The sequence below is a fragment of the Dysidea avara genome, chromosome 9 (genome assembly GCF_963678975.1).
Source record: "Dysidea avara chromosome 9, odDysAvar1.4, whole genome shotgun sequence".
Taxonomy (NCBI): Eukaryota; Metazoa; Porifera; class Demospongiae; order Dictyoceratida; family Dysideidae; genus Dysidea; species Dysidea avara.
Window position 1 is genome coordinate 21,980,466 of NC_089280.1, and position 51,185 is coordinate 22,031,650.

General features: G+C 38.3%; 4 protein-coding genes and 3 long non-coding RNA genes across 8 annotated transcripts; 5 read left to right on the forward strand and 2 right to left on the reverse strand.

Annotated features, from left to right (window-relative positions):
• The first annotated feature begins 17,788 nt into the window (after window positions 1–17,788).
• Window positions 17,789–20,883, forward strand: LOC136266231 (uncharacterized). The gene is made up of 2 exons (XR_010705971.1): window positions 17,789–17,888; window positions 20,574–20,883. It is a non-coding gene; the product is annotated as an uncharacterized lncRNA (long non-coding RNA).
• Window positions 20,884–21,888: 1,005 nt separating this feature from the next.
• On the reverse strand, window positions 21,889–24,838 carry LOC136266230 (uncharacterized). Its single transcript, XR_010705970.1, has 3 exons — window positions 24,706–24,838; window positions 22,472–22,540; window positions 21,889–22,083 (listed from the first exon to the last, which is right to left on the reverse strand). It is a non-coding gene; the product is annotated as an uncharacterized lncRNA (long non-coding RNA).
• Window positions 24,830–27,580, forward strand: LOC136266227 (TNF receptor-associated factor 3-like). Its single transcript, XM_066061239.1, has 2 exons — window positions 24,830–24,999; window positions 25,059–27,580. The coding sequence occupies exon 2, from the start codon at window positions 25,087–25,089 to the stop codon at window positions 27,478–27,480; it is 2,394 nt and encodes a 797-aa protein (XP_065917311.1). The 5' UTR covers window positions 24,830–24,999; window positions 25,059–25,086; the 3' UTR covers window positions 27,481–27,580.
• A 2,860-nt stretch (window positions 27,581–30,440) lies between these two features.
• On the forward strand, window positions 30,441–31,743 carry LOC136267588 (TNF receptor-associated factor 4-like). Its single transcript, XM_066062748.1, has 2 exons — window positions 30,441–31,661; window positions 31,732–31,743. The coding sequence occupies exons 1-2, from the start codon at window positions 30,441–30,443 to the stop codon at window positions 31,741–31,743; spliced, it is 1,233 nt and encodes a 410-aa protein (XP_065918820.1).
• Window positions 31,744–31,841: 98 nt separating this feature from the next.
• On the forward strand, window positions 31,842–33,151 carry LOC136266228 (TNF receptor-associated factor 3-like). Its single transcript, XM_066061240.1, has 2 exons — window positions 31,842–31,943; window positions 31,977–33,151. The coding sequence occupies exons 1-2, from the start codon at window positions 31,869–31,871 to the stop codon at window positions 33,102–33,104; spliced, it is 1,203 nt and encodes a 400-aa protein (XP_065917312.1). The 5' UTR covers window positions 31,842–31,868; the 3' UTR covers window positions 33,105–33,151.
• Window positions 33,152–34,723: 1,572 nt separating this feature from the next.
• LOC136266059 (uncharacterized) lies at window positions 34,724–46,811 on the reverse strand. Its single transcript, XR_010705893.1, has 2 exons — window positions 46,694–46,811; window positions 34,724–34,869 (listed from the first exon to the last, which is right to left on the reverse strand). It is a non-coding gene; the product is annotated as an uncharacterized lncRNA (long non-coding RNA).
• Window positions 46,812–46,915: 104 nt separating this feature from the next.
• Window positions 46,916–49,933, forward strand: LOC136266226 (hyaluronan mediated motility receptor-like). Of its 2 annotated transcripts, none has more exons than XM_066061238.1 (2): window positions 46,916–47,049; window positions 47,110–49,933. In XM_066061238.1, exon 2 carries the CDS (start codon window positions 47,134–47,136, stop codon window positions 49,843–49,845), a length of 2,712 nt encoding a protein of 903 aa, XP_065917310.1. In that variant the 5' UTR covers window positions 46,916–47,049; window positions 47,110–47,133; the 3' UTR covers window positions 49,846–49,933. The 2 variants fall into 2 exon arrangements, with proteins under 2 accessions (XP_065917310.1, XP_065917309.1); XM_066061237.1 differs by having other exon boundaries at window positions 46,917–47,058.
• The last annotated feature ends 1,252 nt before the right edge of the window (window positions 49,934–51,185 follow it).

Here is a 51,185-nt window from a genome sequence, read left to right on the forward strand (position 1 = left end):
CCACCCCCTACCTTTCAATAAAAATTGCATACAAGATTGAGATACCGACTCTGGATCCGCCCCTGCCTGTAGTCACTACAAAACAATAATAACAGAATTTCTCTCTTAGCAATTGTGCAATAATATGGGTATCAGGTTGCAGTATTTTCAAAAAAGCTGTGCCACTCAATATTGCACATCATAGTATTGCATACAGGCGATAATACTGAAATATTTCCCAACCCTAGTTGGTAGGTCAGTAAAATTAAAATATTATTTTGAAGCCATTCTGTGACTCATACAGCATGGCTAATATTATGATTGCTGTGCCGACACTAGGGTGAAATCCCTTCGTGGCATTATCTCTACTTGCAAGGTGATCACAAATAGTTTGCACTGAAAAATATCAGGTTGGTCAGGCCCGAGAAATGAAAGATTTAGTTGAAGCAACGTTATTACTAAATGGTTGATATGCCATGTATAATCATTTAGTTTTACAAGTAGCTACGATTATTTTTTTGTCTTGCCAGGGCTCCAGTTATTATAATAACTCGGTATATAACCCTGAGACTAGACTCCTGAGTTGTATTGTACATATCAACCTTATTTAAATGACTAGCTACTCTCATTATAGCTTGATACTTTAAATATGAAGCTTATTGTGCAAAACCCTCAGAGAAATTGAATAAACATATGGATGTATTATCTCCAGATCTGTAGTGCCAGGTGACTACACATACATCGGCTTTGCTACTTTGTCCCATTTCGGGCCATGATTATCACCTCAATTAGCACATCAACCAGGTATAAAAACCTAATGAACCACTTACAGATTTGGTTCCAATTTACACAAAACAAGCAGCAGTGAATAGCATGGTAATTTAGTCTCTGTGTGACCTTGGACAACATGTAGACTGTACGTAGTCCAAGAATATTGCTATCACTTTTGTACATCAAGAAGCAAGACCAACAGCAAATATCACCATAACTTTTGAATAATTGAAAGCGCTTTAGTAGAGCAGCTAAGTTTAAAAAAATTGTTCACTTTTTAATAAAAGCACCAAACTTGGTACATTTGCTTAATTCATACTATTTCATATTAGATATGGTGCCATTAAAATAACCAATCATATCACACTCAAAGAGCCTGAAAAGTGAAATCAATAGAAAATGTATTAGGGAAGCCATAAAAGTGTTCTGAGCTGGCTCAATACTAAATATACTGAAACTTTGCATCTGAGCAAGGGATGGTCATATCCAAAAGCTGATCAAGGGAGGTGTCCATCTAGGTCATCAGCTTGTCATGTTAAGAAGCACGGAGGGTCATGGCCATAGGTGTGCAATATATTAATTATTTGCAATGCTCCCTCCAAGCATATTCAGGCTGATAGCCTGCAGTGGGCGACTAGTCACCCAGACCGACATGTAGTTAACCACCCTATTCATTTTATAGGCATGCCTAAAGGAATTCGATTATGGGAGGCAAAATCTAACATTGTATGTATGTTTGTTACGATGAACGGAGAAGTCCAGAAATGTCACGGAAAATTCTGTTTAGTGCCCATTTGTTTCTAGAGTGTTTTTGTCTTATGGATGGACTTTACTAAGACCTAAATGGATAAGCTTCTTTGTAGAAATGTTATTTTATGCTACGTGTAATGTGGATGTGTCCATATTCAAAACCTCGTTCGAAATCATGCCTGTTCTTCGTGCTACTGTGGTGCCACTGAAGGCACAACTTGTGACAACTCGTTTCCATTGAATAAATCCACACAAGCTGCTTCTTCGACACATGTGTTCATTACACTGCTGTGACGCCATGGGCACTGGATACGGCTCGACATTATTATCAATCACGGGCATACCTACTTTCCGGAACGGGACGGAACAATTCCGGAAAATGCTGAGCTACACTATTCTACACAATTTGCTGAGCTATACCAACAGCTTGGGCCTTCCTTGAGGCATGCGATGGACTTGGCTACTGTTAGAGGTGCTTCAAGCTGGCTCACCACCTTACCTTTGAGTGAGCATGGTTTCACTCTCCATAGATCTGCTTTCCAGGATGCTTTGGCTTTGAGGTATGGTTGGTCCCCACTTCGTCCTCCTTCCCTTTGTGCTTGCGGAACCTCCTTTTCTGTTGAGCATGCTTTGTCCTGTCCCAAAGGGGGTTTACCTTCCTTGCGTCATAACGAGATTAGGGACCTTACTGCTACCCTTCTTACTGAGGTTTGCTCCCAGGTGTGTGTTGAGCCAGAGTTACAGCCAGTTCAGCATTCTGATGAGTTCCCTCTTGCCACCTCTAATACTCAGGATTCGGCTCGCTTGGATGTTGCTGTAAACGGCTTCTGGGGTGGTCGTTCGGAGAGATGTTTCATTGATGTCCGTGTTTTTAACCCTTTTGCTCCTTCTAATAGTTCCTCCTCTCTGTCGTCCACCTTTAGGAAGCATGAAAAGATTATGCATCGTGCTTATGGTCAGCGGGTTCGAGAAGTGGAGCATGCCACTTTCACTCCAATTGTTTTGGCTGCCACTGGCGGTTTAGCCCATGAGGCTACTGTTTTTCAGTTTATAAGCGACTTGCTTCTCTTCTGGCCAAAAAGTGGGGAGATGATTATTCTGTGGTTCTGGGTTGGCTGCGTTGTTGCCTGAGCTTTTCGTTGTTGCGCTCGGCAATTCAGTGTATTCGTGGGGCACGGTCTTCCATTGGTGTTTACACCAGGACCATAGGCGGATCTGAGGGGGGGCCAAGGGGTGCTGTGCCCCCCCTGGCCCTTCCCTTGCCCCCCTTGGACTCACAGTACTATATTGATACCAGAAACTGGAATCATTCACACTGTATTCAGAAGTATAGAAAGCCAATGGGAAAATAGAAGACAACAGTTATAAATATACTTTACAATTATACTGTACACTGTAAAGAAAGTAAGTTTAAGTTATTGTGCAAAGATCGAGATACTCTAATAGAGCAGTCACTACTCTAATAGAACAGTCACAATTCTAATGTCATAACAATACTAGCTACACCTTTATAATTTTATTTTGATTTAGTACACTTTACCATCAAACAGGTTTTATCTCAGATAGGTTAACTAATCTTTATATACATTGCAAGCATACACGCGTTTTAGCTAAATGTTACCAAAAATGCTCCCAAATTCAAACCTAGGAGGTCTAATTTTAAAATTTTTTCTCTAATTACAATCTTAAAATTGTATGTCTATCATTCATCCAGCTATACTGAATATAATTATGCAACTGAGTATAACCTGTGTACTAGAATTCCTCTTAGTGGAATAGACACTGTTGTACACTAAAACTTTTTGCCCCCCCTTGGCCCCCCCTGACAGTGCCTCCTAGATCCGCCTATGACCAGGACTCCACAGTCAGTGGACTTAGTGACTGTGGAATCCCATTTGTCTGCTTAATTTTGTTCAGTTGTCCAGCACTTGCAATCTGTGCTGGGGGTGGTAGGAAAGGGCAGTCCATCAAGCCCGGGTCGGTTAAAAAAAAGAAAATGCTACATTACTAGAGTAAGCGATCTATTGTCGGACACCATCTATAATCGGACACTTTTTCTCAGAAACTACCAGGCCAAATCTTCTGAATTTTGCCACGAATAAACTTCACACTTAGCCTAGCAATGTACCAAAATTTGGGCTGGAAAGCTTTTGTGGTTGCTTTGCTACAGCCGATTAAAGTGACTGTCCGAAAACCTCTAATATCGGAAGTTTACCTCTTTTATCGGACACCGCCCAGCAATCCTCCACTAAAAGATGAAATTCCTCACAACCACCACTGATTGTTAGGGGAATACATGTACTTTCTAAGCAGCCATAGTTTGTTTCATTCCTTCACTCGTAAGCGGAGCTACAACCATTGATATTCGGGTGTGTCGCGACCTCTGTAATCGGACAGAGCAGAATTTCATTTCACGCGGTTTTATCACTTCAAAGCTACCTTTTAGGTATAATTAGCCACGAAAATGAAAAGTGTGGTACAAATCTAATTGGATTTCCAAGGAGTCGTAAAATTTTACCATTTTAGCGATCAGTATGCTACTGTGGGACTCCACCAACTGACTTATGGACTGTTCCGAAGAACTTTTAGCGCTGAAATGCATGGGTGTAACACAAAGAGGAGGGTCTATATAAGTCCTTCCACCCCTCCACTTCCAATTATCAAGATATACTCTAATAGAGCAGTCATGTGTCCAAACAAACATTTAGATTCAGGTTTTAGTAAAATTCAGTCATCCTTGTTACCAAAATCAATTTCAGAAAACTACTCTTCAACTTTCCTGTTGCATGGGGGTATTCCCCCAGACTCCCTTGATAGAACATACTTTGCATGGTAAGAATGCTTCTCACTCTCAACCAGCTATGCTACTTAAGCCCTTCATGCACCTAATTAACTTTTGCTATCTGCTCTTACAGCCATGCATGTCACACATGCTTTGCAACACATTAAACAAAAGGTAGTTTTGTATGAAATAAACAACTAGCTACATGCACTCACTGTGATATAGCTATACAGCTAGTAATTAGCTAGAAGATATTACAGATTTTTAAAATGAACCAAAGAAAGGCATGACATGTACACTATATAGATATAGCTGTGACAAGTGTATAATGTAGGTTAAAAGCACACAATTAGCTCCAATCTGGATCGTAATTAATTTAACTGCTGGAATGGTTGTTTGCAGAAATGGCAAATATATAGTGATAGTCATCCTTGCTGGTTGTTACTCCAGAACATGAACATGTGATGTCATTCTTTGCATCACTTATATGTGACCCAATTTCTTGACTGGATGATAGGAGTTCTTAGCAATGTACAAGTTTTGTTTTCCACCTGCAAATTAGCTATATACACATGCATGCATGTCTTATTTTTAATTAAGCAAAATCATATACCTTTCATTGAGCACATTGTATAGTATGTGTGACATGCATGGCTGCAAGGGATATAGCAGAAATAAGGTGCATAAGGGATTTACAAGCTAGAATGGTAGCTGGTCCATACAGTTTGCAGTGCATGTGATAAGTATACACTTATCATCATCTAAAGCATGCACTATCAAGAGGGCCTGGGAGCATGACTCCCCAAAAAAGCATTGAAAATTAGCCTTCTGAAATTCATTTTGATGTACCAAGGTTGAAATTTTATTCAAAAATGCACCTAAATACTTATTTGAATACATGACTGTTCCATTAGAGTAGCTGACTGCTCTATTAGAGTATATCTTGATAATTGGAAGTGGAGGGGTGGAAGGACTTATAGACCCTCCTCTTTGTGCTACATCCATGCATTTCAGTGCTAAAAGTTCTTCGGAACAGTCCATAAGTCATTTTGTGGAGTCCCACAGTAGCATAGTGATCGCTAAAATGGTAAAATGTTACGGCTCCTTGGAAATCCAATTAGATTTTGTACCACACTTTTCATTTTCGTGGCTAATTATACCTAAAAGGTAGCTTTGAAGTGATAAAACCGCGTGAAATGAAATTCTGTTCTGTCCGATTACAGAGGTCGCGACGGTGGGGTCTATATTCTACGGAACGGAACGGAACGGAACGGAATGATGGACTAAACTGCGGAACGGAACGCTTTCTCAGATTGAAGCTTGCAGCTTACCATTGCTGTACAAGTTATCAGTGGCACTTCCAGCAGGTAATCAAACGTACCCCAAGAAAGATAAAACGAATTTAAGGATTGATTGTGGGTTCTTGTTGGTTATCATTAGTAACGAAGTACTAATTGTGGGAATAGCTGACTCAGTGTGTTCATCTTCGGATGTATCAAGTAGGGAACTTAATGCATGACTTGTTTTTACTAGTATGTGAGTTATTTTTACTTACTTGACTTTAGAATGTACAGTTTGAGGCCCAGCCTTTCTAATCGGCATAAATCAGTATGTGTATAGCTACACTACAAAGGAAACAAGTATGGTGACAAGCTGAATCAACTCAGTCTAAGCAGAATCTAAAGGAATTTTGTGCAGTGTGTGAGGAGCAAACATTCAGATACCTCAAGGAGGCTATATTGTGTGAACATCAATGATTCATTAACAGAGTAGTGGACTATTGTCAGATATCTCAGCTTGAGTACTGAGTTGAATTCTGGATGGGGTCTATTTTACAGAATGGAATGCTTTCTGAATCAACTTGCAGCTTGGCTAGCTGCTATCATTGCTGAAATTGCATTTTATCAGTGGAACCTCTAGGAAAATGGAATAGGATAATTATAAAACATTAATTAAGTGATTGTTTAGGTAATCATGACTTTATTCAGTCTAATAAACAGAATATATGGTTGATTGAGTGAGGTATCACTTGCAGAATGTTCATACGACCAGTGATGAGATGCATGGATTCATCGAATTTTTGTTGTGGTTGGAGACATTAAATATCCAAAAGCAAACTGACTGTATAATATTAATCCACTTTCTTTATATTTTCTCAATTTTGAGCCTGTATACAAATAATTGAATTTTCCTTGTCAATAGAAATCCTAGAATAAGATGGGAGAGAAACTTATCTTTGTTTACCTATACTGTACAACCAAGAGTTCGTAATACTGATTTGTATGGGGGAGAGTGTCTAACTCCCAGTATGGCCTGTACAAATGCCCTGCGTAAAGTTCACCTTTCATCAAATCAACACCTTTACAGGGGGATAGAAAACTGTTGATTAGTGTTGCTGAAGAAGGTAAAGCCTTTGTTCTGAAATAAGGCCGAGGTGTTACTTTAAGCAGGGTGTTTGGTGAATGCATTCAAGTTAGACACTCTCCACCTTATTATGAACTCTTGGTACAACTTCAAAGGAAAATGAAGAAAACATACAGATGAATCAATAAAATCACTACAGTAAGGTGAATTACAGACTAGTGAGATCTTGGTTAATTAATGACAGTGATTGGAGATTAAGTGTGGTAGCTTCTTGTTCTTGAATATGTTGCAAAGTGGAAGTACAAATCAAAATGGGATATCAATTTCATTATGAAAAATTTGTATACATAAATAATCTAGCATTACTATTTCATTTGTCCTCCACTTAAACATGCTACAACAGTACTAGTGTCAGTACCTTGGCAGTGAGTCTACCTTGAAATTTCAACTCTAGAGTAGATCCAACACAGGACAGCCCGCACTGTAACAAATACACGTGATCCCATTGTAATTTCATGGACCAGCTGGACTGGGAATCACTTGAAAATAGATGAACAAATTTAACCTGTTTTGTTTGAAGTGAAGCATGTGAAATGTTACACTTAAGAAATCCTAGGATTCTTAGGTGGTATGTAATTAATGTGAGTGTTCCATTTCAGGTCTGACTAGATACATTGAAATTACACACACATCCTGGTCCAAATCACGTTTGCCTGGTGGCTACGGGCATGATTTCACATGCGGCTTATAATAGAGATTTGGCTGATCTTGGAGTTTTGGCATTTAACCTGATTCAAGGCTAGCAGTCAGACACATCCTTGAATTGTGCAACAGATAAAATCAGCTCACTATTGAATACGGCATTAGTCCACTGCACCAGCTGTTAATATATTAATAACTCCATGCATACACTTCAGTGATGTTTGCAGAATATACCATCCTTGCGGTCTGCCAAAATATTTGCTCCTCACACACTGCACAAAATTCTTCAAGTTTTAATTCAGCTGGCTCTTTCCTGTTACCAGTATCTTCCTGCTTGCTTTATTTATACACTGACTTATGACTTGAAAGACCGGCCCAGACTGTTTTCTAAAGTCTAAATAAGAAAAACAGCTCACATAAAGTTCCCTTCCGTATGGATGAACATCACTGATACAGCTCATCCCACAATAATACTTCGTTACTAATGACAACCAACAAAAACCCACAATCGATCCGTTAATTCTTTTTGTCTTATGTTTAATCACCCACTGGAGATGCCACTGCTAACTTATAAGGGAAGTTTCAGCAATGGTAAGTTGCAAGCTTCAATTTGAGAAAGCGTTCCGTTCCGTGGTTTAGTCCATCATTCCGTTCCGTTCCGTTCCGTAGAATAGTCCCCACCGGTCGCGACACACCCGAATATTAATGGTTGTAGCTCCGCTTACGAGTGGAGGAATGAAACAAACTATGGCTGCTTAGAAAGTACATGTATTCCCCTAACAGTCAGTGGTGGTTGTGAGGAATTTCATCTTTTAGTGGAGGATTGCTGGGCGGTGTCCGATAAAAGAGGTAAACTTCCGATATTAGAGGTTTTCGGACAGTCAATTTAATCGGCTGTAGCAAAGCAACCACAAAAGCTTTCCAGCCTAAATTTTGGTACATTGCTAGGCTAAGTGTGAAGTTTATCCGTGGAAAAATTCAGAAGATTTGGCCTGGTAGTTTCTGAGAAAAAGTGTCCGATTATAGATGGTGTCCGACAATAGATCGCTTACTCTACTTTACGGGACGGGACGTAAAAAATAACGCTCTATTGGACTATTCTTTGAACTGACAGATTGAGTGACCTTCATGTACCGATAGTTTGGCCACCACTACGCCACATCTACCAGGAATGTATAGCCTCGGTAGCTCCTTCGCTAAAATATAACTCAGCGCGGGGCGCGTGGAATAACATGAATAACGAAGCACGTGTTGACACCTGCAGGTGCAAATTTTTTTTTTTTTTTTTAGTTTGCACCTGCAGGTGCAAATTAAGCACATGACCACTGCTACAGCGAATCAAGCAACGAACTTAATGTGATATTATGGAGCCGTTCCTATTCCTTACTGTAGCAGCCGTAGTACGCCCTATACTACCGACGAAGCGGCCAGGATTCTTCACGGAATTAGTGGAAGTGACTGCATGGGGTTTGTTGCACACAAGCAGTCAAACCAAAAGGCGGAGATGTGTTCATATACGTTGCTCAAAGCGAGAGATACATAAGTAAGTAGCTTGCTAGTCGTGTTGGTGGCTGATTAACCCAGCATCCCACTAGACAAGGTGCATTATGCACATATCATTAAAAATTATTTCATTGTCCTATAGCTAAGCAAGCAGTTATCAATTTATGTTGATTTAGCAATAGTTCATAACATAAGACCACGTAAAGTTGATTACTAGTTTCCTGTTTTGCGTATTTTTTAACAGATGCAGGTGGGAGATACACTTTCTAAACGCATGCAGGCGGGCTGGAGGTATTGATTCATTATGGAATAAAAAATTAACACTGCTAGAATAGAGTGCAGATTGTTACACAACAAAAATGAGTATATCTACATAGAACTTTATTTAGGTACCATTTATAAATGACATGCAAGAACAATAGCTGAATTAGGAGTCAAATGTCCAATAGATTATCTTCAGGTGTAGGTGACCTCCCTTGTTTCTTTAATTTTTATTTCTAAAATCCCAAATTTTTGTTTGTTTGCATTTTAAATAACATTGCAGTGCCTATAATAGTGAGCCTACGCATAAAGAAAGAGCAGTGCCAGACTTCATATTTTTGCCTGAAGGCATGCCTCTACTATCAAATACTGACTCAAAAGTGACTGGCCATTCACACTCTCCAGCTATCAACCTCCTTTTGTGACAGTGTTACAAATGACATGCATGGACAATCTTCATTTATAAAAACATAAAGAATCTATCTCCATGGGCACTACCACCAATCAACCAACCAACCATCAAATTGTGCTGGCATGATTGGTGCAGGCCTACTGCTGCTCCATTTTACATAGTGGATATGATGAATACAATACTCCTCATATTGTTGTATACCACAATGGACTATTATGCATGTATGCAAGCCCTTGGCCTTTCAACCTTGTAAATTGGTAACCAAATACCGATACAGAGTGATAGAGGAGCTAATTGTAATTTTAGCTATACGATAGCTTTTACATCATCATCCCAATCCCAATATTTTATCACCAGCAATCAAGATTGTGGAATCCTTTACCAAGTCCTGTGTAATAGATGTGAGATGTCCAGAGTATAGCTATAGAAATTTTGTGAGGGACACCTTAATTCTTTAGCTACATACTTATGTGCACTATCAGTCATGCTGAGCTGGTGAAGCTCAGTATAGCTATAAATGAATAACACCGGAACAGAATTACACAACACATACTAATGTGTCTCTCACATATGAATGGCGGTGTACCTGCTAACGTTACTCCCAACTCCTTCAGTTGAAGAATTGTTGCTGCTGTACCGTAAGGATATGTCGTGTACCTTGTGCCAGCAATAAGGCATAGGGATTTTATTTATTTATTACTTGCTTTACAGTATACACACAACAAGATACATACAGTATAAACATTAGTAGTCCTTAAAATCTAGTGTATGCTGAAGGTCCACTGGCATCCAGTGCCAGTGGCCAGGAGTAAGTAGTTATTAAGATTAGTTATAGTTGCTTATATCATATTATATAAACTCATTTAATGCAAGGGTTACAGATGATCAAAGTTGGGGGACTTATTACAACAGGGACAAACAAAAGAAAAAGTGCATGCATTGTCAGGATCAAAATTTAGTTCAAAATGATTCCATAGAAAGTTTGTAAGTTTTTACTTGATAGTAGGTAGGCTAAGATTGTAATTTATTATTAGTAAAACATTCCATATACGAGGGAGTCTGTTGAATAGAAGTTGCTGCTGGAAACATTAGTATTTCTTATGTGTTGCAGTTTATAGCTAGATCCTGATCGTGTGTTTCCTGAAATGAATTTAATATAGTCAGTGATATTAAATGCATTTATAAGGGTTTTAAGGTTTTTTAACTTTATGTCACAGATGTCCAAAACATACATTAAAGGCAAAATTTTGAGCTCAAGTAGTCGAGATTTATAGTAGCTAGTATAGTCATTCAATATGTACTTTGTTGTGCGACACTGAAGCTGTTCTAGTTGTCTGATACCTTTTAATAAATATATGGTTTCCATAGTGTTGAACAAAACATTAATTGGGATCTGACTAGTGATATATAGATGTTTCTTGGTTTATGTTAGTTGAAAAAGAACGTCGTAATAATCCTAACATCCAATAAGCCTTTGATATTATGTGTTGGTGGTGGGGTCTCCAGTCTAAATCTGATGAGATACTGATACCCAGATCTCTATGAGTAGTCACTTTGGATATAACATTGTTGCCTATACAGTAGGATGTTTGCAGGTGAGGTTTAAAGGACATGGATGGCAGTTCCATAAAGTTATTCGATCAGGTTTAACTGATGACCTTTCATCTGTATTAAATCACAATCATTCGTTTCAGCTATGTGCCATGTGCTCTCTTAGCTAGCACCTGCAGGTGTGAGCAGGTGCACAGCACATGCTTCTTTATTTCACGTGGCCTCGTCACAGTGCTGAGTTATGTTTTAGCGAAGGAGCTACCGAGGCTACATTCCCGGTAGATGTGGCGTAGTGGTGGCCCAACTATTGATACATGAAGGTCGCTCAATCTGTCAGTTCAAAGGATAGTCCAATAGAGCATTATTTTTTACGTCCCGTCCCGTAAAGTAGTAATGTAGCATTTTCCGGAATTGTTCCGTCCCGTCCCGTTCCGGAAAGTAGGTATGCCCATCAATCACTGCTGTTTCCCAGCTGTGCCAGATCCAAGTCTAACTTGCGAAAGGAAGCGGTGCGAGCTTCAATTTTTTCAGCACTTCGACAAAAGCACGTTCAGTCTTCCGTAACAGTGTGTGACGATTTTAGTTTGACATATGACTCAATCCCACAATGACTCCACCTATATGCCCATATAAAATGCATACATCTTCTAAGTCGGTTAGAGACCACGCCCTCGGATCTTCGTGAATTTTAAAAACCACAAAGATCCTCGTGCTAGGTCTCTAATCTACACTAAGAAGGAGACAAAAATAGTACATGCCAGAACACAGTAAATCATGTTTGGTAAAATTAGCACCTTAACTATTTGTGAGTGTTGACTGCTGAATATAATTGTGATCTGCTGAATATAACTGTGATCTGCTATGCAAAAACCAGTCTTTTCCCAAATTCCATTTTATTGCTTCTCTGTTATCTATAGCAACAAAGGAGTGGACAGCCAAAGTTTCAGCCTTTTGTGATGGTGTTCAGGGGCGGATCCAGAGTTTGGAAAGAGGGGGGGCACCTTTCTGAAAAACAGTTGAAGACCAAAAAAAAAAAAAAAAAAAGGTCACGACAATAATAGCTAGTTATCCTTACCAACTATATCACGTCTGTTATGTAAAATAAAATCCTATTTATAGCTTCATAGGTAAGCTACACTGCCTCATGAACATTGTGACTGCTTTATTAGAGTAATTGACTGCTCTATTAGAGTATCTCGATCTTGTATGCAATTTCTTGAAGGGGGGGGGGAGGGGGCATTTGCCCCAAATGCCCCATCCTGGATCCGCCACTGGTGTTATAGCATTAGACAGTTGGAACAGAAACAAAATTCAATTTGAACAGCAACAAAACAGCAAATAAATTACGGGCACTTTCTAAATCATAACTCAAGACCGAAATAAGTCTGTTCACCATGAACTGGCAAATCGATCAAGGTATCCCTGTACACCTCCATGTGGATGGCCATTCCAACAATGAAATGAAAATGGTAAACGTTATATCTACTACATTGTAAATAAGTGCCTATAACTTACATGTCTTATGCTGCATGAACACTAAACAAAGATTTTCTTATTCCTTATGAACTGATGGTGTATAGGTTTGTTGAATTGAACTTTGTTTCACTACATACTGAAGTGATTAAAACAAGTGTAAATTTTTATGTAGCACATGTATTTTACCCAGTGAATTTTGTGAAAACAACCAGTGGGTCACAATTATCACTTTCTCTTTGATTTTATGCCATTGCCATGCAACCTTAAGTGTATATATATTCACTCTACTCACTCTGCAATGATACCAAATACAGTGCAACCTGTTAATGTACCATTTTCAGTTTGATTAGAGATCACAGAAAGTGGTAAAGCAAGAGAGGTCACCGATAAAATTTTAAATCCCTAATTTGGGGATTAAATTCCCACTGGTATATCTTCAGGTGTAGGCAGCCTTCCTTGTTTTACTATTTTTATTTCTATGAACTTAAAATTCTTCACACTTGTTTGCTTTTTTTTGTGATTATAACTGGTGAACACCTGCATACTACATCAAAAGACAGAATGGTGTCAGAATTATTATAATTGTCTAAATGTGTGCCCCAACTATCAAATATGTGAACTGGTCATTACACTTCATTTTCAACTATGTTCTGGTACAGTCACTATAGAAAGTATGGACAATTTCCATTACAAACATATAGGGAAGTCATTATGTACTACTGTGAATCAACACCTCACACTGTCAGTAAATATAAACGGAGGACAATGGTAAAATCCATGATGCATGCACTGTGGTATGCCAAAAGGCCACCTGTCAGACTGAACTGACATCAAACAGTGAAAAATTAAGCTTGTAGCCTTAACTGTTATTGAGTTATGCTTGACTGAAGGCATTAGTCAGTCAGTCAATCAGTAGAAAAAATTCCACTGAAAAAAATCATGGCAACCTATTGGAACTATTACTGAAGGCACTTTTGGGCTTGGTTATACTTAACCAATACTGCCAAGGTACCATGAAGATATTATAAGGCTGATTTCTGGTCAACTTTTTTTGTGAGAAAGTACAAACCTCCATGATCCCTAACATACAGTGCTACCGTACTGTATGATATGTCCTGATTTTCCAGATCAGATGATGTACTAAGGGACATTAAATATGTTTAGCACTGTATTGTGCACCAGATTTGCACCAGAAATCATTGGAACTAGACAGATTTTGTTGTAAGGAATAATTATAGAGGATATCCACACACTAAACACTTTCTGGTTAATCATGAGTCCTTATATGTTATATATTAAAGGAAAAATTAGAAATTTTAAATTTGATTAGGAATCATAGAAAAAAAAGTAGGGAAACAAGGGAGGTTGCCTAGACCTGCAGATATACTAGTGAACACTTAATCCCTAATCCAGTCTATACCCAAGACTAAGACTGAATTAGGGATTAAATGTTCACTAGTACACCTGGAGGTGTAGGCAACCTCCCTTGTTTCCCTCCATCTTTTTCTATGATCCCTAATCGACTTTAAAATTTCTAATTTTTCCTTTAACTAGTTTGTTTACTTTTTTTGTAACATTATTATGAATGGTGAATCCACGTATACCGCATCAAAAGAAAGAATGGCACCAGAATTAATGGTTTGTCTGAACACGCGCCCCAACTATCACAAACTGCTTCGAAAGTACAGTGGCCATTACACTTCGATTTCAGCTATGTTCAGCCCGTTACACAGCGCCACAGACGAAAAACAGTACAATAAGTCCCTCTGTAACAATCTTGTCACCACAAAAATACGATGATTCACGCGCCCCTAACTATCAATTACTGCCTCATAAGTGCAGGGGCTATATTACGTTTCACTTTCAGCTATGTTAGGCCCGTTTCACAGTATTACAAACAAAGAACAGTGTTAGAATCATCTCTGCGATCAGTCCAGTCACCACGGAAAATATGGATGATTCCCGTTTACAAACGTACTGTAGGGAAGTCACGCATCGCGCTACCACTAATCAACACCATTGGCTGTAAGTAAAAAGAAATGGGACAAAAAGAAGGACAAAGGTAAGTCCATGATGTGTGCATTGTACATACTGCGGTATGCCAAAAGGCACGTCTCGGGATGAAGCAACGTCGAACAGTGAAAAAATCAAGCCCGTAGCCTTAGCCGTTATCGAGTTATGCCTGCCTGAAGGCATCAGGCAGGCAGGCAGGCAGGCAGGCAGGCACACACACACGTTTTTACAAAAACAATTTCAGTAAACCAGGCGCGCACAACTGGTTTAAAAATTCTTTAAAATTTCTGCAAAAGATCGAGATACTCTAATAGAACAGTCAGTGGTACAATTTTAATCTCAAATATTACTAACACTTTGACTGAAGGTCTGACAGCAACATGTGCTGCAGCCTTAGGATTACTTAACCTAATTTCAAGGACTTAGACTTACTGACTTGACTTAGTGACTGATAAGGTGCAAATATAATGCTAGCTATCTGTAAACGTAAAACCAGCATGTTCCTCACCCTTGATGAAGAAAATCTATGATAGCATCAGTGCAGTGCTCATTAAACTCTAGCTATGTTTATCCGTTTTTAATAGTTATGTATTAGAAGGGATTTGATTGGCCGGTTTTAATGTGACTTACTGATCTATTATATGGCTTGTGACCAGTATCACATAACTTTTGCCTACTGACTGACCCATTTTGTTGCAAAAATCTGAACAACAACTTTTCAAATAAGTATGGCCTATTATTGTAGGTAAAAATTCGACTTCTTTAAAATAATTTGCTAACTGTTGTTACATGTTGGACTAACTCTCACTTGAATACAACTGCAGTGGTGATAAATTCCGTTGCCTTCTTGGGGTAGAAATCGATCGAAATATCTGCAAAAACTGACATTATGAGCTGTAACTCTCAGAAGCCTGGATCTTTTATCGCAATACTGGAGTTCAACCTTCCTCTATGAGTAAACCTTCACCTAAAAGCATCGGTAGTTTGATTGGTGAGGTAGGTTTCCTGTCGCTACATCATTTGAGCATGATTTTGGGCTCCAAAAATGAGTTTTCGTCTACGGACACCAAATGATTGATAGCCCAAACTTCTTCACATCGCACTAGTAATCATCCATCGACAAAGAAGTGACATACGAAGTTTGGTCAAGTTGTGACATCTCTAACCATCTGGGTGAGCATGATAAAGCAAAAAAATTGCCAGTAATCAGTCACACTTTCACTACATAACTTGTCCACCAACTGTTTAAAAATAGATATCTCGGAAAATAAGATATCTCGATATCTCGGAATTCACATAAAGTTTTCTCCGTGAATCTTCCATTGGAGAGTTGGCACAATCATTTCGCTGCCATAAAAGCGATTGATCAAACAATTGGATTGTTTTTAGGGCTTCTGGGGACAAGGAATACGATGTTGCAGTTAGTTTTCTGCTACAAATATGTTTGTGTGGAGTTTTACGATGATTTTGCAATATAGCCACCACAATGTTATGTTCTTTTTGCAAGAAACGACCCAGCACATGTTAGTTACACCGAGGTGAGCATTTTTGTTCATGTAGTTTTCAATATTACTATACTAAAAGTCAGCAAATTTGCACCACAAATACAGGTACCTCATCTCTTTGATGTAGCATTGTGGTAGCTGTCAAGGAGCCGTACATTAAGAGACAAAATAATCATATAAGCAGCTATAAATCAACAGTACAACTCATTGCTTTGCATGCGCATTGTCTTTTTGAGTGGAGGTGACTGGTACAGAGTGGTTGCACTTCACCATGTGTATGCTGTGCCATCTTTGCCATCTGCAAGATGCTAATTGCATGCAACTATTTAGTGGCTTTCTATGGAGGTGACCTTTATTCAGAGGATCTTACAAGTAAGGTTACACTGTGGTCCATGTATTAAGGTATTTATAGCAGAAAACAGAAGTACAAAACATTATTGCAAAGCTTAGTTATAAGCATTTGTTCAATTGTGTCATTTTTGGGACTTTTTTCAATGGAAAGATATGGAGAAAATTTTGCCTATTTTAAAGGACAAAATTGCTTATAACTCCACCATCCTATAAAGGATTTTAAAAACTAAGTGTTTATGAGATCCTCAGGGAGTACAGCACAAGGCTTTGCTAAATAAATCATATTTCTATTAATTTTAAAATTCTTCCGGAATCGCTACAGTAGTACAGCCATTTTGTTTTGTTACGTAAGAAAACGTCATTGCGGATATCATCCATTATTTGTACCATAGAATATTTTTTTTAAATTTTTTTTACAAAACAAACTAAATAATCACAACGAATAAAATACAACGAATAAATACAACTACTGGGAAAGGGGAACAACAAAGAAAACTACAGGGAAAGGGGAAGTCATCATCACTACCTTGCAGAGCCCAACACCTTAAAATCATTCGAGCACTATTCACCAATAAAGCCCCTGTTTGGTGATTATTAGTTTCTCATCCACTGCCCGCATCTTAAGCTACCGCATGGTAAGCCATTATTAACTCTGTGCATGCTCAGATGAACACGTGATACGAAACCATCACAATTTTTTGTTGATCAGAACGCTACAATGCACTATGTATCGCCAGGAGAACTGTTGTTTTCCTTAGCAAAATGCTGCAGAGTTGCAATCGTGTTCTCAGTACCGACTTCATCAAAGCAGGCTTTCAGCTGACTGTTGAATACAGTTGGTGATCACAAAAAGTAGAATCAGCTGGTGAAGGTTATGTTTGTAGTAAGAAAGGAAGACAGTTAGGCAAGGTCTGTACATCAGTGTGTTAATCTTATAAAATAATGGCCTAATGGTAATACCCTCCAGCCCGCATCATAATAATTAGAAAGGCTGGATGAGAAACTAATAATCACCAAATAGGGGCTTAAAGAAACAGAGAGTTGTTGAAGTAGATTTCTTCTGGCCACTTTAGGTGAAACGTCAGAATCTATGCTTGCACCAGTACAAATTAGTGTCCAATTGTGTGAAGCGCTGAACTCACCGGTCAGGTTCTGAGTGAGGTTTTGTGACTGTTCACGTTCCTCTGGTTCACACTTTTGATCATGAAGACCTCGATGAAGACCCGCACGAACGATTTAGAGTAACTGATTGCACGTGATAAAATCTTATTTTCGCGATATGCTTCTCGTTGTACAGGGGGGTGGCTATCGTTTTGTTCACCCATGTTGAGTCCATAAGCGCCTCAGGTGCTTTTATAAAAATAATTAATCGGATATTAATGTGCGCCTATAAAGATCGATAATACGAGACACACAACCACAAGCTTGGACACAAAAGAGAAGATATATTCAACTTTCAGGATGTGAGGTACGTTACTTTTTTGTACGAAACGGTAATTTACCCTGGGGGCATTATTTAAATATAGTCTATACTGTGACAGACCCTTTGTAGTCATGGTTTAACTTGCACAATCTGCCTTGGCCTATACAGGTGTGATCAACTTAGAGGCTTGGCTAAGGGAAGTGTTGTAATGTCTGAGTTTGGCATAATAGAGCAGGCAATGATTCTTAAGGTCATCACTTTAATTTTATCATGCTATGTACATATGTCGCACATTGGTGATTCCAATTGATGTGCTGCAAGATGAGTTTTTGGAGATACAATGTAGGGTTGGAACGAATGTACAGATACATCCTCCAAAACTCTTGAAAATGTTACCAAAGCTTTGTTACAAATGTCATGTCAACAATTAATGCACACAGCTGATGGTTATTAGGGGTACTGTACACTGTAGTACAAACTCCTACACTTCATTATAGCTCCAGTACAACCATTGTTTAAACATACAGTGGAACCTGTTAATCAGGACACTTGAAAATGAGTACACCTGTATAACCTGGATGCATGGTAATGGTCTCAAAATGTCCGTTTGCATGCAATCTGACCTGGAAAATCAGGACACCTCGATAATCTGGACACTTTTGTTCGGTATTAATACACAGGGGTTTCACTGTATAACTAACCAAAAAATATGTAAATGGCAGCTCCCACAAGGAGTGACTATACTTGTGCAACTGGTTTAACTTGTTAGTATCCATGGTAATGAAGCTTTGGTGGGGTAAAGCAGCATCCAAAAGTTATTGTCTTAACCCTAATACAAAATAGTCAGGATAAATTACCTGCAGCATTCTAACATTTGCGCTAGTCTTTTAAGGAGGTAAATAGTTGTTGGAAGTCTTCCAATTTCCCTAAGCAGTCTCTGTGGTGTGTGTGGCCACAGCACTTTTTTTTCTTTGTCATTGAGTTGGGTAGTATCTGGTACAGTTCAAACCTCATACACACTCGCATTCGTACACTACTCAACTTATATTATTGTGTAATAGAAAGCAATATGATGAGTAGCAGTCACTGAGAATAAAAATAATTTGTTGTTTTTTTCTCCCATGAAACAAGCATGAGTTATGTGCATTTGATTACGTTGCAGTATAACATAATTTTATCATTGCTGTTTCTAAGCTTCTTGCTTCTTGCTTCTTTCATTGCTTCTTGCATTGATGTATACAACTGTACCTTGATGAATGCCAGTTCATGGTGAATAGAATGACACAAGTCCCAACTCTGTAGCCTATTGTACTCAAGACTTGTGATCGATTAAACAAAGTGCCTGTAAATTTCTGTACAAGTCAATTGTTTTGCCTCCGAAATTACTTACCGGATAATGCTGAAACTAACAGCCCATTGGTTTTCCAACTAATAAAGTCAGAAATTCAAGAAAATGCAGACAAGTCATTTTTTTGCTCAGCGGGTCACTTATTGTCTACTATCCTCCAAGATTAAAATATGCTAGGAGCTGATTATAATAATTCCATTCCCTAATGTTTTTGCACTAACTTATGTAAACTATCTGTATGTTGTAATGCTATATATGGTACTGTAGCACCATAAACAATTATTACTTTTGAAAGAAGTATTAAAGAAATGCTGGCTAAAAATGTGCTGGGTGTTACCTTAATTAAATACAGTTGGCATGCATTGAATGAACCTCACTAGTAGTTGATATGAGGGGGGGGCTGGGCTAACCCAGACTTATTTTTATAGTTTGGTAAGATGAGACCAAAAAAAAAAAGGTCACATGTGGCTAGGGTTATATTATGGCCTCAACAATGGAGCAGTATGTCCCATACACATTAACGTATGCAAGGAAATTTTGATGTCAGAAAAATTTGATGAATCGACAAATTCATATGTTTATAAGCCAGCGGCGGAGGAAGTAGTTGATATGAAGGGGGCTGGGCTAACCCAGACTTATTTCTATAGTTTGGTAAGGTGAGACCCAAAAAAAAAAAAAGGCAAGAGCTTTCCACCTCACCAGCTACCATTTCTAGCTGATAAACTACATAAAAATCCTTACATAGCTCGCTACACACTGACTACTTTATTAGAGTGACTGCTCTATTAGAGTATCTCGATCTTTATCATGGGTTTCAGCCCCACTCCAAGAAAGATAATTTCGTTGTGATATCATTCTGAGGGGGGGCTTTAGCCCCCTAGCCCCCCCCTTTCCGCCGCCTATGTTATAAGCACCTTTAAAAGTACAGGTTTTGTCTACAATTTCTTGATTTTCGTCAACATTTTATTCGTCAAATCTGCTGAAGTGTGAATTCGTCAAATTTTTCTTACATCAAAATTTCCTTGCATACGGTAGCTATGTTTGGAGGTGGCCACTATATCAAAGTAGTCTTATTAAACACATGGCTTCTAAGTGAGGTGTTATGAAGTATAAGCAACTACAGTGGAACCTCTCTAAAAGGACCTCCGTGTAAAGGGCACTGAACATTCAGTCTCTTGATAGTGTACAGTTGATAGTGTATAGTTTTAGATTGTCCCTTTACAGGCCCCTACCAATACAATCATACCCCTGAAAACGCAACTCCCAATATAGTTTCCACACAGGGATTATTCACCACCAGATCCCGATAATAAAATGTGCCTATTGGAAGCTAAGCATTGTAGATATCTAGATACATAATATTATTTATTTCATCATTGCAGATGGATTTTGTACTTACAACCATAATACCATCTACTTGGAACCAGTGATGACGTCTTTCGTTTGTAATAATTACATACTGAAAACTTCCACAGATGTCCCTGCTCTGAGTCACCAGGTAGGGATGACTGTGCTAGCACAGTAGTCAAAGACTTTGCTTTATGTGTGTGTGCGATATTTATGTGATATGATAGTGTACAGTAGTTGTGTCCACATTAGGTCTTGTGTAACCTGTGACCTGTACTGAACTCAAGACTTTTATTACTTCATCATGTTGTAGTTATTAGGTTTTGTATGACATCATTAATGGTTGCCACTTGTATATACAGTATCAGGAGCTTATTAGCCACCGAAGGCGGCGAAGGAGCATGAAACTCGGTTCCATCACAATCCAAATTACGTCATGTTTTTGAATAAATTGCTACGAGTGTTGCGCACAATTAGTATACAGCATCGATTAATGAGATTTTACTTTCCTTATATGGAAACTAATCGCAAATGAATTTGGATTTTGATGGCACCCAGCAGGCTACGTAAGTTTCATGCTCCTTCGCCGCCTTCGGCGGCTCATAAGCTCCTGACAGTATCTATTAGTTAGTTGTCATGTGGTTGTGTTATCAGTTTTATTTGTTACTATTAAAAGTTATTATTGCATGTGATAAGTCAAGGGACTGGTTCTAAAGTACTAGAGGGTACATTACACGACCAATCCCCTAATTATATTCCAATATGTTTACAGATTTAGTTTACTACATCAAGTTGCTGGGTGTCAATAGCAGACACTACCATATGACACATACACAGACTATAACTACTGGACCTCAACGAGTCAACCTAATTTATGAACAGGTTACTGTGATCAAGTCTATAATTATGCAGAAGTTACAAATGAAGCAGCTCACACTTCATGTTATATAATAATGTTTACACTTCCCATTAAATATTTCTCTAGGTCTACACAGGAAGTGTCTTGATGATAACCACAAGGTCTGTACAAAATATACCGCTTACAGGATATGCATGTTATCTACTGATAACCCAGCTTTCTTTGTACTGCAACTGGTCCTTTTGAGTTGTAGCTTTTTTGTTTTCCCTATAAAGTTTGTTTGAGCCCAGCTTCATGTACCACACACAGTACATGGTGTCCATTAGCAAGAGCCTTCATACACTTAAAATCATCTTTAACACTTTGCAAGTAACTCAGTTTAGTTTAGTGCTTACTCCATACCCTATGGTCTATGCTATAAGTTATGTCCATGTGTAGGTAACATCTTCTGTGTAAGCCGGACCAGAAAGGAATTAAGAACAACAATCGTCTAACCATCAAAATAATAATGTATCTCACAATAATTGTATAAAGAAATGATGTAACTAAAGCAACTAAACTTCATCCCTCAGTAAAGTGTACCTAAATACAATTTCATAAATGTACTCTTGGGAGGAGGAGCCATCTGTCTGCTAGCATCATTACTGCTCACGGCTGTGTCACTTCATCCAGTGGTCATGTATAGGCTATGGAGTAGAGTGTATAATAGAGTGGTGGTCACATGGCAGCATGTTTATAATAATGTGTGAATATCACATGTGCCTTGTGGCGCTTATGATCATGAGCTCCTGATACAGTGAAACCTGAACACATGCATAATCGACATTGTTTCCTAATAAGACTTTGTAAGTTGATGAGCTAACCATCCTGACATTTTTTGAGCTTTAATTGATCTAGTGTGTGGTATTCATAAAATTAGGGTGAGAGATTTCACTGTGCAAGTTGCCCTTTGTAATGTTTTGGCGATAGTCAGACTTACTGAGTGTTACTAAACTGGGAATGGAGTGTAATATTGCCCACTCACTAACTATATTCACACCATTATAATGACCTGTACTATGACCCTGTACTTACCCTATCACTCACATCAACTTCACGATGAATCTGTGTAGTTTACCAGAGTGAAGGTCAGCTAACATCATACTGCGAACAATATATGTACACATACAATAATGTAACTGCATCATAACTGGCAAAGCCGTTTTTCATTACCAGTGCATGCAAACACATGCTGTTACAAACAGCCATACTGTACAACCAAACAGCCATACTGTACAACCAAACACTCGAGACACAAAACAGATAATGTGTTTGAAACTGTCAATAGTAATCGACGGTAAAATCCTAATTTTGATGAAATAAAACAGAATACTATAAACTAATTTGCAGTATGTACGTGAAGACAGTTCCGTACAATGGTGACACCACTGAGAATAATACTCCTTATAGATCCACTAGGGAGAAGGAATTTCACTATTTTTACATCACTATTTTTACAAGTAACAATAATGATCAACATGTCATATAGAAGTACTCATGTCAAAGCACATTAAAATTTCACAAATCAAACTCCACAGCCTTCGTGATGTTATTGTTAGGTAACAAATGTATCACATGAGCTGGCTAACATGGATCTTGTGACCTTAATTTCAATACCAACATTCTAAACAATATCTGAGCACTTGCAGTATTTATTTTAGCATTAAAAGTAATTTTCTTTTGGAACATGAGGTTCATGTTTGACGACCTGAATGAAGAACAAAAAGTGTATCGTTCAGTTGAGTACGTAACTAATCAAATCATTATTTTCTTGTCTTCAGACTAGTTTGTTAATTTACTGAAATTAATTAAGGCTGGCAAAAGTAATTTCTGCCAGACCCTCAACACATTTACTTTCATACATACTGCACTCTATGTGGACTTAGTTCGTAGTCCCTTGTATGTTGTGCTGTAAAGCCTATAATAATAATAATAATGTTCTCAGCACATTAGAGGGTATACTGTACGTACGTATACATGCACACATGAACACCGCTGTTTACATTGCTGATCACCAAAAATTGAAACGATTAGGGCATACGCTCCAAGCAAGAACAGGAAGTACAAGTACAATTTAAAGTACCACATATGCTTGTATGTACAAAAAATACAGCACTTGAGTGTGTCTCGAGGCAAATACAGCGCTCGATTTTGCCTCATCTCTTGACATGTCCCCTTATGCTGTATTTTCCATACACACATGTAGCACTGCTTTAACTGTAACACCCACTCACGATATCCTCAAAGCATGCAGCATTTATAGCCCATGTGTTTAAACTCTATTGTAACAAAACTGCAACAACAAAAATACAACATTCAGCTAACCTGTCTATCACTAAAGAACTTATAACCAATTCAATAAATTCCAAATGCAACTTTTAGCATAGATTATAATTATGATATACATACTCCATGCTTTTAGTCACATTAATTTGTAAATACATATGTATGCTTGTAATTAGAAACACAAATGGCTGCTGTTCATCATATTGCTTTCTACTACACAATAATATAAGCTGAGTAGTGTACGAATACAAGAGTGCATGAGGTTTGAACTGTACCAGATACTACTCAACTTAATGACAAAGAGAAAAAGGCTTCACACACCACAGAGGCTGCTTAGGGCAATTGGAAGACTTCCAACTACCATTTATGGTTTAGCACCCTCCACAAAGACACACGCAAAAGTTAGAATACTGCAGGTAATTTATCCTCTAACTACTTTGTATCTCCAAATACTCATCTTGTGGCACGTCAATTGGAATCACCCAGAGTGCGGCGTATGTATATAGCTAGCATGATAACATTAAAGTGTGTACGTGCCATTGATGACCTTAAGAATCATTGCCTGCTCTATTGTGCCAAACTCATAGACATTACAACACTTCTTTTACCCAAACCCCTAAGTTGACCACACCTGTTATTATTATTATTGTTAATTAGCAAAGCCCACTAGGGGCAGCATGCTAATGAACATTACAATCACATATTATATTACTTACAGCGTTCTTAAATGTTTCAAGATCTATTGTGTCGATGTTAGGAATTTGAAGGGAGTTCCATTGAATAATTGTTCGAGGGAGGAAGGAGTATTTGTACACATCAGCTCTTGTTTGCAATTGAGTTAGCTTGAGAGGATGTTGAGCACCTGTAAGCCAAGGCATATTGTGCAAGTTAAACTATGACTTTAATTTCTGTCACAGCATTCAAATAATGCACCCAGGGTAAAGTACCGTGCAGTACACGTTTCGTACAAAAAAGTAACATACCTCACATCCTGAGAGTTGAGTATATCTTCTCTCTTGTGTCCAAGCTTGTGCCTGTGTGTCTCGTAATATCGATCTTCATAGGCGCACTGTAATCTCTGATTAATTACTTTTATAAAAGCGCCTGAGGCGCTTATGGACTCAACATGGGTGAACAAAACGATAGCCGGGGGGGTGTATAACGATACTCTTTTTTAGATGTTAGAACTTTCCAAGAGACACAACATAGTCTATTCGCACCCTAGCAGTATCGATCGCGCGGTAACTCCCCCTTTATTACCAACAGAAGTGAGAAAGGTAACAAATTAATTTTAGATCATGTAGCAACCAGTTACGCATGTTTAATCGTTCATTAGAGGTTGATGTCGATAGCCACACCCAATTATGATTGGGGGCGGGTACGAATATCACTTCGTGGCGACACCAGCAGATTGGTTGATGTGTAATATCTGTCACTATCCCAGTAGAGATCCTTACCTTAGTGGATGTTGTGGTCACACATTCTGTAAATCTTGTCTTGATGGTGCAAGGAAAGCTACTACCATATCTGATGCTTGTCCCATTTGTCGAGATGAAGAATTTGTTACCATACCTCACAAGCAAGCTAACCGAACAGTCAGGAGTCTCCATGTGTTCTGTACTAACAAAGAGAAAGGTTGTGAGTGGCAGGGTGAAGTGAATAACATTGTTAGTCATGTTACAAACAGTGATGGCTGCCAATTTGAGGAGGTAATATGTCCTAATGGTTGCAGAATGTGTGTGCAACGACAATATCTGTCCAGTCATGTTGAGGATGAGTGTGTATGCCGTTTAGTTGACTGTCAGTATTGTCACATTACAGGAGAACATCAGTTTATTGAGGGTGAACACAAGGATCAGTGTCCCAAATTCCCTATAGACTGTCCCAACAAATGTGAAGTTGATAATATACCTCGTGAAGATATCAATGAACACAAGAAGATGTGTCCACTTGAAAAAGTTACCTGCCCCAATGATTGTGGAACAACTTTGCAACGACAATATATACACACCCACATAAAAATGGAGTGTCCATGTCTTAAGGTGGAATGTCGGTATTGTCACATTACAGGAGAACAACAGTTTATTAAGGGTAACCATAAGGAACAATGTCCCAAGTTTCCCATAGCCTGTCCCAACAAGTGTGAAGTTGGTAGTGTCCCAAGAGATGATGTAGAAGAACACAAGAAGATGTGTCCACTGGAGCTAGTCCAGTGTGAGTATCACATGGTGGGTTGTGAGGAGAGGATGGCTCGTAAGGATCAGAAGAAACACAACAAGGAAAAGATGGAAGAACACTTGTCCATTACCATTCATCAGCTCACTAAGGCTCAGCACAATTTAGCTAGTAGTCAAGTTGAGGCAGTGAACAGTAGAGAGAAACTAACAGCAAAGACTACTCAGATAGGTAAAGACCTGGCTACTACCAAACGACAACTGACCAGTGCTCAAATTGACACTGTGAAGACAATTGATAGACTAATACAACGAATACAGCAAACAGAAAGAGATCTTGCAACTAAACAAGAGTTAACAACACGTCAGCTAGAAAAATATAAAGTTGATCTTACTGTGAAAGTTGAACAGGTGGAAAAAGAGTCTAATGAACAACTAGCAGTCACTGAAAATAACCTTACTCTAAAGCTTCAACAAACAGAGAATGATCTAACAACAACCAAACAAGAATTAGCAGCTACTAAAGAGAATCTCAGAACTACTAAAGATGAGCTCAAAGTTTTCGAAGAAGAAAGCAAGAGAACTACTGATAAGCTTGAGGGGAATATGAGAAAGGATTTTGATGATGAATCAAATAAAATAGCTGATATGAACACAAATTTGATGAACACACAAGAAGAGAGTAGAAAGTGGAAGGACGATCTTATTCAACAGCTTGCAGTAACTAAGCAAGAAGCAAAGAAAACAGTAGATGATCTTACTCAAAGACTCATCGCTAGTCAGCAAGAGGCAAAAAAGACAAAAACTGAACTTGTTCAGAAATGCACTAACACAGAAAGAGAACTGAACACCACAAAACAACAACTAGCTACAACTTGTCAAAATCTTACAAAAGCTGAAAAGGAGCACACCACATTAGCTGCCAATACTGATGAGGCACTAGCTAAACTGGAGAACAAATTCCAAACAAAGATCACTGAGATTGAAACTACTGCTCAGAAGAGGATCACTGAATTGGAAACTAAATTGGAAGAGAAGACACAACAAATAGACAGGTTATTAGTGATTACTTGGAGAGTAGATATTGTTTCACAAGCAACAACATTATCATCAGGTGATCAAGTTGTTCCAGTGATTGTGAAGATGTCAGAGTATACCAAGAAGAAGAGTGCTGACGTTTACTGGTTCAGTGACTCATTCTATACTCATCACAAGGGATACAGAATGACACTGAAAATTATGGCTGCTGGTAACTGTGATGGTAGTGGTACTCACCTGTCAATTGGCCTGCTCCTCATGAAGGGTCCATATGATGATCAGTTAAGGTGGCCACTGAAAGGACATTGTGAGGTGAAGTTGTTGAACCAGGTCAGTAACAGTGAACATCGTTTAGAGAATGGAAAGTATCAGGATTATGGTCATAAGAGGGTCACCACTAGTTGGGAGAGAAGTCTTAATTGGTATGTGTGGGTCAGTTATCAATTCATATCCAATGAAGGCCTCCATAAGATTACTCCCACATGTCAGTACCTCAAAGATGATAATATCTTCATTAAAGTAGACTATAAACTACTATACATTTAATTGCATGGTTACTGTATTAATTATTTAGCTGCCTAGTTCATAGCTTTTGTTGCATTTTTGTAGCTATAACAAACAACTTTGATTAGGCTATATATTATTATTTTATTTATTTACCTATACTGTACAACTTCAGAAATGAAGAAAAATGTACAGACGAATCACAAAAAAAATTTAATACAGTAAGTAAATTATAATTTAATTATAGATTTAAAATACTTCAAGTGAATTAGAGTCTTTAGTTAGGTTAGGTAAATCATTCCAAAGTGAATGGAAAAATTGAGGACTGATATGAGGTCTTTAATGCTTGCAATGATAGGAGGTTAAAAGGTTGGTAATTTCTTGTACTGGAATATGTTGCAAAGTTAGTATACAAATCAAATGGGATATCAATTTCATTGTGGATAATTTTGTACATCATGGATAATCTTAATTTTGATCATCTGCTTTCAAGTGATTCCTAGTCCAGCTGGTCCATAAGGTTAGTTACGCTAACAGTAGGGTCACGTGTGTATGTATTGGTCACAAACCGGGCTGCTCTTCATTGTATCTGCTCTAACTGGGATATTAAGGTAGACTGCCAGGGTGCCCACACTGTTGCAGCATATTCGAGTTGGGAACAAATAAATACTGTGTATGCTAATTTCTTAGCATGGATTGAGGCACATGAGATATTACGTTTGAGAAATCCCAAGGTTTTGTTGGCTTTAGCTGTTATGTAGTTGACAAGCATGTTCCATTTTAGGTCTGATTGGATGATGACACCTAAGTACTTGCAACTGTCAACTTGGGACATGGGAGAGTTATCCATGTAATAGGTTCTTGAAGCTTACTTAGGGTTACACTCATGCTGTGACATTTATCTACATTGAGTTTCATTTTCCATATCGAGGCCCATTCCATAAAGGAATTAATACCGCTTTGGAGTAAAATAGCATCTTCTGTACATTTAATTTGTCTGTATATATATATATGTATACTGCAACTAAATCTTTTGTCTCAGGCCAAATTCAGCAAAGTACACTGTACAGGATTGGTAGTTCAGTAAAATAAAATAATTATTATTTTGAAGCCATTTGAGAGTCAAACAGCACCGCTAATATTATGATTGCTGTGCTACTGCAGTTAAATCCCACTGTGAAAAAAGCTCAGAATAATAAGGTCTATAACAGTCTTACTATGTTAGTATTAGAATGAAATAGTACAGCATATATTTTTAGATTAGGACTTCACTGCATGAAAAGTAGAATTTCCTGCTTGTGTCGTCAGCATGTAGGAAATTTTTCTGATGATTTCCTTTAGAATTTCCTATTTGTGTTAGCATGCAGGAAATGTCTTTGAGCATTTTCTGTACAATTTCCTGTTAGTGTCACATTGCAGTAAATTGTTTTAACATTTACAAAAAATGTATATAAAATGGGTATTTAGATTTTCACCACTTTCATGACTAGTGAAAATGCAGCAGTCAACTAACTGGATACTGCAGGTTTCATATGTACACATAGTAGCTAAGTGTAATACTGAGCCAGCACTTGGTTCTCAACATATACTATGGATAAAAATTTTGGTACCACCAACACAAGGCGGGTGTCTCTACAATGATACGTAAGACTGCAACCTGTATTATGCTGCTGATTTATACATTGCAATGACTTTTTAGTGGTATATATGAATTGTTATACTAAGGTAGCTCCATTTTACTTTTAAAATTAACTTTACACATTGCCAGAATTGTGTTTAAAGCAACTATATACACTGTATTTCTCAGATGCTGTATACTGTGCTACAGAAAAAAAAAGAAGCTATGGAACACAGTGATGATACTCATCCCTTTAGGCTTTCAACTAGCTATATAAAAGTCAACACACATAGATAGTTATATCCTGCATAGGTACATAGATCAAAATATTGCACACATTATGGTGTACTACGTACTAGTAATAGCATGGGTAGCAGTGAAATTTGGGATAAATATCACGAGTGTTGTATTGGAAATGGGGATAAATTTCACGAGGCGAAGCCGAGTGAAATTTACCATTTCCAATACAACAAGAGTGGTATTTATCCCAAATTTCACTGCTACCCATGCTATTCCCAGTTAATACCATACTCGCTACATATACGCATGCCGTGCATTAGCGTTGCTATGTACGCAATTTGTCACTATGTACTAAACATGTGTCAACACTAATTGTTAACATAAATTCTAGCCAATGAAATTGCAATTACAACTTTTTCACTGCTACCAGTGAAATACGGGATAAATTTCACTGCTACTATTGAGACTTTTGTATGGGCAGTGAAACAGGTATGGTATTAAAAGACTAATCCAACAACTGAATGTGTTACTGTATAATACTCTCAATAGCAGCTTGACGTATTATTTTGAAATACGTCAAGCGATTAGCCAATAGAATTAGTATTACACTTGTTTGTCAAGGTCCCATGACAAAAATCTATAATACTAATTTGATTGGCTAAAATAGTGTGGTGTGTTTATATTAGAAGTAAATGTCCAACTTGACAACTATTGTTACCATAGTGATAGATTCCCCCAAGGTATGACACAATATGGTTGCTTAGCAACAGTTGCTAGGTAACCGTTGCTATGGTAAAAGTCATTTTGAGACCATAGCAACGGTTGCTAGGCAACGGTTACTAAGTGTGATTGGTCTTTTGCAATGGTTACTTTTTGAATTTCTGTTGTCTAGTAACAGTTGCTATGGTTGTCGGATTAATTTGCAATAGGACGGATGGCTGTGGTATTCGGGATTAATAGTTCTCGCATTGTAAACAGGAAGGAAATAGTGCGAGGCGAAGCCGAGCACTATTTCCTTCCTGTTTACAATGCTTGCACTAAATACCACAGCCATCCGTCCTATTACATATACATACCTGGATTTGTTGTAATGATTAACAACATTATTATAGCTAGAGGTTGATGGCGATAGCCACACCCAATAATGGGGGGGAGGGGGTACGAATATCACTTCGTGGCGACACCAGGAGATTGGTTGATGTGTAATATCTGTCACTATCCCAGCAGAGATCCTTATCTTAGTGGATGTTGTGGTCACACATTCTGCAAGTCTTGTCTTGATGGTGCAAAGAAAGCTACTACCATATCTGATGCTTGTCCCATTTGCCGAAATGAAGAATTTGCTACCATGCCCAACAAACAAGCTGACCGAACAGTCAGGAGTCTTCATGTGTTCTGTACTAACAAAGAGAAAGGTTGTGATTGGCAGGGTGAAGTGAATAACATTGTCAGTCATGTTACGAAAAGTGATGGTTGTCAATTTGAGGAGGTGATATGTACTAATGGTTGTGGAATGTGTGTACAACGACAATATCTGTCCAGTCATGTTGAGGATGAGTGTGTATGTTGTATGGTTGACTGTCAGTATTGCCACATTACAGGAGAACATCAGTTTATTGAGGGTGAACACAAGGATCAGTGTCCCAAATTCCCCATAGCCTGTCCCAACAAATGTGAAATTGATAATATACCTCGTGAAGATATTGATGAACACAGGAAGATGTGTCCACTTGAAGAAGTCACCTGCCCCAATGATTGTGAAACAACCTTGCAACGACAATATATACACACCCACATCAAGATGGAGTGTCCACGTCTTAAGGTGGAATGTCAGCATTGTCACATTACAGGAGAACAACAGTTTATTGAGGGTGAACACAAGGAACAGTGTCCCAAGTTCCCCATAGCCTGTCCCAACAAGTGTGAGGTTGGCAGTGTCCCAAGAGATGATGTAGAAGAACACAAGAAGATGTGTCCACTGGAGCTAATCCAATGTGAGTATCACGTGGTGGGTTGTGAGGAGAGGATGGCTCGTAAGGATAAGAAGAAACACAACAAGGAGAAGATGGAAGAACACTTGTCCTTTGCCATACATCAGCTCACTAAGGCTCAGCACAATTTAGCTAGTAGTCAAGTTGAGGCAGTGAACAGTAGAGAGGAACTAACAGCAAAGACTACTCAGATAGGTAAAGACTTGTCTACTACTAAACAACAACTGATCAGTACTCAAATTGATACTGTAAAGACAATTGATAGACTCATACAGCGATTGCAGCAAACAGGAAGAGATCTTGCAACTAAACAAGAACTAACAACACGTCAACTAGAGAAATATAAAGATGATCTTACTGTGAAAGTTGAGCAGGTGGAAAAAGAGTCTAAAGAACAACTAGCAGTCACTAAAAATAACCTTACTCTAAAGCTTCAACAAACAGAGAATGATCTAACAACAACCAAACAAGAATTAGTAGCTACTAAAGATGAGCTCAAAGTCTCCAAAGAAGAAAGCAAGAGAACTATTGACAAGATTGATGAAGAGTCTTTTGCTGATCAATCAAAAACATTAGCTGATATGAATACAAATTTGATGAACATCCAAGAAGAGGACAGAAAGTGGAAGGATGATCTTATTCAACGGCTTGAAAAGACAAAAGATGAACTTGCTCAGAAACTTACAAACACAAAGAGAGATCTTAACACTACAAAACAACAACTAGCAGTCACTAAAGATGACCTTTCCTTAAAGCTTCAACAAACAGAGAATGATCTTACAACAACCAAACAAGAATTAGTAGCTACTAAAGATGAGCTCAAAGTTTCCCAAGAAGAAAGCAAGAGAACTACTGATAAGCTTGAGGGGAAAATGAGAAAGAATTTTGATGCTGAATCGAAAAAATTAGCTGATATGAACACAAATTTGATGAACACACAAGAAGAGAGTAGAAAGTGGAAGGATGATCTTATTCAACAGCTTGCAGTAACTAAGCAAGAAGCAAAAAAAACAGTAGATGATCTTACTCAAAGACTCATCGCTAGTCAGCAAGAGGTAAAAAAGACAAAAACTGAACTTGTTCAGAAATGCACTAACACAGAAAGAGAACTGAACACTACAAAACAACAACTAGCTACAACTTGTCAAAATCTTACAAAAGCTGAAAAGGAGCACACCACATTAGCTGCCAATACTGATGAAGCACTAGCTAAACTGGAGACCAAATTCCAAACAAAGATCACTGAGATTGAAACTGCTGCTCAGAAGAGGATCACTGAACTGGAATATAATACAAAACTACTATTCAGTGACTGGCCTAGCATTATCAGCACTTCATCATCAAGGTTATCATCAGGTGATCAAGCTGTTCCAGTCATTGTGAAGATGTCAGAGTATACCAAGAAGAAGGAGAGTGATGTTATCTGGCACAGTGACTCATTCTACACTCATCACAAGGGATACAGAATGACACTGCAAATTAAAGCTGCTGGTGGTTGGGGTGATGGTAGAGGTACTCACCTGTTAGTTGGCCTGCTCCTCATGAAGGGTCCATATGATGATCAGTTAAGGTGGCCACTGAAGGGACATTGTGAGGTGAAGTTGTTGAACCAGATCAGTAACAGTGAACATCATTTAGGGAATGGGAAGTATGTTGATAATGGTCATAAGAGGGTCACTATTGGGGAGAGAAATGGTTATTACATGTGGTACACTTATCAATTCATATCCAATGAAGACCTCCACAAGATCACTCCCACATGTCAGTACCACAAAGATAATAATATCTTCATTAAAGTAGACTATAAACTAGACTAGTATAAGTTTAATTGGTTACTGCATTAATTATTTAGTTGTCTAGTTTGTAACATGTTGCATGTTTTGTAGCTATAACAAACAAATTTGATAAGGCTACTGTAACTAAATCTTTTGTCTCTCAGGCCAAATTCAGCCAAGTACAGGATTGGTAGTTCAGTAAAATAAAAGTAACAATTATTATTTTGTGAATTAAACAGCACAGCCAATAATGATTGTTGTGCTACTAGGGTGAAATCCCTTCATGGCGATTATAAACCATGTGTAGGGACCCGCCGATTATGCTGGCATAATTTTGAGCATAATAGGTACCTAAAAGCATTGAGCATAATGCCAGCATAATAGGTTAAATATTTGTACGATAGTATAAATTCTTGCTGGAAAAATGACAATTGCAAAATAAGATCGATATACTCTAATAGAGCAGTCAGTAACTCTAATAGAACAATCATCAAACTGACTGTTCTATTAGAGTATATCGATCTTTTCTCTTCGGTAGTACATGCAGCAAGAATTTATTATTTGTGTTCCAGCCACTCATTTTTTTCTTTCTATACAGTAGCAAAGCATATGAACTAAAGCATGAACATTGAGCATAATAGGCAAATATTGAGCATTAATTTAAGCATAATAGGTGAATTTTTGAGCAGTGCAGCATAGCATAATATGAGCATAATCGGTGGGTCCCTAACCATGTGTGAATGTTAATATTTTGCACTGAAAATATGTTTGTAAGCTAAGAGTGAAGTACACACAAGGGTGGATTTAGGATTTACACAGGGGGAGGGGGAGGGGGAGGGGGTAACTAATGTCTCATGTGAAGGTGTACCTCTCAGCATGCTTTAGGTGCCTGGGGGCATGCCCCCCATGAAAAATAGATGCTAAAATACTGCAATTTGGAGACATTTTCACATACAAATGCTGATAATTTGCCTATGAATATTGTATATACTATCCTTTAGATTAGGTATAGCTTTGTAGTATTTGTTAATGAAAAAGTTTGGGTAGGTTCAGACAACCAACACCCTCTCACAATTGCACAACAGGTACATGTTAGAATAAGAGTGCTCTGTACTATTTTGGCCACAAAATTATTTTGCTCTATAACTCACAAATGGGTCAAACCTTCCTCACTCAAAATGAGGGGACAGTTTAGTGTAAACTCTGTGTCTCAACTCATTGTAAAACGCGAGTTGTAATTTTTCGCTTCAAGTTTGAACTAGTACATTATTTATTAATTTAAAACTGTAGCTATAATAAAATGTGCGTTCTATGCCATTCCTCGCCAGAAGGTCCTATCAAAAAATGACAAACGTTCCTTTGACACTATGGTTACCTGTCTGAAAATTTAAAGCCTACCAGTTCAAAAATGACAGACTAGTTCTAATTTTAGTATCATGGTGTAGAAACCAAGGCACATGTACCTGCTAGCTGACCACAGTTACTGATAAGTCACAGGAGAATTGAAGAAACTTTAGGAAGTGTTTATGTATAGGATTTCTCACCGGGATGGGTATAGTGGGAGTGAAATCAATAATGGAAACAATACAAGCTACTGTGATTCTTTCTCAAGGTAACACAGTCTTACCATTCAGAGCAGAAAAAACATCTGTACAGATATCAAGTACAAATCAAACTCTCTAATAGAGCATACACCATGTACAGTGATGAATTATTACACAACAAATTAAAAAGTTACCAAATACAGTGACACATTACATGTACTATTACTAAGAATAATGTTCTCTGTTAGCAGGTCTACATTCCTCTGTAAATAAACAACACAACATGTAAACAAACAACACAACATGTAAACAAACAACACAACATGTAAATAAACAACACAACATGTAATTAAACACAACATGAAAACATACAAATATGCTGTGAACAAGAATTAACAACTATAACAGTAAAGAGAAGGAGACAAAAATAGCATTTGCCACAACACAGTAAATCATGTCTGATCAAATTAGCACCTTAACTATTTGTGAGTGTTGACTGTTGAATATAATCGTGACCTGCTGAGCAAAAAACCGGTTGTTTTTGCACATTCTCCGAATTCCATTTTATTGCTTCTCTGCTATCTGTAGTAACAAAGGGGTAAACAGACAAAGTTTCAACCATTTGAGATGAATGGTCTTGGAGTTATAGCACTAGACAGTTAACAGGAATAAATTTGATTTTTACAGCAACAATATGGCAAATAAATTACAGGCACTTATTTAACCAATCGTAACTCAAGACCGGAATAAGTTATGAAGACAAGGTTTGGCTCAGTCTGTTCACCATGAACTGGCAAATCGATCAACCAACTGTACATCTCCGTGTGGATGGCCATTCAACAATGAAATGAAGATGATAAAACATTATATCTACCACATTGTAAGTATGTAAGTGCCAATACCTTACGTGTCTTATGCTGCACAAACACGAAACAAACATTTTCTTATGAACAGGCAAATCTGATGGCGTATAGGTTTTGTTGAATTGAGCTTTGTTTCACTGTGTACTGAAGCAATTAAAACGAGTGTATAAATTTTTGTGTAGCGCACATATTATTACCCAGTTTATTTCAATACAATTTAGAATTTTACTAAACAACCAGTTTTCACTCAGCAGGTCACAATTATCACTTTCTTTTTGATTTTATGCTATTGCCAGCCTTGAGTATGTATATTCACTTTACTCACTCTGCAGTTATACTAGTGGACATTTAATACCCACACAAGTGTATTGGGACTGAATGTCCACTACTATATCTACAGGTGTAGGTGAACTTCTTTGTTTCACTACTTTATTTTGTCTATTTGAACATTTCCCTTGTACTTGTTTGTTAACATTATTATGACTGGTGAACCCACACATATACATCAAAAGAAAGAATGGCACCTTAACGATATTGCCTGAACACACATCCCAACTATCAATTACCAACTGAAAAGTGAAGGACTATTATGATTTGTTTTCAGCTATGTTCGAAGTTTCTGGCTAGCTTTGTGCTGATTGTACTACTTTGTAAAACTGGTGGAATGCTTGCCAGTTGTTGATTACATGTAGTGGTTGAGGTGTTTATAGGTAATGGATGAAGGATTACCTGCAGTAGACTGCTGCTTGGTGGATTACAACACGAGAGCATAGCTTGTTTGATTTCAATACAAAGCAACTATCATTACAAGCTAGACTACCTTTCTTTGTTCTTGACACAATGTGAGGCTTCTCTCCGCTATCACTAGCAACACACATAGCATCCGACATACCCAGTGTCTCGTAAATACTGTAAGCATATTAAATTTTGTGGGTAAAATTTCGTGGTTTACCAAGACAGGTTTGCAAGTGTATTAAATTTCGTGGATATAATTTTTGTGGCTTAATCTTGACGAGCCAGTTGAGCCGTGGGGAGCAAAATTCGTGCTTTAAGGTCGCATTTAAGGTTTACAGCTTAACAGCTTCAGCTACTCCATTTACTCTGGCAAACTTATCTAGGACCAAGCAAACCATTTTGTGGGGTTGATTCACCACAAAAGAATCTTTCCTGTTGGAAATCAGTCTTACATACTTGAACAAGGCCATCAGTATCTATTCACGTGGTGAACAGGTGCACATGCTGTCGTCAGGTCGTACCGTAGATAATATATTCTACGTACCCGTAGAATTTACTATCTATGGTCGTACGTAGCGCATTGTATAGCTAGTGCTGGGGGTGGTGGCAAGGGCAGTCCATCTTGACTGGGGAAAATAAATAAATAAGGAAAGTGGCACGGTTAATAGGTATGCTCAAGCTGAGACATGAGTTTCTAAATGGATTAACTTTCGTGGATCAGCTTTATGTGGATTAATTTTCGTGGATCAGCTGCAAACCATGAAATCCACGAAAATTTAAATACCACGAAAATTTCTACGCTTACGGTACTTCCTGGTGCGCTTAGAAGTTTCCCAACCTTTTACTTTCTGCTGATCCCACAGGATTCTGGTGAAATGGAGAGAGACTTGGTACTAGTTGTCTTCAAACAACACAGATGATATGTACATAACTTTCTTCAGGTGTTTTTCCTTTGATCACTTGACATCAAAAGCCACTTACTGCTAGGAACTTCCAGGTGGCTGTAGGTAAGCTTAAAGCTGAAATTGATACTCTCTCATACCAATCACTGCTTTCACTACTTTTATCTGATCTCTAACCAAATCATACATATTATTCACTAATTCCACCCAAGTAGACTTGCAATAGTTAACATGTGCTTTTGCAACATTATTCATGGACTCATTTCTGTTGGTAGTTAAGGGTACTGGAGGTGAACCTAAACCAGCTGATTCACGAACAGAAGCAATCATTGATTCCTTCATAACAGCCACTTCATTTTAAGAATCCATTTATGCACTTGAGGAACTTTCCCAGGAGTGTTCTAACCCATTCCAATTGTCTTTTAGAAGTGATAAATACCTATCAAAGTCCGAGACACTTTTAGAGTCAAGGAGTCCCTTCACATACAATGTACATGGCTGAAAGCCAAATATATCTTGATCATCTTGGCTTTAATTCTTTCAGGCAAGAGAAATTCACTGAGTTAATGTTGTATATTGTCCTACATATGAATAAAACACTGAAGGTTCATAAAGGAATCTCCAAAATTTGCTCGTAATGCTTTAGTGATAGTGACCTCACCATCAGTGCCTATAGCAATAATATGACAACTTTGGCTCTAGTTTCAAGAGGGTGGAAAAAGTAGTAATACAACTCAAAAGTTTTTTCAGTGTGAACAAACATTGGGCCAAAAAATATAGGTGGCATAGTACTACCCTTTCTGACAACATGACTGTCAGTATATGTTGTAACAGTGGCACATAATTTTCCCATGCTGAATGTTGGGTCTATTCCCCAAACATAGTGAGAACCTGGACTAGCACAGAACTTCGTAACATTCTGTAACTGGCTGTCAGTGGCAAGAACATACCTTGAGCTTGTTTCAATTAACGGATTTAATGAACTTTCTTCCTTCTGGCATAAGATCAGTCTTGCATAGGTGCTTATACCCCGTAATCGTCATCAGGTTTGCAATATTCATCATTCTACCACTACCAAAGCTGATCCAAATCACCTACTTCCTTGTATAACTTAGATATTACAGATTTTGGCTTTCATTCTACTTGCTTCATTTGAGTAAGTGTGCTCTTTTGTGTATGGTGATAAGACGCTGCTGTTTTCGCATTACCATGTGGAGGCAAAACAACTGGTATCTTCTTTCCACCCTCAAAGATGTACCGAATCACAGCAGTGTTCTTATGGTGATGATAAACTTGTACAAGGGTAAATGTCTTTCCTGTATGTGTCCTCATGTCCTCTGGCACTGCACAAATAATTTCATTTCTTTCAGGACCAAAATCATTTACCACCATGAATCCACTAGGGTTGCACCAATACAGAAAACATATCTATCAATCCAATACCAATACCCAGCAGTAAATTTTTACTGATACAGATACCAATACTAATAATTGCCACACAATTACACACCTCTCAAGTTACCTATATGTGACTGCTCTGTTAGAATGCAGTGACTGTTCTATTAGAGTATTTCGATCTTTTCATGCAAATATAGTAGCAGTTGCTCAATGTTTAACAATGCAATTCCTATGCTAGAATAATGCTCAACACTATTTCCAGCCTGTTATACCCCAAGTTTTGCTAAAATAGCATTTATGATGATAGATCATGATGACAATTAGCGCGAGTGGCTATTAATCGGCAGAGTTGGGGGTAACGCGTTATGTAATAATATTACTTTTACAGTAACGAGTAATATAACACGTTACATGACAAAGTAGTGAGTAATGTGTAGCGGATATTACATCTGGAAATTGTAATGAATGTAACACGTTACTTCCTTTTAAGGCGCATTGTATCCAGGCATGTGATTTATTGCATTTTAGGTCCAGACAAGACTGGAGATAGTTATAGACATGGACAAAGAATGACAGTGTATGGGGAGTACCCTTAAGGCCAACAAAGTATGTATTTGTGGCTGAACTACACCAGAGAAACACATGTCTCGCTCGATTGTAGTTGTAGGCTGGTAGCTTGTATTTAGAAGGTTGGGCTTACTTTATAGTTTGTAACGAACAAATGTAATATGTAATATTATTACTAGTTACAGCCCTCAGAGTAGCGAGTAATATGTAACTCGTTACTTTTTTCAGTAAGTAATATGTAACTATAGCATGCTACATTGCGTAAAAGTAATGAGTAATATGTAACTAGTTACATTTTAAGTGTAACGACCCCAACTCTGTTAATCGGTATCGGGATACCTAAACAACTGATACCTATTAATATATACCAAAATTCCCAATATCAGCTCCAATTCGATACTGATCCAATTATCAGTGGAACCCTAGAATCCACACAGCAACATCGTCTGCATGCAGGTCATCAGTGCAAGATAAATCAAGCTTAGATACACATTGTACTATAAAATAATACAATTAGTGATAGAACAACTAGTAACTGATTAATGCTCGGCAGTATTGAAATTTGAATACACAGTATTAGTAACAGGGTATATATAGCTAGCACGTTATTGTAACTATTGCATCATTGTTGGGCCTAATATGAAGTGGTAAGTACCCCCAAAAACCAAAGAATGTAGTTCAGTACAAATAAGCAGGTGCTTGTAATGTGTCAACCTCGATCAGTTTTTTAAAGCAAGCCTATATTATTTCTATTTACTGTACTTTGCATGGGAGGATCATAGTGTCACCGTGTGCTGTCATTTCCATATTGTACTGATTAGCTGCATAATGAGTCATACAGTACAGTTATGTGGCTAATTGGGAAAATACAGCATGCTTGGGAAATTTATGCAGCACAACAGCACGATTGATCATGTGCATCACATTGTAAATCGCTAGAACTATCCAGACTAATCCTACCAGTTCGTTCTATGACTAGAAATAGATTACATGAACACTTACTGATAGTCTGACAACAACCCCACACAAACGGCACGATGAATCAAGTGCGTGACACTGTCAAATGCTAAAACTAACCAAACTAATCCTACCAGTTCGTTCTATGACTACAAAATATGATAACTCACTGATAGTGTGATTAGTGTTGGGCAATTAATCGATTAAATCGATAATCTAGATATTTTTCACTAATCTAGATTATTTGTCAGTAACCTAGATATTAGTCACTAATCCATTTTACATCTTGTCAAGTAGCAAACATCAATTTTGTTGCAATAAGCAGGTGGAGCATGACAATAGTGCAGATTAGTTTAACCCCACCCTTAATAGATTTGGTCTTATGAAAGTTTCTTTGGTCATAGAAAGCTGGGCTTAGCATACTAAGAATTTGAGCTTGTTGGCAAACAAAACAACCATCATGATTGATAGAGACCTTGCTGAATGCTTTGATGCAGAGGGGTACATTGCATACTTTAGTTAACCAGATATCAAGATTTAATCGAAAACCGAGATTATTTTTAAAACGGTAATCTAGATTATCAGAAAGGCAATATCACCCAACACTAAGTGTGATTACTGAAAATTGTAGTGATTTGGGTACTCAAGAAAATTGCTCCGAGCAAGACAACCAGGAAGTACAATAAAACATTTAAAGCACCGCCTGTGCTTGTGTGTACGAAACATACAGAACTCGGGGTTGTCTCGAGGCAATACTGCACTTGGCTTCGCCTCGTGCTGTATTAGCCTCTTGACATGCCCCCTTGTGCTTATTATGATATGACAAAACCCATCAAAGGTCTCATGTTGAATCATCCAAAATTGGAAGGCTCATCAAGTGTATTAAATCTGCTATAGACAATGATTTATAGTAGTAGTTACTGAATGTACAATATTTGACACAATATTACTGTACAAGATTACCATTTGTCTTTAATCTGATTATGTAAAGAAAATGTATGTACAACAATGATGATGTGTGTACAAGGAAAAAATGAGAATTTTAAACTCAAGTAAGGAAATAAATGAAACAAAGGTCGCCTACACCGCTGGTTGACATTTCAGTCTTATAGCTAGTCATGACAGCTGCAGGTATAGATGACCTCACTCTACTCCAATTAAAATTCCCTTGTACAGTGAAACCTCAGTTATCCAGATCCCACTTATCTGGATTCTTGGTTAACCGAACTACGGAAATGACTGCTCTATTAGAATAGTAACTGTTCTATTGGGGTAGCTGAAAATACTGATATTAAAAAAAAAAAATTCTATATCAAATATTTTAAGGTTATTTATGCACAGTTTCAGAGATATGGACTTTTCAGACTTATGGACCATCCCTGGTCCCAAGGGGTTCGGATAACTGAGGTTCCACTGTACTTTTTGTAACATAATATGGTGAATTAGTGAATACTGTAATAAAGGATAGAATATAAACAAACTCAAATTTTGCAACGGAACACAATTAATAGTAAAGTGTTCATTCTGCTTTGTTACACAGTGATACAAATGAGGAACAGTAAGAGAAATGCCTTCACAGTCACTATGGTAATTACAGGTGGTTTCTGTTATAAACATGATGAAGCTATTTCACATTACTTGCAAATTAATGTCTATGTAGTAGCAGCCGCAGTTGGTCAAATATGTCTCAGGCCTAAGTGATGTCAAACAGTGAAGAAATCGACAATGTATTGTTAACAATAGTTGAGTTATGCTTGGCTTAGGCATCAATTAGTTTAGTTAGTCAATCGAAAATTATGTTAAATTCAATATTAACTTTCCATAATAATTGTTGAGAGCATTTAGGGTATTGGGTTTGAATTGCCAAGCCGTTGTAAAGGAAACACAGGCTGGTTTTTAGGTAATAATATTGGAATACCCATAACAAATGCTACTCATTATAATATTACTAGTATTTTAAAAAAATTGTAATTTATAAAATGAAGTAGGGATCTATGCAGCAATAGGTAGTGACAGGAGCTTATGAGCCGCCGAAGGAGCATGAAACTTACGCTGTCTGCCAGGTGCCATTGAAATCCAAATTCATTAGCGATTAGTTTCCATATAAGGAAAGCAAAATCTCATTAGTCGACACCGTATACTAATTGTGTGCGACGCTTGTAGCAATTTATTCAAAAAATGTGATTGTGATGGAACCGAGTTTCATGCTCCTTCGCCACCTCATAAGCTCCTGGTAGTGAAACAAGAGATTACAGCATAGCTCGGTAGGAAAGTCCCTACTTTGGCACATTAGTTATAACAATTATTTTGCACAATGCCAAAGTAGGGACTTTCCCAGTGAGCTATGCTATAATACCATCATTTATCTCTTGTTTCACTACTTTTTGCTGCATAGATCCCTACTTCGTTTTAAATTTACAATATTTTTTTTTTAAAAGTACTAGTTTGTTTAGTTTTTTGTTGTAGCACAGCTAGCTGTAATGTAACTTGTGACTGTTCTATTAGAATATCATACATAACTGTTGTATTAGAGTATCTCAAGTCAGCCAAGGGGTGTGCAGCTATTTAGACCAATAACGGGTGAGGTCATTTTGTTTGCTGTTAAGTAAAGCTAAGAGGTGTGGTCTCCGTACTCTATCGCTATTAGTCCACCTAGATCTCTAGTTGATGGGCGTGGTCACAAACCTATCGTGAATGGGATCCCAGTTGCTAACTTACACATACAGTATATAGTCTTATAGTAGCACCAGAGCTTCTGAAATCCAGCTCTGAAATAATTCTGTGGAGTCTATATTATGTTGCTGAAAGAAAGTTTTGATACAGAAATTAACGCCTCAATATGGTTTCTTTGGATGAAAAAAAAGACAAGCAGCCTGATTGAAGATAAAAGAAAAGACAAGGCACAAAGGGCCTACACTCATCGGAACCCCCAAGACACATCCCACTGGTGAGTTTGTTATTATGACATAAAATGGTGGCCGTGTGTTGCTTCGTTTGGCCTCTAGCCTTGTGACTGTGGTCAGTAAGTGAGGCAGTGAGACTAAAATTCAAGTTTTGGCTTTTTTAAATTCAATATCCGGCCACCTGTAAGTCTTTTGTTATATTTAATGCTGTTTTATGTATTACATGGACTAGTACTATTCCGTAAAGGTGATTTTCGTCATGTAATATGTCTCTAGGATGATTTTTAAAGGTGTAATTTTGAGTGGCGCACAAAATTTTCAGGGTGATCCCTACTTAAACAGTACTACTTTACTGTTTGATAATATAATTTACTAGACAACCTTTTCTTACTGAAATAAAAGGCAATTATGTACGACTGTTGTGACTTTATAAAATGATGCTACCAACTAAAGTAATTTTAAGTGATATCGATGGCATACCCTCCTGGGGGCAGAACTAGTACTAAACAGGAACCTGTACCATGACTCACAGGTGCAAGTGATGGGCACCCAAAGACCAAATTCCACATAATTATACAGTACATAACCTGTACAAACTGCAAAATAAACCAGGAATAAGCTAACAACTGTTATAGTATTGTTGGTGGTGAAGTTGACAAAAAAATTCTGGCAAACATAGTTGTGGCTTGTTTTGCCAATATAGCACTTACAAGGCTAAATTAAATGGTTGATAAGGTGTGTAAAATCACAAAACTAACAATAAAATAGAATATAGCTACACCCCCCCCGTATGTGCAAAAAATTGACAACAGATTTCTATGCCTCACTGGTCACACCTACTCTGACGCCATTGGTAATGGTGATGGTCAATTTACTGGTAGTGGCAGCTCACTATTCCAGTAGGTAAGAAGCTTTATGGAATTGTCAAATCTCACCCTACCTGCAGAGATGTAGCTACAATGTAGGCAGGTGAGGCAGTCACCTCATCAAAATTAGTGACTGAAGTCACTGAACTCAGAGCTACATTGGACCTATTAGATGCATTGAAAGCTTGCAGTAGTGAAGTTTAGATGCTATTTAGTTCAACTTATTGCACATAGTAAGAGTGCAGCTCTAGGGGATAGCTACTGAGGTTTACTTTTCAGAAACTGGTCAAACAAGATTGATATACTCTAATAGAGCAGTCCCCCTAATAGAGCACTCCCCCTAATAGAGCACTCACCCTAATATAACAGTCAAGCAACTTTTAATTTTAATACAATAGTTTTGATAAACTTTAACAACTTAAATTGCTCTCACAATCAATCTCAACTTTTCCAGGGGAGCATAACCCTGACCCCCTGGATTGACATGTTATCAGTGCTTATAATTACATATATGTGACCAGATTTTACAGAACCGAACCAAATCGCACATCAGGCAAAATCAAACTAACACCACCAGTGGATAGCTACACTATCGTACTACAAGTTTTGACCCTCAGCACTACTCAAACTACACGAGGCTGGTTTTAACACACGTCTTTACTGGGTGGTGTGGAGTGCTCAAATGGCGGTTTCAGGCCTTGTGAAGGACCTGGCTTGGCAAGAATCAGTGGTTTACTAGTGGACAGCCTTATAATGTTGGCCAGACGTGTTCTCTGTAGATTTTGCTACATATCAGCCACTAAGGAGCCAGCACAGCCCTGTAATCTCGTGTCTGGACTCCAATCGTGGTCTGCCTCCATTTTGAGGTCTATCTTTTGCCCTCCCCGCCACCCCCCAGCCTCCACCCCTTTGTGAGCACTCGTGATACTACTTCGCTCGTCCAACTGCTCAGATTTTCTATCTTATTAGACGGGAAACTGTACAAGCAGCTACAAGTACTGGAAGTGGCTTGAAAGGTAACAGATTGATGCATCTTTTGTGTAAATTGCATACGCGTGCTTGCTATCCTTGGAGAGTTATGCTGGCTTCAATTCTTTAAAACAGTTTATCTCGAAACTTCTAATGTGCGATTTGGATCGTTTTTCCAAAATCCAGTCACATATTATTATTATATAACACTCATCTGGCTGTAAAGGAGCCAAACACACAAAAACATACTTTGGAATCACTCCATGACCAGTGCCAGCCATCACACACTGACCAGACTTCTTTCCACTGCTCCAGGATTCTTGGCATGTCACGTGATCTCACGTGATGCTCCAGAAATAATTTATATGTGACCAGATTTTACAGAACCGAACCAAATCGCACATCAGGCAAAATCAAACTAACACCACCAGTGGATAGCTACACTATCGTACTACAAGTTTTGACCCTCAGCACTACTCAAACTACACGAGGCTGGTTTTAACACACGTCTTTACTGGGTGGTGTGGAGTGTTCAAATGGCGGTTTCAGGCCTTGTGAAGGACCTGGCTTGGCAAGAATCAGTGGTTTACTGGTGGACAGCCTTATAATGTTGGCCAGACGTTCTTGGCATGTCACGTGATCTCACGTGATGCTCCAGAAATAATTTATATGTGACCAGATTTTACAGAACCGAACCAAATCGCACATCAGGCAAAATCAAACTAACACCACCAGTGGATAGCTACACTATCGTACTACAAGTTTTGACCCTCAGCACTACTCAAACTACACGAGGCTGGTTTTAACACACGTCTTTACTGGGTGGTGTGGAGTGTTCAAATGGCGGTTTCAGGCCTTGTGAAGGACCTGGCTTGGCAAGAATCAGTGGTTTACTGGTGGACAGCCTTATAATGTTGGCCAGACGTGTTCTCTGTAGATTTTGCTACATATCAGCCACTAAGGAGCCAGCACAGCCCTGTAATCTCGTGTCTGGACTCCAATCGTGGTCTGCCTCCATTTTGAGGTCTATCTTTTGCCCTCTCCGCCACCCCCCAGCCTCCACCCCCCAGCCTCCACCCCCCAGCCTCCACCCCTTTGTGAGCACTCGTGATACTACTTCGCTCGTCCAACTGCTCAGATTTTCTATCTTATTTGGCGGGAAACTGTACAAGCAGCTACAAGTACTGGAAGTGGCTTGAAAGGTAACAGATTGATGCATCTTTTGTGTAAATTGCATATGCGTGCTTGCTATCCTTGGAGAGTTATGCTGGCTTCAATTCTTTAAAACAGTTTATCTCGAAACTTCTAATGTGCGATTTGGATCGTTTTTCCAAAATCCAGTCACATATGTACTATTCAAGTCAAGGTGTGAGCAACATGCATAAAATACAGGAAATTTTTGAAGATTAAGAGTTACAAGATTGAATCTGGAGGCATAATTTTAGTTCTACTATTATGGTAATTGTAAAAAATGGGGGGTAATGCCCCCCAGACCCCTTAGCTGAAGCATGCTACACTTGCTGATTGTACTTACACACTAGAGTGCATGCCGGCATCATTCGCATCATTCATAAGCATTGCAAGGTCTGCCTTACCTATTTAAAATTTCTAGCTACGCCCCTGGCCTGTGTTGGGAGAATAGAAGATTAATAGGTGCATTAAATTACTATGCATGACAACAGTTGTGCACCCCATCATAAGACATGACTAATATCTGTTTTCCTCTAATCATACTTTCGTACACAATTACTGGCACCAGTACAAAATGAGTGTCCAATTCTGTGAACCGCTCAACTCACCGGTTAGAGGTTTTTGTGACTGTTCACGCTCCTCTGCGCTTCTTGATCCGCACGAACGATTTATTTCGTACACAATTACTGGCACCAGTACAAAATGAGTGTCCAATTCTGTGAACCGCTCAACTCACCGGTCAGAGGTTTTTGTGACTGTTCACGCTCCTCTGCGCTTCTTGATCCGCACGAACGATTTATTTCGTACACAATTACTGGCACCAGTACAAAATGAGTGTCCAATTCTGTGAACCGCTCAACTCACCGGTCAGAGGTTTTTGTGACTGTTCACGCTCCTCTGCGCTTCTTGATCCGCACGAACGATTTAGAGTAATTATGCTGTAGTGCACGTGATAAAATCTTATTTTCGCGATATACTTCTCGTTGCATAACGATCCTCTTATTTCAAAACTTTGCCAAGAGACGCAAGATAGCCTAGTCACACCTTGGCCCTATCGATCGCGCGGCAACGCCCCTTTTATTACCAACAAAAGTGAGAAAGGTGACAAATTAATTTTACTGATCATGTGGTAACAATTTTACGCATCTGCAGGTGTACCGAGTCCACTAGAGGTTGATGGCGATAGCCACACCCAATTATGGTGGGGGCGGATACGAATATCACTACGTGACGACACCAGCAGATTGGTTGATGTGTAATATCTGTCACTATCCCAGTAGAGATCCTTATCTTAGTGGATGTTGTGGTCACACATTCTGTAAGTCTTGTCTTGAGGGTGCAAAGAAAGCTACTACCATATCTGATGCTTGTCCCATTTGCCGGGATAAAGAATTTGTTACCATACCGAACAAGCAAGCTGACCGAATAGTTAGGAGTCTCCATGTGTTCTGTACTAACAAAGAGAAAGGTTGTGAGTGGCAGGGTGAAGTGAATAACATTGTCAGTCATGTTATGAACAGTGACGGTTGTCAATTTGAGGAGGTGATGTGTACTAATGGTTGTGGAATGTGTGTACAACGACAATATCTGTCCAGTCATGTTGAGGATGAGTGTGTATGTCGTATTGTTGACTGTCAGTATTGCCACATTACAGGAGAACATCAGTTTATTGAGGGTGAACACAAGGATCAGTGTCCCAAATTCCCCATAGCCTGTCCCAACAAATGTGAAGTTGATAATATACCTCGTGAAGTTATTGATGAACACAGGAAGATGTGTCCACTTGAAGAAGTCACCTGCCCCAATGATTGTGGAATGACTTTGCAACGACGATATATACACACCCACATCAAGATGGAGTGTCCACGTCTTAAGGTGGAATGTCAGCATTGTCACATTACAGGAGAACAACAGTTTATTGAGGGTGAACACAAGGAACAGTGTCCCAAGTTCCCCATAGCCTGTCCCAACAAGTGTGAGGTTGGTAGTGTCCCAAGAGATGATGTAGAAGAACACAAAAAGATGTGTCCACTGGAGCTAATCCAGTGTGAGTATCACGTGGTGGGTTGTGAGGAGAGGATGACTCGTAAGGATCAGAAGAAACACAACAAGGAGAAGATGGAAGAACACTTGTCCTTTGCCATACGTCAGCTCACTAAGGTTCAGCACAATTTAGCTAGTAGTCAAGTTGAGGCAGTGAACAGTAGAGAGGAACTAACAGCAAAGACTACTCAGATAGGTAAAGACCTGGCCACTACCAAACAACAACTGACCAGTACTCAAATTGATACTGTGAAGACAATTGATAGACTCATACAGCGACTACAGCAAACAGAAAGAGATCTTGCAACTAAACAAGAACTAACAACACGTCAACTAAAGAAATATAAGGATGACTTTACTGTAAAAGTTGAGCAGGTGGAAAAAGAGTCTAAAGAACAACTAGCAGTCACTGAAAATAACCTTACTCTAAAGCTTCAACAAACAGAGAATGATCTAACAACAACCAAACAAGAAGTAGCAGCTACTAAACAGAATTTCAAAGATGATCTTAAAGTCTCCAAAGAAGAAAGCAAGAGAACTATTGATAAGATTGAGGAAGAAATGATAAAATCTTTTACTGATCAATCAAAAACATTAGTTGATATGAATGCAAATTTGACGAATATCCAAGAAGAGGAGAGAAAGTGGAAGGATGATCTTATTCAACGGCTTGTGGTAACTAAACAAGAAACAGAAAAGACAAAAGATGAACTCACTCAGAAACTCACAAACACAAAGAGAGATCTTAACACTACAAAACAACAATTAGCAGCCACTAAAGATGACCTTTCCTTAAAGCTTCAACAGACAGAGAATGATCTTACAACAACCAAACAAGACTTAGTAGCTACTAAAGAGAATCTCATAACTGAGCTCAAAGTTTCCCAAGAAGAAAGCAAGAGAACTACTGACAAGCTTGAGGGAAAAATGAGAAAGAATTTTGATGATGAATCAAAAAAATTAGCTGATATGAACACAAATTTGATGAACACTCAAGAAGAGAGTAGAAAGTGGAAGGATGATCTTATTCAACAGCTTACAGTAACTAAGCAAGAAGCAAAGAAAATAATAGATGATCTTACTCAAAGACTCGTTGCTAGTCAACAAGAAGTAAAAAAGACAAAAAATGAACTCACACAGAAACTCACTAACACAGAAAGAGAACTGAACACTACAAAACAACAACTAGCTACAACTTGTCAAAATCTTACAAAAGCTGAAAAGGAGCACACCACATTAGCTGCCAATACTGATGAGGCACTAGCTAAACTAGAGACCAAATTCCAAACAAAGATCACTGAGATTGAAACTGCTGCTCAGAGGAGGATCACTGAACTGGAACATAATACAAAACTATTATTCGGTGACTGGCCTAGCATTATCAGCACTTCATCATCAAGGTTATCATCAGGTGATCAAGTTGTTCCAGTCATTTTGAAGATGTCAGAGTATACCAAGAAGAAGGAGAGTGATGTTATCTGGCACAGTGACTCATTCTACACTCATCACAAGGGATACAGAATGACACTGTATATTGGGGCTGCTCACCTGTCAGTTGGCCTGTTGCTCATGAAGGGTCCATATGATGATCAGTTAAGGTGGCCACTGAAGGGACATTGTGAGGTGAAGTTGTTGAACCAGATCAGTAACAGTGAACATCATTTAGGGAATGGGAAGCATCAGGATAATGGTCATAAGAGGGTTACTATTGGGGAGAGAAGTCATTATTTCATGTGGTACACTCATCAATTCATATCCAATGAAGACCTCCACAAGATCACTCCCACATGTCAGTGCCTCAAAGATGATAATATCTTCATTAAAGTAGACTATAAACTAGACTAGTATAAGTTTAATTGGTTACTGTATTAATAATTTAGTTGTCTAGTTTGTAATATTTGTTGTATTTTTTATAACAAACAATTTTGATTACTAAATCTTTTGTTTCTCAGGCCAAATTGAGCAAAGTACAGGATTGGTAGTTCAGTAAAATTAAAAAATTATTATTTTGAACAATATAATAATTTGAAGAGTCAAACAGCACAGCTAATAAATTATGATTGCTGTGCTACTAGAGTGAAATCCCTTTGTGGCATTATCTCCGTGATCACATGTGAACGTAATTATTTTGCACTGATTACCACTGATCATGAAAAAAAATGTTTTAAACTTATGAGTGAAGTATACACAAGGGCGGATTTAGGATTTACAGGGGGGGTAACTAATCTCTCATGTGAAGGTGTGCCTCTCAGCATGCTGGGGCATGCCCCCCATGAAAAATAGATGCTAAAATACTGCAATTTGGAGACATTTTCACATACAAATGCTGATAATTTGCCTATAAATATTTATATACTGCCTTTTAGATTAGGTATAGCTCTGCAGCATTTAGGTTTGGGTAGGTTCAGACCATAGGCGGTGGTATGGGGGGGCCATGGCCCCCCCACTTTTTTGGGACACTGTTTGCAAGAAAAGATCGAGATACTCTAATAGAACAGTCAGGATCTGAATACTCTAATAGAGCAGTCACAGTATTCAGAGAAGCAGTGTAGCAAATTACTTAGCTACGTATGTGTAGTTATAAATAAGGAGATATAATTGGTGGAGAGCAGCTATTGTTAGCAGACTGTGACGATTTTATTTATTTATTTTTTTTGGTCTTCAACTCACAGCTGGCCTGGCCCCCTCACTCTTTGGCCTGCTCCACCGCCCCTGGTTCAGACAAACAACACTATCACAATTGCACAACAGCTACATGTTAGAATAAGAGTGTACTATTTTGGTATGGCTTCCCATAAAATATGTATTGCTCTATAACTCACAAATGGGTCAAACCTTCCTTACTCAAAATGAGGGGACAGTTTAGTGTAAATTGCATGTCTCAACTCATTGCAGAATGTGAGTTGTAATTTTTCGCTTTAAGTTTGAACTAGTACATTATTTAAAACTGTATAGCTATAATAAAATGTGCATTTCTACTTTTGTCCTCTAGCTACTCAATTATCAGATACCTTTCTTCCAGACTTGAGCTGGCACTAATCAGTCTTTTTAGTAGCTACGCCATTCCTTGCCAGAAGGTCCTATCAAAAAATGACAAACCCTTTTTTTGAAGCAGATACTATGGTTACCCGTCTGGAAATTTAAAGCCTACCAGTTCAAAAATGACAGAGTAGTTCTAATTTTAG

Coding starts and splice junctions, on each gene's coding strand:
- LOC136266226 (XM_066061238.1), top strand. CDS start 47,134: ATGGCGATAGCCACACCCAATTATGGTGGGGGCGGATACGAATATCAC.
- LOC136266227 (XM_066061239.1), top strand. CDS start 25,087: ATGATTGGGGGCGGGTACGAATATCACTTCGTGGCGACACCAGCAGAT.
- LOC136266228 (XM_066061240.1), top strand. CDS start 31,869: ATGAATACAAATTTGATGAACATCCAAGAAGAGGACAGAAAGTGGAAG. Junction 31,944..31,976: donor TTATTCAACGGCTTGAAAAG/ACAAAAGATGAA, acceptor AAACTTACAAAC/ACAAAGAGAGATCTTAACAC.
- LOC136267588 (XM_066062748.1), top strand. CDS start 30,441: ATGGGGGGGAGGGGGTACGAATATCACTTCGTGGCGACACCAGGAGAT.